The sequence below is a fragment of the Trachypithecus francoisi genome, unplaced genomic scaffold (genome assembly GCF_009764315.1).
Source record: "Trachypithecus francoisi isolate TF-2019V2 unplaced genomic scaffold, Tfra_2.0 Contig01474, whole genome shotgun sequence".
Classification (NCBI taxonomy): domain Eukaryota; kingdom Metazoa; phylum Chordata; class Mammalia; order Primates; family Cercopithecidae; genus Trachypithecus; species Trachypithecus francoisi.
Window position 1 is genome coordinate 1,558,239 of NW_022681435.1, and position 72,089 is coordinate 1,630,327.

General features: G+C 37.2%; 1 long non-coding RNA gene across 1 annotated transcript; it reads right to left on the reverse strand.

The window, feature by feature from the left end:
- Window positions 1-2,974: 2,974 nt before the first annotated feature.
- Window positions 2,975-36,572, reverse strand: LOC117098785. The gene is made up of 4 exons (XR_004443597.1): window positions 36,535-36,572; window positions 14,433-14,523; window positions 14,103-14,299; window positions 2,975-4,957 (listed from the first exon to the last, which is right to left on the reverse strand). It is a non-coding gene; the product is annotated as an uncharacterized LOC117098785 (long non-coding RNA).
- Window positions 36,573-72,089: the final 35,517 nt, after the last annotated feature.

A 72,089-nucleotide genomic window follows, 5' to 3' on the forward strand; every position in this document is an offset into this window, starting at 1 on the left:
AACAAATTCTGCAGGGAAAAAAAAAACCCAAAACAAGAAAAGAAATCTAATGCTAAACAAAATAGTCAACAAAATCAACAACCAGAACAAGAGTTAATTTAACGGTGCAGTTAAGAAAAGACTTAGATGAAAATGTTTAGAATGTTCAAAGAGATCAAGGAGAATATTATATTCATTAAAAAGAAAAAGATCATGAACCAAAGTCAGGCAGAGTTGAAACAGGAACAGGAAGATATGCAAAAACATAGAGATGTTGGAAAAAATATAGCTATTGAAATACAAATATCACAATAAATGTGATAACATTTACAAATAAATGACTGGTGATTTAGATGATCATGCTAATAACTCAGGTCCCAGCACCAAAGCTTTAAGAAGCAAATGTATCATGTCTTGTCTTCTCTACTTCAGAGCACAGAAAAGGAAGAAAAATTATAATGCTGGCAAAACTTTTAAAAGAAAAGTAAAAGAAGGAAATATAGATTAGTCATACAAGCATAGTTGCATAAATCCTAAATAAAATAATATCTAATTATCCTCTACTGGTGAATTTTTAAAAAAACATATAAACAAGTAATTTACTTCAGGGATTTAAGGATCGTTTAACTCCAGAAAATATACTAAAGTAATTCACATTAGCTGACATACAGAGATAAAGTAGGTGATTATCTTAAGAGATGCAAACTAAATTGATAAGATTCTGCATTCATTCATAATTTAAAACAGTAACAAAATACAAAACTCAGAGCAAGTTAGGAATAGAAGAAAATTTTCCAAACCTAAAGGATGAACTTTGAAAAGCCTCGAGCAAACGTCATTTATCTGTGAGCCATGAGAAACATTCCATTTTGGTTAGCAAAAAGACAAGAATACCCACCACCAACATGCTTTTAGTATTTTAATGGTAGTTCTAGTTAATGCGGTAAGATAAGAAAAAGAAGTAACAATTGCACACATTAGGAAAGAATAGACAAAATTGTTCTTATTTTGGGTAACATAACTGTTCTATAGAAAGAAACCACAAACAAACCAAGAAACTAGATAGACAAATTATTTGAACTAACAGGAGAATTCAGAAATCTTGTTGGATAAAACATCAATAAACAAAAATTGAATGAATAGTGCTTCTCTTCCATATGAAATAATCAATCACAATATAATTAAAAATTAAACATTGTTTCAAATAATGACAAATGCTATAAGGTACCTAAACATAAATTTAACTAAAGATGAGTAATATCTTTGTGGAGAACCTTACAAAAGACAAAAGAATGCCAGAATAAAAAGATAAACCAAGATCCTAAATGCGAAAGCTAATACTATAAAGATATTATTCCTATCTCCACAACTAATCTATAAATGGAATGCTATTTTAATTGAAAAAATCTTATCAGATGATTCTAAAACTATTACTGTAACAAAGAGCCAAGAAAAATGAATGAATTCTGAATAATAATAAAGGAACTAGCTCAACTAGTTCAATGAACAGGGCTCGAACAATTGGTTTTCCATGAAATTATATTTTTCATTACACCAGTGCATACATATAAATTTCAGGGCAGATAAAATATTCAGATGTTAAAGAAAACTACTGCTTTCAGAAAAAAAAATAGGAAATATCTTTGTGAGTGCAAACTATCCTCCTTAAATAACATGCAAAAAGCATAAAACACATAGGAAAATATTTAGGACTTTTGCTGTACTAAAATATCAAATTATTACAAACAAAAACATTAAAAGTAAAGTTAAAAATAACAACAACATAAGCCATACAAATAGATATTAGGAAAAGATATTTTCAACTCAACAACTAATTAAGGATTACTATTCAGAACATATAATGAAATTCTATAAATTATTTTTAAAAAAACAGTGTGAAAATGAACCAAGGATATGAATAAGAAATTCACAGAATAGGTAACCCAAATGGCAGGTACATGCATGAAAGCTTTCTAATCACACCAGGAATTATTGATATTCGAATTCAAACTGTTGCAGGGCAGGTGAGCCCTAAAACTGGGCCTTAGTCTGGGCTGGTTTTTGGCTTCGCTGGGGAAAGAATTCAAGAGTGAGCTGGTGGTAGAAGAAAACAAGCTTTACTGAGGACTGCTCCTGGAAGTCAGGGCTACCCTCTAGGCAGTGTGTTAAGAGCAGCTGCTCAGGGGCAGTCCTGCAGTCATATTTATTCTCACTTTAAGGGGCAGGCTAATTAGAAATTTCTAGAAAAAGGATGGTAATTTCCAGGTTGTCTCCATGGAAAAGGGTGGTGTCACCATGGCAATGGTAAATTGTTATGGCTTTAGTGGTTGTGTCTTATGGAGAAGTGCTTTAGGTGCCTCCTCCCTGTTTCAGCTAGTCCTCAATCTGATCCAGAGTTGAGTCCTGCCTCCTGCCTCAAAACCAATCAGATTAGTAAAAAGGAGTTTGGCAAATAAGTGAAGTAATAGGAATGTTTAGGAATTGTCAAAATCACTTTTGAGAAAAATGTGTCAATATCTAGTCCAGTAGAAAAGAATGCTATCCCTGACCCATTCCTACATATGTGTATCACAGGAACTCTCATACTTTTGTACAAGAAAACATGTATAATAATGTTAATGCAATATTATATCATGTATTGATATATCACTTCTCCATAGGGAGAATGGGTTTTAAAATTTGGTGTATTTATGGAAAAGATGGCCTTATAGCTTTTAAAAGGAATGTGCTAGAGTACTATGCTTTCAATCATTAAAATTTAAAAACATTTTAAGCAATAAAGAAAACAAGCGTAGGATAATACATACAGTATGATGCCATTTATATGAAGTTTGCCACCATGCAAAAAACATGCTATATATTGTTAATGAACATTTATGCATGGAAATAATCAACATTGAGCTGATGTTTACCAGATTTTCAGTTTGTTCAGATTTAGCTTAGGGATTACTTCTGGGAAAGGAAATAAGAAAATGAGACACAGGAACAGTATCTAGGCACGGTTCAACGTTTTAACGATTATTTACATTAGTTCTTAAAATTATCAGAAACAAGTGTACAAAAGGGTTAAGATTTTATAAAGCTGGTGAAAGTTCCTTATGTTAATTTTTATTCCTGATACATTTCATGTAGGTGATAGAGAAGAGCAGAATGAGATTTTTCCAAGGTGGAGTGATGATTATGGATTTATGAGTGATGAAGAAAGCTTTGGAGGTCAAACGATGTTACAAACTCATGAGGCTCCTGAGAGAGTTACTGCTCCACTTCACCAAGGGTGCTTTTTTCAACATCCTCTCCTTTCCATCACCTCCAGCCACTTCCAGATTAATATATACTTCTGGATTCAGACAACTTGAGAAGAAGGAAACCAGTATTTTCAGGCACACTCTTCTTGGGGTGGGTGTGACTGGAATTTACTTGTCAAGATTACAGAGACAAAAGACATTTTCAGATGGTAACTGGTTGGAGCCTTAGGTCATGAAGCTCTATGGTTCCCAATTGGAGATTTGCAGAAATAGTTACAGGAGTGGCCAATGTCACCCCCCAATACTTCCAATACCTTCGTAGAAATTGAGCAGTTATCCAAGCAAGGTCTATGAAGGCCAGATAATGTTTCCAGTTTCTTACCTTTGTATAGAATTATGTATTGATGTGGTTTTATCAGCTACCACTTATTGTTAAGGGGCTCTTATAACATAGACTCGTATAACATTATAGGAATGTCTGAGCATCTTAGGGAAAAATAATGTAAGAATCTAGTAGCTTAATTGTGAAAAGTTGAGAAGTATAGGTTTGTATCAATGACTTTGAAAAAAAGAGATGCAGAGCGATTTCATGATTTACTCAATCAGTCATATAGAGCAGAGCCAGGGCATAAGCCAGGTTCTCCTCATGCTTAGTTCAAGGGTTCGTCCCACTGGTGACAGTCCCCTTTTTAATACTGTCGAGTGTTAGGGTCAGGTTCTAATTCACTCCAAAACCACGACCTAGGCTGAGGCAACACTGGATACAGAGGCAGTGTGTTGTAGTAGCAAGAGCACTGGATTTAAGGTCATGTGTCTGTTTTTGAGTCCTGGAGATTCTACTTACTGGCATGTAGCCTTCAGTCTGCCTCTTCTTTAGAAAAGAATTGCACTGAAAAGCATCTGCCCAGGCTGCAATTATTTCTCAGTACCATCCTCTTGTATCCAGATGAGGACCAGGTGACATTCTAGTCATAGGATATCAACAGATGTTATGTGTATCAGTTCTGGACCAAAGAGCTTAAATCAAGGAATGCCTATTCCAATTCCTCATTCTCCACCTGCTTGTTGGATGCAGAAGATTTGAAGACTAGAAGCCACAGATCCAAGGAGCCTAGATCCCTGAAATACCTTGTGGATGACTCTTCAGCTACCCAGAACACCATATGGTGCCATAGCATAATCAAAAAGCAAGATTTATTGTATTAAGTTCTGAGATTTTGGCATTTATTTGTTATAGCTGCTAGCATTATCTTAACTAGTGTATAAGTTCCATGGGTTTTAATGTGTCACTCCTTCCTCTGTGCTTCAGTTTTCTTATTTGAAAAAAAGAATGAATAATACCTAGAGTCATACAGGATTGTTGTAGGTCTCCAAAGGGATGTAACAAGGTGCTTTATAAACTGTAAGGTGACGTTATTATCTTTGAAGCAAGTTGAGAGCAGCCACTTAGAGCCCTACAATTTAAATATCCTCAGAGCGCTTACAGGAGGCAGAAGAGGAATCTTTCTGCAGCTGCCAGAAAAGTCGATTTAACTTTACAATTTAACTGCACCACTCTCCCTCTGTAAGCTTCGCCTTTGCTTTTCTGTATTGACACATTTTCAATCAATCAATCAAAAAATAATTAATCCACAGTTCTTCAGTACCTATCATGTTCAGGGCATGGAGTTAAGATGCTCCTGATTCTTGTGCATTTAGTTCCAACAATTAATGTTGTCTTCCATGTGTTTCCCCTGTTATGAAGTAAAGGGTAAAAGGCATACAAAAAATAAAATAAACTTAATTATAATCCCACTGCAGCTATAACCACACATGGGTGAAGATTTTTCAAGCCTTTTATTTTCTATAGTAATGTAAATCTTTTACCACTCTCTACACACTGCTTTGTAAATATTCTTTTTTTTCACTGAAAATATCATACATGTATTTTCTAAGTCAATAAATACAGCACTATATACTCATTTTTCTACTAGATAAAAGAATTTCACTGTATGGATATTTGATGATATCAAATCAATCTCTATTGATAAACATTTAGGTGATTTAATTTTTTTTTTTTTTTAATTATTAAAATTTTTAATGTGAACAACAGCAGATATCAATAAATAGAGACATAAATTCTTATATGTAAAGACAAAATCTTATTAAAGTATCTTTCTCAGTTAATTTATAGATTTGATACAGTTCTAATAAAAATATCAATTTTTTTCAAAACTGACAGCATGACTCTAAAGTTTATCTGAAAGAACCAATACTTGAGACTAGAACAGTTCGACAAAGAAGTATGACAGAGGGAGACTTCCTCTACCAACTAGTAAAATATGTTGTAATGCTACAGTGGTATATAGGCCTGATAAACATACCAGAAGCAACAGAACTACAAAGAGGGTACAGAAACAAACTTCAGTGTGGATAAAAATTTAGTATATGCCAAAGGTTACATCACAATCCAAAAGGAAAGAATTATTTAACGGTGTTGATAAAATTAACTGTTGGGAAGAAACTATTTAGGTTCTCACTTTCTATCAAAATAAAGATAAATTCCATATATACTAAATAGTTAAATGTAAAAATGGTATTTTATTTAGACTAGTAAAAAGTGTATTAACATTGAAATGATTTGGAATGGTCAACAGTTCCAGACACAAATGCAATGGAAGAACTTGTTTTTTTTTTTTTCATCAATTAATGTTATTTATTTATTTATTTTTATTTTTTTTTTTTTTATTTTTTATTATACTTTAAGTTCTAGGGTACATGTGCATAACGTTTATATCATGTATAACTCCCCAATGCAATCCCTCCCTCCTCCCCCCTCCCCATGATAGGCCCCAGTGTGTGATGTTCCCCTTCCCGAGTCCAAGTGATCTCATTGTTCAGTTCCCACCTATGAGTGAGAACATGCGGTGTTTGGTTTTCTCTTCTTGTGATAGTTTGCAATTTTTAATATTATAAAAAACACTGCAATTTCTTTTTACACAGGTATAAATCTTTGCCATATTTGCTTGATAATTTTCTCAGGAGAAAAAATCCTAACATTTGTATTTCTTTTTTTGTTGTTGTTTATTTTTATTTTTATTTTGTTTTTGAGACAGAGTCTCACTCTGTCACCCAGGCTGGAATGCAGTGGCATGATCTCGGCTCACCGCAACCTCTGCCTTCCAGGTTCTAGTGATTCTCCTGCCTCAGCCTCCCAGGTAGCTGGGATCATGGGCATGAGCTACCACACCCAGCTAATTTTTGTATTTTTAGTAGAGATGAGATTTCACCATGTTGGCCAGGCTTGTCTCAAACTCCTGACCTCAGGTGATCTTTTTGCCTCAGTCTCCCAAAGTGCTGGGATTACAGGTGTGAGCCACCGCGTCTGGCCTAACATTTGTCTTTCTGCCTCAAAATATATGCATAGTTTTAAAGCTTTTTATCCAGAGTGTCCAATTAACTCCAGAAACGTTTTTACCTTTTTTATTCTCCAATAAGGCCAAGTATTTATTTCTATTTTTAAAAATCTTCTGTAATAAAAAAGTGAAAGGCAATTAGTGCCCTGTACAGGGTTGTTTGTTCTGGTCTTTGCATCTTAGAACATATTCCCAAGATAATATCATTTCTCTGGTATAGTCCTCACTTCCTTCTCAGTGTCTGCTCCTCCTTCAGAACTGAGCTCTTGAGCATGTCCCTTTCTCCTCAGAGGCTTCCACAAAACCTGGGCACCCAGACTCATTCCATGATCAAAACCTCCTCTTTGATGTTTTTCCTCTCTCTACTGTTTTCTCCATCAAGGCTATAATGCCCATGGTGAACATTTGCCATCTAAAAATGTAATAGAGAGCATTATTTAATCGATGTAATTTGCTAAACTGTAAACGTCAGATAAGGAGTTAATTTAAAAGGTTAATTTACGGGTTAGCATAAGGGGCTAACTTACAGCCCCACAGCCTATAATCCTGGTAATGGGTCATTTCAATAGAGATTCTTCTTGATGAAAGACTTTCTAATATTTCAGTTTTGGATGCCAACGGCTAGCTGTACAACAAGGCTTTGCTTATAAGTATTTGGGAATTCATATTTATACCATAGATTGTTTTCCAAACTGCAAAAGAATAAAATTCTAACAGTCCCTTTATGAATGACTGCTTAGTCTGTTTTGTAGACTAAAATGACCCTAATCAATAAATATTGATCACTTGAAGCAGTTTTCATGATGTACAGGTTATGATCATTGTTCATATTGAGCTTTCATTTCATGTGACAAGTTCTTTTCCAATGTAACAAAGAAAATACAACCTAGCACTCATGAATTTTATAATTCAAATGAAACAGCACAGATAACAAATGCAGAAAATAGTGAAGGAAATGGGTTAAGTGTATTTGTAATTAACCTACATAAAACCTCCCAGTTGCCATGTTTCAGTGACTGAACCGCACATTGGCTGTTTCTGGTGGGAAAATGCACTCTGGTGTGATTTACTGAGTTGCGTCGTTCTTGCTACCTGAAAAGTAAAAATAAATTAAAGCTTTCTTAGTATTTATTTTAATCAGTTACTAAGTAAATACAATTAAATGAGAATATTGTAGTCTTATTTACAATATACTCTGAATGTAAATATTGTCCTTGGTAGAATGTGGACATCTGTTATACAAACTGACATGACTTCGTAGGGACATTTAAGCAGCTCTGTTCTTAATTGTCAAGGAAGCCCTTAGGGTTCTCGTTTGTGGTATTTGTAGATTTTTTACAGGATATTCATTATTAACAATTATCATTAAAGGATCAACCTCATTCACAGTTTTTAGCTTTGTGAGTTCTGCTGTGTCTTTCCTGGGTCAGAGATCATTGGAATTTGAGTTAGTAAAATGTAACAAAGTCTGTTGACTCATTATAATAGTGCAAATAATGAAAATGGCATATATGTCATATATGTCTTTCATATACATCACAAATAATTTTATGTCATGTAGAATATTGATGGTAATATTAATACCATATTTTACTGAAAAAGCAAGTTACAGATTGTGGTAGTAGCTGTAGGATACTAATACAGGTTCTGGCACCTACTTGGAAGTTGAGGAGTTTTTCTTGTATGCACACAGTAGATTACCACTCAGCAATAAAAGGGAATGAGCTATTGATGCATTCAACAACATAGATGTCCACTGATATGTACTCTCCTGCTGATAGACATTTGTGATGTTTCTGCTTTTTGGCTACTATGAATACGGCTGCTTAGAACATTCTTATTCCAGCAGTCTTTTATTGACATATGCATTTATTTATCCTGAATATATACCTAGGATGGAATATATGTAGCAGTTTAAATGCGTTAGGAAATGCCACACAATTTTCCAAAGTGGTGGTACCATTTTATACTCTCATCGAGGATATGCATACCAGAACTTCCTGCTGTTACTCTTTACATTTTGGCATTATACTACTTGTGTAGTAGCATCTCATTGTGGTTTGAATTTGCAGTCCTTGATTATTAGTGCTTTGGAGTGTCTTTTCATGTCTTTATGGACCATTTAGATGTCTTCTTTGGTGAAGTGCCTATTCGTGTATTTTGTTCACTTTAAAAATTTGTTTTTTATATTTTTGTTACTAATTATCCTCTTAGTATCAATTTATGGGAGTTATTTATATATTCTGGACATAAATTCTTTATCAAAGATATATATTTTTTCTCCCAGACTGTGACATGCCTTTTTATGTTTTTACTAGTGTTTCTCAATTAAAAAAATAGTAACTCAAAAAATGGTTGTAGTGTTTAACCTACTAGTTAATCCATAAATAGATGTATTTTTCCATTACCTAGTAAAACACATGATAAATAAGATCAACAGTGATTATTTCTGGTAGAAGTTACTTCTGTGGATTTTATTCCCCCAAAGGCTAATTATGAAACTGTATCCTACATTTTCTACATCAGCCATTTATTTTCTAGATGATCTTGATTCTAGCAAATGAACATCATGAAAGTCTTTTGGCTCTTTCTTTCTGGTTGATTGGTCATTTGAATCATTGATGAATCACTAAGGCTCAATGATGACAGGATTATCTCAGCTGGCTCTGGGGCATTTCAGAAATCATGCTTCCGGAATTTTTTCTCACTCTTCAAAAAGAAATTCTTGAAAACTGATGCTCAGAAATTAAGCAACTTTCTCCCATAACATCTGAAAGTTTGAGAGACATAATCTGGCAAAGGTGGCAGCAACACTAGATGAAGTCACATTGAGTCTGTAGGGAAACTCTTGTTTCCAGGAGCAGCAAGGAGTTAAATGACACTGTAGCGACTCCTGAAACATAGCAACAATGTACCTGGATGTTTGCTTTGTAGTTAACATAAATATTAATAACATGATTTCAATTCAAGTAAATAACCTTGTATTTTGTTCACTTTAAAAATTTGTATCTGTGGGATGTGTCTGTGGTTAGCCAGAGAGCAGATAGAGCTGACAATGTGACCCCAGCAAGAAGAAATATAGTTATTTCTGAACTACATCTGCTGTTACTATAACCATCCAGTTTTACTCCCTGATGATGGTGTCTTGGAGTAAGAGGACAATGACTGCTACTGGCATAGACTCAGAGTTCCAAATGGAAGAAAAGGAAGAGGACAAGACTGTGGGAGACAATGCAAGTAGCTGATAGTGATCACAAACACAAGGATGTTGAATGACTGAAGAGTTCAAACTTGTTACAGCTGTTTACTTGACATGTTTTGGTAATTTGAAAATCCATTCTCCATTCTATTTTTAATTACTGATTATCGGAAATGTGTTGGGCCTAATTTAAGTAGCCTGATAAATTTTGCTTTAACATAAACATTTGAGTGCTAGGTGATGTTATTGAATGTTCAGGAGACAGCAGGGTTCATGAGACAGACATGAATTTTTGCCCTTGAAACTTGGTCTATTGGGGAAGACACTTAAAAAGTAGTGTGAACTGGAATTAATGTTGCCAGGGGAATTTCAGAGTGATGTGGGAGCACACACAGCTTGGGTACCTGTCTTACAGTTGGGTTACAGGGAAGACTTGCCTAAGGAGTGTCACTAAGTGGAACGCAATGATAAATAGCAACTAGCCTGATAAAGGGGGCATGGAGAAATGGAGTCTAGAGAGCAGGGTGAAGAAACAGCTGGTAAAATGTGAAAAAGCGATATTTAGAGGGAAAGTCTCATTTTGCTGGACTTTCAGTGTATTCTGGTTAAAATGTAAACAACATGGTACATTTTCACATTCATGGAAAATCTATTACATAAACAATGTATATGAATATGGCAAAGAAGTTTCACCCAAAGTAAAAAAATCTCCTCAAATATACATACTTTTAAGTTTTTAATTGATGCCTTCTTACAAATTGTTCTCACTAACAATCAGGGTTGGTCACAGTTGGGCCTCACTCAGTCTATTTCTTCTCTCACCTGATCTCCCATGCAGGTACTATGGTTTACTTATTACTGCTTTTCTCCCTCTAATTGTCAAGTTTCCATAAGATTTTCCTAAATAAAGAAACATTGAAACAACCCCTTAGATTATCCTGGGATTTTATTTAAAAAAAAAAAGTTGCAGGAATTCCATTCTTTTTCAATGCCCTTGAGCTGATTCCTCACTTCCATAAGGGGAAATATCAAGTTATAGAAATCATATAAAGAGATCACTGCCATAGCTGATTTATTATATTTTTACCTCTTTTACCTTCAGTATATTTTAAGTAGCATGTTGTAATTAATTCCTGTTATTTTCTAGTCAATAAAACCAACTTTGTCTTAAATCCGTCTACAGTATTTGTCTCTGAGATGTACCTCTATCTGCATTTATAGCAAATTCATGCTTTATGCAACAACTGGTTCCCCATAGTGCGCTGCGTTCACCTTCATTTCTCTGAAACAAACAACAAACAACTTCTGTTTCCCAGAGCAGCTCATACTTATTTTTGAAAGTAGCAGTCTTGAAACAGAAGAGCTTATAAGGCTCAACAGAGAATGAGAAGACTCTGAAGGAGGAAGGGATAAAGGACCATGTTCAAGTGGTTATTTTTTCGAAGTACAATAGTCTACAGATTCTTTGGTTGCTCTAAAAGAGTCTGTGAGTCTTTCCTTTATCCATCTACTGAAAACAAGTGATGTGTTAAAAAGAGTTTAGATGCAAGAACCCAGGAATATATGACTGCGTGCGGACATACAGAAAACCCAAAATATAGAAGAGAGTAATCTGTTTTACTTTTCTCTTGTAGCTTCTCTATGTTATTATGAGTTTATCTACTTCCTGGACATTTATGGTACATTGCTATAGTTTGAGATAAAAAAGAAGATATGCTGACTTTTGGATCTAATTTTTATCAATTTGTAACAGGAGAATTGGAGGCATTAGAAAGAACCAAATTACTAGGATGCACAAGGCTTTGTGAATTATCACAGCTAACATAAACTGACTTTTTGGTAATTATCAGCCTGGAACAAGCATTCTCCATTCCTGCTGCTTTTCAGATTTTCATGGTGCTTTAGATCTGGTACCTGCAATACAATTCCTTGAGGCCACCATAATGTAAACATACATAAAAGTGATGAAAAAGAGAGAGGAGCAGAGCCCACTGGAGAAGAAGGGAGGACTGTGTATTGATGGAAGAGGAGGTCAACCAGGGCGTGTGGGCCTGGCATTCCCAGTGGAGGGAGGCATCTTTGGCCAGTAAAGGGGAAAAGAAGCCTTCAGGCACAATGGGAACGTCTGAAAAGAAAGAGAGATAGATATGTATGTAATATAGGATGGAAGAAGGGACCATCAGACATTGCTTTTGTCCTCCGTAAAACCATTTTTAAAATTCTGGCTATCAAGGCAATACATACCATCAGAGAAAACACAAAGTATAGACTAATAAAAACATTCTTAGGATTTGGGAGAGGTGACTCGCACCTGTAATCCCAGCACTTTGGGAGGCTGAGGTGGGCAAATTGGTGGAGCCCAGGAGTTGGAGACCAGCCTAGGCCACATGGTGAAACTGGATCTTTACAAAAAATAAGGCTGGCAGGCGTGGTGGCAAGTACCTGTGGTCCCAGCTACTCAGGAGGCTAAAGTGGGAGGATTGCTTGAGCCTGGGATGTTGAGGCTGCAGTGAGCTGAGATCATGCCACTGCACTCCAGCCTGGGTGACAGAGGGAGATCCTGTCTCAAAAAAAAAAAAAAAGAAAAAGAAAAAAAAAATTCTTAGGAATATTCAGGAAAATGGAAAATGTAGAAGAAAGCACCTTTGTTCCAAAGAAATCACTTATAAAATTGATAGTGTAGCATGAGCCACTATTCCTTTGTACTACGCTCTCTGGAATTGGAATCAAATAAATGTACCTTCCTCTCACACCCTGCCTAGTCACAGTCCCATTGAGGAAACTGAGGCAGCCTTCTACCTTCAGTTCAACAGATGGTGATTCCAGATAAGAGAGCTTACTGAGGGGATTCAGTAGCTCTGACTTGATCTTTATTCATGTTGCTTGATTGTAATCTTACCAGAAGCATTCATTAATGTTTTTTGAAACCTAAACAAATAGACCTGTTTTCTTCCAGATAAAATTTTTCTGTAGAGTTTAAATGTATTATCTTTCTATCCAGGATCAAATCAAGGTGTTAAGAATCTATAAGATCTTTTGAGAAAGTAGTTTTCTCTTTTACAAAACTGTTACACATTCCTTTAATAGACTAAATGGAGCCACAGCTAAGGTTTGGTCTTGTCTTGCTGGGCTAAAAAAATATGAGTTCACTTCATCTGTTAATGTATCTCCTATGTCTTGAGGTTTTGACTTCTGAGGAGGATATGGAAAGATTGCAACCTGTTATGGAATCCAAATATATATAATTAAAACATTTTACATGTCCATATATGTAAATTTTAAATTTTACTTGTATATAATTTTTAAATCTTACTAGTTACATTAATACATTAACAGTCAAGATTAGGGGATATTATTTTGTTAGAAAATGAGGACAAAAATATACTTTTTTTTTAAGAAAAAAATCTCTATCTGGCTTGAATGTAAACCTTTAAGTGGCTTACATTTGGACGTCTACTGATAGATTTCATTTCATGGAGACTTTTCAGTAAATACTCCTTCTTTGTTTTTTGAGAACTTTTATAACTTGGTTTTCCTGTAATTCCTGTAAAACCAGAAATAAAGCTCTGAAAGTTGGAGAGTAAATTGCATCAATAGCCCAATGCACTGGTGGTGTACTCCAGGGAACACTTTCTTTTTTTTCTTTGTTTTTTTTTTTTTTTTTTTTTTTTTACTGGAAGGCATGAATTTTCTAAAAACAGTCACTCTGTCTGCATATGTATCTATGCATGTAACATATGGCACTTGTGAATATATAGGGTTACCTTATTACCATGGGTTACCAGTGGCAACATGTGCACTGAGCTAAATCCTTCTCGGATTTTAATATTCTGTCTGTAAGAGATCAGAAGATAGTGAAAATGGACTAGTCTGGCACAAAGTATATGGTGTTTTAAATGGACATTTTATATGCATATTTAATACAACCGGTGGAAACAGAGCAAAAGATCAAGAAAGCGTCATGTATATCTCAGCTGAAAAAGGAAAAAGAAATTAGGGAGCTAGCTTCTCCCTGTGCCCTACTTTCTGCTGGCCATGCCTGTGGATCTCTCTGTGACAATCCATTACAAGACGTCACCGAACAAGGTTCTTCTAGGCTTCTGCAGCTAGGGAGAAAGCACGTGATAAAGAACAGAGGCTATAAGTGGGCAAGAATGTGTCTCTTCTCTGTAATGGGAATTTAAATTTTGGGAAAGTACTCTGCCAGTTTGATTATTCCACTTAATAAAAAGAATTTAGCCATTTTTCATTCACAAGGCTATTCACGTACAATCCACATTTTACCTTCTTGGCCTGGGAAATAGAACTCTTCTGAATAGAGAAGGCTAAATACAATATCCTAGAAAAAAGGGAATTACTCCTCTTAGTAATTTGCATGCATATAGCTCTCCATTATGCATGAGCTGCTTCTTTGGTTTTGAATGATCAGTGTCTCCGCTGTTCTTTCTTCTCCCTTCTGTTTCCACCATATTGGCATTTCACTGCTCATTAATAATTGTGGGAAGGAAAAAGAGAATGCATTAATTGATGACTGCATCAATCAATACACCACTTTCCATTGGTATAAAAGTCTGGTAGCATTTTTAAAAAGGTAGATATTCTTGGTTAACATACCAGTGGGAGGTGGGGAGCAGCTTGTGAGTATTCTTCTCCATCATTAGAGAACAAGATAGTCATTTGGCTTTCCTGAGACATAACAAATACCCTAAATAAAAAGTTACAGTAAATAGCAATCATACACCTTTGAAATTTCTATCTTGAAGAGACATGAGGCTGGGTGCAGTGGTTCATACCTATAAGCTCAGTACTTTGGGAGGTTGAGGCAGGAGGATTGCTTGAGGCCGGGAGATTGAGACTAGCCTGGGCAACTTGGTGAGACCCTGTCTCTACAAAAACTAAAACTAAAAATTAGCCAGGCACGGTGATGTGCACCAGTAGTCCCAGCTACTTGGGAGGCTGAGGGAGAAGGATGGCTTGAGCCTGGGAGTTTGAGGCTGCAGTGAGCTATGATTGTGCCACTGCACTCCAGCCTGGGCAACAGAGTGAGACCCTGTCTCAAAAAACAAACAAACAAAAAAGAAAAGAGACACAACAAATAGTTTTAGTAGAGTAAAACCAGGATTGACAATTTTCAGATACGTGTCTTATGTCCAACTCCAGTAAACATACAGTATGTTCTCTGTGCATACAGAGAGGTGGATAATTGTTGTATAATGGCAGGATGGAATTAGACAAAGCACCACTTCGCCAATATATTTGATACAAACCATTCAGGTTCTACTATGACCCAGGATGCTTTCTCAGACAAACAGCGCTGCCTGTCATGTGAATTACAGAATTGCCAGTAGGATCAAACCCTCCTGTCCATTTAAATGGGTTATTTGGGGTAAATTGGCTTGAGACCATTTCCACACATTCTTTGATCACCGTGTGCCTCTGCTCTCACATAAGAGCAAGCATCTGTACAAATGTACAATGTATAGGTCATAGCACGTGCTAGAAACACATAGATGAATAAAATTCCTGAAAGAGACTATTATCCAGTTAGAGGAAAAGAAATACAATACTAAGAAAGTGAAATAACAAGCAAGATAACAGACCAAGTGCCAAGAAAAAGGTACAGATATTATGTGCTGGTGGATTCAAAAGAAAGGGAGAAATTGCTGAGAACGTATTAGAATGTTCAATGAAGGTCCTAGAGGAAGAAAGACAATTTGAGTTAGGCTGAAAGAAGAGATATGGGAAGAGGAGGAAGCATTTCAAGTGAGGAAAATGGCAGACTCAATAGCCCAGATGTGGCAAGGAGCATGGTGTTTTTGGGAAAGAAGGACTCACCTGTACTGAGTAGAGCAGAGAACTCACATAGGTGATAGGCAGGAAGTGAAAAGAGGGCAGAAGTTCATGACCAGGCTAAGTTTTTGGGCTTAATCCAATGCACAGTATCTTTAAAGTGTTTGCAAATCCATTGCAAACACTTTAAAGTGTTTATCTTTAAAAATTGGCCAAAGATATCCTTTAGGTCAAAGAATGTGGCAGTGGTTAAGGAGAAATTAGTCAGTTGACTGATTATGACTGTTCCCTGTACTAAATCTTAAAACAGGCCCACAGAGCACTGTTTTGCAGACTATTGGGCCCTAAATGGGAGAGCCAGGATTCACACCCTCATTTGTTATGTCCAGAGCACAAACCTAATCACTGCTTGTACCATCGAGGTATGATAGTTATAGAAGTTTGAGTGGAAAGAACCATGGCAGGGATTATGTTATATGAAAAATGACATTTCATCTTTTCATTATTATTAATAACCATGGTGATTGTCCTGCTACCTCCCGTCTGAGCTTTCCAGTCTTCAGCAGGCTTTCAAGTACATCATATCTCTTGATCCTCACAACAGCTCTGTTAAGTAGGCAAGAATTTTAAATTATAAAGTTATTTCTGGGTTCCCAATTATCTGTGCAATTAATCCTGGTTACATATGCAGTGCTTTCATTTGTATTGTCGTAATGAACAGTTTGCCCTTCTTTTTTTCCAAAATAGTTAAAAATTCAGGGCAGGTTGTTGAAATTCTCTCCAAAACAGTGGGCTTATTTTAGCACTGCATTTTTCTCAGATTAAGAACCTCGGTTCCACATCAAAATAAAAGCTTGGATGCCACAAAGAATCATTTAGGACAAGGCACTGCATCTTTAACATTCCTTAATTATGACCAGATAAAGCGATGCACTTGGAAATCTTTGGAGAATAGGCAGGTGACCTGCTACATGTGTTTATTTATCTAAAACGGTTTAACAATTTACAACCATATCAACTCTGGTCTGCCTGTCGTGGGCATTTTCCAGGACTATTTCATTTGGTCCACATCAGATTTTCCTTTCACATCAACTTATCCTGCAAGCAGTATACTTTTGTTTTCCTTGTTGCTGAGCCAAAACTTGCCCATACCTCTTGAGTAAATTAAAGATAATGCTGTAAAATACATGCTTAAAATTCCAGTCTGCCGCAGACTGACTTCATTGGTATGAAACTCAGATCCCCTCTTATTAAACACTGTTAAATATTCTCTTCATTTTCAAGACAAATATGAATAGAAACACAACTAAACATGTACTGTATTAAAATCATTGATTCACAATATTTAAATTTTCAGCTAGCCTCCAATTAGCAGGCTTTCCAATATTTGAACAGAAGACCATTTTAATGTAATTACAAACACATTTTAGGCATCTAAATTTTTTGCATAATTAGTTCCCTATTAAACTATTTATGTAGCCCTTTTTCCATCAGAAACAGAGAAAGCAGAACAATTTTATTCCTTACTGTTACAATAATTAACTATGCAAGTAGAACAGCATATTAATAGAGTATAATTTGTTTACATTTAAAAGAAAATTGTGTTAGATTAGCATAGCAAAAGACTATTTCCATATCCAGGCAGTAATATGCAGGCCTAATAGCAATTTACAGTGTAGTTAAAGAATATTATTAATAAAGTAATATAGCATAATTCTGTTTGCCCCACCATATTTCACAATGCCCTTAATTACAGCTAATTCCATTGAGACTAATTTGGGTGTTATTAAGCAGTAGACACAGGAATCTTAAATACAACCTTTGCTAATAATGAATTTAAAAGTTACCATAGAACTTGTTCTTATAAAACATAGGTACAAGATGAGTATTTGAATTTTCACCCCAGGGTAAAATCTATAAACATACACATAATGTAATTGAGATCTGAAAACAAACTTTTCTGGATCCAATGTATTGTTCTTCACTCAATGAGAGGCTTATTGTAAATAAATACAGTGCACGTGAGATGGGAATTAAGTGACAATTTGGAGTGGCACTATAAAATTATCTTAGGTGAAAATTCTGCTTATTAACAGCTTGTTTTTTTGTTGTTTTTTTGTTGTTTTTTTTTTTTTTGAGACAGTTTTGTTCTTGTTGCCCAGGCTAGAGTGCAGTGGCATGATCTCAGCTCACTGCAACCTCTGCTTCCTGGTTTCAGCGATTTTTATGCCTCAGCCTCCTGAGTAGCTAGATTCCAGGCACCCACTACCATGCTCGGCTAATTTTTGTATTTTTAGTAGGGACAGGGTTTCACCATGTTGACCAGGCTGATCTTAAACTCCTGACTTCAGGTGATCTGCCCACCTCAGCCTCCCAAAGTGCTGGGATTACAGGCGTGAGCCACTGCACCTGGCCTGATATTTTTCAGTTGAGAAATGGCTAAACTACATTATGTGTTAGTATTTTCCCTTAAGGGAAATTAATAACAATACCTGTTACTAAAGAACACAATTTGCTTGGCACTGTCTAGCCACTTGTGTCATTTTTTCAGCTGAAGGAAGTCAAGCTATTAATAAGTGAAAATTTTCACCAAAGAGAATTCTAGGTTACCAGTACAAATTGTCACACACTTGACATCATCTATCCCATCTCACCTTCAGTGTGTTAATAATTAACCTCTCCTTGAGTGGATAAAAATACCCCGGACTCAGAAAAACTGGGTGCTATATAGGCACTATCATCAGTCCTCAAAGCAACCCTTGTAAGGTAGGAAATATTGTATCTCTTTTTCTAGATGAGGAAACTGAGTCTCAGAAAGTTTCAGGGATTTACTAGAGGCCAAGAAACTCGAAAAGAGTCAGTGAAGTTTCTAACTAAGACCTATTGTGGTTTCAAAGTTCAGCCTTTACAGATACCATGCTGTTTCTTTTTTAGGATATATGCCTTTGATTTATTCCAAAGTGGACTGAAAAAAAAATTCGTTAGGCTTTGTTGCCTTTTTGGGAGCACTTCAGTGTGCTCTCTCTTTTTTGAATTAAGCTTTGACGTGGAACTAGATAATGATGACTGTTTCTATTTTCTATGACACCTGTGTAAAAATCAGTGCAGGCAAACAATATGATAATGTTCCAATTTCTCCTCTAATATGCCTGCCTATATATGTATTTTTTTGAAAGAAAAACTGGGATGTTAAATGTGAGTGAAATAGCTCTGGCTAGAATTCTGAGTAGTATGATTTCCAGTCTGCCGTTTGTCTTCTGGCTAATTCAAGATTCAGAATTGGTCTTAAATAATATTTGAAAAGTAGAGGCCTGACATTGATAATATTTGAAAATTATTAGGTGTTTAATAGACACAGAGCAACAAATACTTAATTTTCAGGTTGCTAGTGAACATGCTTGAGGTTTAGCTCCTTTTTTTCAGACTTTGCTTGTCTTCCCTATTACCTGATCCTTTTTTACATTTTGTAAATTAGAATGGTGCTACCCTTTTGTGTATCTCTAAGGGTGATATGAAAATTGGTTTACCTTTCTTTAGTGGACACTACGAATTAAATGGTAAAAGACCTATAGGTAGGCTAGATGGTGAGGCAAAGCTGCTCTGGGATGAGGCTACTAGCTCTGGGGTCAGAGGCTCAAGACCTTAACTCTGCCACTTACTAGCTACGTAAACTTGGGCAAGTCACAATCTCCTAGAGCAGTGGTATCCAATGGAGCTTTCTGCTGTAATGGAAATACTCTATATCTGTGCTATTCAATATGTTAGCCATGACACCTATGTGGCTACTGAGTACTTGAAATATAGCTAGTGTAATACAGAAGCAGAATTCAAACTTTTATTTAATCTTAGTAATCTAAATTTAAATAGCCTCATGTGGCTAATAGTTAACTTATTGGAGAATGTAGTCTTGGAGCACCAATCAACAAGCTCATGAATTAGTGATAAAAATGATTTCTTGCAATACTTCAGAATATAGCTGTGGGCTTAAATAAGACCATATATGTAATGTGATTTGTGAACTCCTCAAATATAAGTCATTAATATAATACCAATGATGATGATATCAGTAATGGTCACTGCTTGTACATAGGGCACAAACTAGAAAATCTCAGGTTACCAAGCTTGAACTTTAGAATTGGCTTCTACTTTTCTCCTTTCCATAGTTGTGTGGATCTGTGATCCGCACTTCCTGGGGGCAGATGGCAGCCATTGCAAGCTTAATGTACTGTGGGGGGACCAAAGTAGATAAAAAGGCAGGGAGTCCAGAGAATTAGATTCTAATTGTAACTCTGCCATTGACTAAGTGTGAAATCTTGGCTTCTGCTAAAGCTCCAGGAGCCAATTTTCTATAAGCTTTGACCAAGAAAGTTCTCCTAATGGTTTACAGGCTCATAAAGTGTCATCAAAAAAGGGATCCCAGAGGTTATCTTAACCAGTCCTTTTCTTTTTCTAGGCGAGAATGGTGAAGGCTACAGATAGTAAATGACTTGCCCAAGATCTCTTGACTGGGTGGTGGGAGAATCAGTCCTGGGATGCAGGTCTTTGTCTCCTTGCAACTGTACTCCAGGCTGTCACTGTCTGCTATCAAGGCAGCGGGGTGGGGAGAGCCACTGTTTAATGCCATTGAAGATAGATAGTAAATTGGTTATCATATATCCCCACTGGACTTAATCACAATTCTATAAAAGCTGTGTAAACCCTACTGTAATTAGCTTAGCACCATGAGGGAGATTCGTTCATGCAGCACACATTCCATTAACTAGCTGTGCAACTCTGCTTCTACATTTGTAAAAGAATGGGGCCGGAAGAGTCAATCTCCAAGGTCCTATCCGGATCTGAAACTCTGTAGTTCTAAAACTCATGCACTGAATTTTTTAAAATTGTAAATGAATTTTTGGTTTATTTATGACAGTAGTTCCTATGAATATCTGAAGAGCAAAGATACATACATACATGTGTGAGTCATATTATTCTGTCTACAGATATTATTTGGTGAACACATGGATCTGCAGACTTCTTGTGAAAACTCCACAGTTTTGGAAGGGCCTGGAATCTCCAGGTTCATGTTGCTGGTCTAGAGGGGCACTGTTCTCTGGGGTCTAATACAGAATCAACTAGGGTTTTATTTTTTGGAGTATCTGACATGTTTCTGTCCTTTTCCCCCCAAGCCAGTTGTTAGAGCTCCCAATCATGATTTTATATTTTTAATTAGAAATTTTCGAATATATACTACATGCACAATACAATATTTAGAGTTGTATAGAAGGGGACATGATAAAAAGATACTTTTCCCCAGGCACCACTTTTAACAGTAGGACCACCAACTATCACGTTTGCCCTGTACTGAGGGGTCTTCTGGGAAATGGAAGGTTCAGTGCTAAAACTGAGAAAAATCTCAAGTAAACCAGAACAAATGTGTCACCTTGCCAGGTTTCCTGATGCACCCAATTCCTGATTGATGATCTAGCACCCATCTTAGCAGTTTCCCCGACATGGAATTTCAATGGACACAAAGCAGTCAGTGTTCAACATTTTTCTCAATGACATCTGAAATGAGTAAAACTCACCACTCCAAAGGAAAGCATCTCAAAGCCTTTGAATATTTCATATCCTATAAGTTTTGGAGGAAAGGGGACAAGTGTTAAAAACCAGACCAACTTATTCAAAAGAAATAGAATCAATACGGCAACTACAATTGTGCAACTAGTGATCTCTAAAGAGTTGAGAAGATTTTATGCACGAGAATACATTATTACTTGATGAAACCAGCCTCCTAAAGAAAAATCACGGGACTCATTTAAAACTCATTTGTTGAAAGATTTGAAAATGGATTAAAATTGACTTCTGCTTTCAGTAACACTAAATAATGGAATTAAATAAGGATCTCGAGTTGACAGGTCAAAAAAAGAAACCAATGTAACCTAATAACTCCTTTCCATTTTTAATTTCTATAATTTTATGTTTGGGAATAATGGTAATGCTTTCCATTTCTGAGGGGTGAGCAGTTCATTCTAGAAAGTGAATGATGTACATTCCTTAATATTTTCCCCCAAAATGAAGCTTCTATTTACCTTTTTAAAATTTCATATGTAAGGTTTTTCAAAATATTCCTCTGTTTTATTGAAAAGAACACAAAATTTTGTTTTTCCTTTAAACCAACTTATTCAAATCACCATATATTCATGGAGTAGCTATTATGTTTAAGGGACTATTCAGAGTGCTGTGGGAAATACTAAAAATGATTAAGAGATTCCCTGCCCTCAAGGAGCTTAAATTCAGGTGTAATAAGTACCCAAACAGCTCTAAAAGCAGACAACATAAAATAATTGTCATAAAGAAAGTTTAATAAGGAAGGGCTAGTACATCTAATTGATGAGTAGGAACAACTTTAAAGATGGAAATAATAATTGAAATGGATCTTAATAATGAGTAGAATTTCGATGATGCAAAGCATTAAACTTTAGGTTCAGGGGACTGTGTGATAAGTATTGTTGGACTGGAGTGTCTGGTGTATTGGGAGGGTCAAAAAGAAGTTGGAGCTATTTGAGCAGACCAAGGACAATAGGAAGAATTAGTGACTAAATTCCTCAGTCAATAGGGAGTAAATGCAGATTGCAGGGCAGAGGCATGATACCCTCAGACCTGCATTTCACTGTTTTTCCTCAGCACTGGTTTACAGTATGAATGGGAATGAAAAGAGCATAGTAGAGATGGAGACCAGGAGATAAGATAAGAAGTGTCGAGAACCGCTGGGCGTGATGGATCATGACTGCAATCTCAGCACTTTGGGAGGCCGAGGCAGGCGGATCACTTGAGGTCAGGAGTTTGAGACCAGCCTGGCCAACATGGTGAAACCCCCTTCTCTACTAAAAATACAAAAATTAGCCGAACATGGGGGTGGGTGCCTGTAATCCCAGTTACTCAGGAAACTGAGGCAGGAGAATCACTTGAACCCGGGAGGTAGAGGTTGCAGTGAGCTGAGATCACACCATTGTATTCCAGCCTGGGTGACAAGAGTGAGACTCTGTCTCAAAAATGAAACAAAACAAACAAACAAGTGATGAGAGCCTCAACAAAGGTAATAGGAACAAAAAGGAGGGAACACAAAAAGGAGGGAGGAATGTGGTTAAAAATCTTCATAACTTGAAGCGCCTGAGTAACAGGAAGTCAAAGGTGACTCAGGTTGAACCTTGACAAAGGGGACTTAAGTTGGTGCTAAAAAAGCAGAAATGGGGGAGAAAGATGAAAGGTTGGATCTTCTTGGAAATTATTTCCATTTGTATTACTTGATGTTGATATTTTCCTTCACATTTTTCTCTAATGTTATGCTATCTCTAATTTTTAAAAGATTTCCTTTTCTTTTAAATATCTTTCCAGCCCCTTGAAGCTAGCATTTTATTGTGAACTTTCTTACTGCTCAGTACTGCATGGACACTTGGTAGTACAAGCTACACAGAGTCTAGATTTACATTGCCCTAAATTAAACGAATTGTGAGCTCTTTCAATCTTTCTTTTACTCCAAGCAAAATATGAAATAGCTTTTCAAAATGTCGATAGGGTAGTTAGGGGAAGAACAGCAATCACAGATTTTAATATAAAAATTCGCATTATACTCCCAACTTTGTTTAAACAGAAAGAACTGTTATCTAATGGTGCTTTCCACCGGGTTCACATCACCCTCACTGCCTTCGATTATCTCCTGAGCTATTGATGCTACCAGATCTAACCCTCTAGCACGAGTCAAAATGCGGAGGCTTTCCAAGAGGCTTGGGAATGTAAATGCTTTTATTTCCTTCCTCTCAGATTGGTAAATATTCCATTAGGTTGATAGCAAAAGTGTTGTCCCAAATAAAGACATGGGCTATTCCCTGACTGCAGTTATTATAGTTGAAATCTTCTCAGTCACAATGGTGGCAGAAACCACTAACTCTCTTCCTGACTTAGTCAAATTAGAAGGTGTTTGTCATTCTTTGCCTGGCTAGCAGGAAATTAAGTTTCAGTGAAGCATTTGGGTCACACCCTTAGTATCTAAGAATGATCTCCTCATAAGACAAGTTTACAGTATTCAGTTGCTCTGGGGCATTACCTTTTGATTACTTTTTTCATAGAGTGAACATGTTTAAGTCAGCTTTAATATTTTACACAGCTGTTCCAGTTTCAAGACCAGCATCGTTTTGAGTCACGTGGCAACCCTGGCGAAGTCTCCAGTAATGTCAGAGGAGAATCTGGAAAAAATTGTCTGAATGTTTTCTCAAAAGTAATCAGTTTTATTTCTTCAAGTGGGCATTGTTTTCATTGTAAAATAGTATCCAGCTCTGACAGGCGTTAAGTGGTGGTGGCTGCCTAATCTTAAATGGAAGCAACAAAATGAATCTGCCTACAAAATAATGCCTTTCTACCAACATGTTTTTCTCATTCACTTTTTTCTTTCCTTTCACTGATGACTTTCCAGCTGTTCGTTGGGTCAGACATAGTTCTTGCCTGTTTTTCTTTGTAGGCTGTTGACTCTCTGGGACTCACATTTCGGTGGCATACTCCTTTTTTTTTTTCCCTTTGGTATGTTCTCCGACATTTCAACATGCTAAGAAAAGCATTCTACAATTTCCACCTGGGGCAAACTTGGAACATTTCATTCTAAAGTTCTGCTATTTCTAGTTCGTCAAATGATTTTAGAAGCATTTGAATAAGAGTAAAAATCACAGACTGATTGAAGAACCAGCACATCACTTGATTGCTTCTCTCTGTTTATATTTTCCAGCTCACACCTGAATTCCATATAGTTTTCATGCCATTTAATAACATTTGAAAAATTGCTTTCTCTCTCCTCCCCCCTCCCCCAAGCAGAAAACTACCTGAAGAGAAAAATCAGTAGCCCTATATACCATTCATCCATTCATTTCATCTTTTGTTGATTTTGTAAGGAAGAAGCTATGTAGGTGCTTAGCTTTAACTTTATAATTAAAATTCAGAATATGATACAATTATCTCTGTGTTGTATTAATGCACATGTCTGTGGTTTTTCAGGTAATTGACCATTTAAATTTGACAATTGTGATCCATTCCAAAAATATTTGTACTGTCCATTTCCCTATTTATTTCCCATATTCCTTTGTCCCTGAAAAATAATCCGTTGTTATTAAGGAGAAGCCATATGAGCATTTGGAGCCCTCCTACCCTGAGGGTGATTGGGAAGTCTGTACTTTCATTTTTATTTTACATTTTTATACTTTGCACTTTACAGTGTGATTCAAAGTTGCCGAGTCAAATGTAATCTTTGTACTTACAAATAAATTCAAACAGCTTTGAAATTGTTTGTCACAATTTTCATTTGGGCCCTTAGAATCTTGCTTTCTTTTTGTAAAAGCCACATTTTGCATTCATAAACCATTGCATGTTGCTCATTTAACCCTGTTCCCACGCTCCACTCCAAATGCATTACTGAGTGACCCCGCATGTCAGCACTATAGCATTGTACAGTAAATAGAGTGTTTTGCTTCATAAATCAAGCATAGAACTTATAGCCAACTTCAGCATAAAAAAGTCACTGAAATAATATGGCCCAGCTGCAGGAGAGAGACATTGTATTCATAAAGCTAGCCTTAAATTACTGACATTTAAATCCAGATTTGACAAAGCTAAGACTATTTTGGAGGATTCTGAGTAATCCTCATGAAATTCCAAATTTTTCTTTTGTTGTTTTGAAGGATATTCGTTTTTGAAAGGAGAGGTTAGATTCCATCCTCCCCACAGTTATCTTTGATGGTATCAGCAAGGCACTCTTGGGTGGCCAGTTCACATAATCATCCAAGTCACTTTGCAAATCGTTTATTTTTTCTTTGGGAACCTGCTCTCTGAGGCATAGCTCTCTGATATTATTGTGTCAATCAGCAGCGAAATGCAAAGGTGATTTGAAAAAATCAGGTTTGGGTTTCTCACCCATCTAAATCAAATTGAACACTAACGTCTCATTGAGGATGTCCAAGGATAGAAACTAATTTTATTTTGAGAAGCAATTTGTATTTCTCTGTTGGAAAAAAAAGAAAGTCGAAAAGCCCGGCAATCAGCCAGACTTCCAGCTTTCACTGTTCTCTGTTCATTTTCCTTATAGGTAGCAGTTTTGAATTCAAAATTTAAAAATACACCAGAAGAACACATATTTACAGTGCTCTCTCCGAAAGCATGCTTTGAAAATCACCTATAACGGTAACAACCTGTCATTGGAGAATTGTGAACAGACTGGCTAGTTTAGGCCATAATCTCTCTAGCCAACGCAATTTGCTGAAGAAAATTAAAATTATTCTGTTTTCCCATTAAATTTCACTCTCCCTACCTCACCAAAAAGTCTGCTTTTTAAAGCACAAAACTAAATGCTTACAACAAACATAATTAAAATAGTATAAGAATTAATGAGATATATGAAAAAGTGATGTCTTTATCTTATTTTTCATGCAAGCAGATTGATATGCATTACCCACTTTGTTAAAAACATTTATCTAGTAACTATAACATGAGTTTGACCTGATTTTTTTTTTTTACTTTAATGTCCTTACTAACAGGTAATTTCTTTGTTCACCCAGGATAGAAGAATGCAACTGAATTATGTTCTTGAATAAATTGCCTTCTGGAATTCAACTACTTCTTTTGGAAAGTAGCAATATCTTCAAATTAACCTCAGTTAACACGAATGGACTAAAAAAATTGTTCAAGAATTTATGTAGTTCAAAAATTGTCAGATTTGTGGAAATGAATAATGTGTTTGGATTTTTGGAAGACCTTTACAAATTTTGAACCTCCTGCAGTTCCATTTGGTGTAAAGAATTATACTGTAAACAAGGGGCTCCATCTGTACTTTTGAAATAACTATTCAGTTTTCCATTTCAGTGCTCAGACAAATTGACACGACAAACTGAAAAGCAGAAGTTAGTGTTCAAAGAAGTTCAAGAGTAAACATTTAGTCAACTCGTCTGCTCAGATTGAGAGAGATTCGGTGCACAGGAGTCTACAATTCTGAATGTAGGTTCTAGAATGGCAATGAAGACTGTCAGGGAGTGGACTTTCCAGTTGCCTCAGGTCACATCTAAAATATGAATCTATCCATAGGGTCCTCACATTTCTAGGTATTTTATATGCATTTTGCCACACTTAGGAATGAGAAGAAATATTTGTATTAAAACTTTATTTGCTAACTTTAGCTTTTTTTCTGCCCCTTTCACTGCTGACTTCAGGCTACTATTTGGTCTCCATATTTGGCTAAGGGAATAAGAAATCACATTTCTAGGAAGCAGACCAAGGTGACAACAGCTGTCGGGAACTTCTTCCATAGAACCCAGCAAGGGAAGTTATACAATGCTGTTTGAGTCATTATTTCAATTCAGCTCAACAGGAAATTACAGATCACCAATGCATAAGGTTTTATGCTAGGTGCTCTGTGATCTGCTTATAGCAGAAGCTGTCATGTTTAAACCAAAATTTAGGTAAATATAAATGGAGAGGGAGGAGAGCAATAAGTCCAGACTCCCACAGAACATTTGGTGCATGTCATTCTCCTGATCTCAACATTTTTTTTTCCCTAGTGCTTTCTATTTAGGCCTATTGCTCCAGGATTTGGGGTCCAGTCCCAGTTTCTCTTACGATGCCCAAGAGTCACGCATGCCCCAGTCAGACATGCATTCTCATTGGGTCTGCATGAAGCCTTGCACATCCTGTGAGAGACTATTCTCATGCCTCTTGCTTTTCAGTAATACACGTTCTTCTCATTTCCCATTCTTTACATGCTCTCTCCTTTCGGGGCTAATATAAAGCTTCCATTCTTGGTGCAATCATGCCTGCAGTACTGCATAGTGTGGCTGTACTCTCCTTCCACATCTTACAGCACGTATGGTCTCTACCATTAATCTGGAATACACCACGCATACCCTGGCATCGTGATCTATCTTGTAATATGTCTGTTTTTCTCTCCAACGAGATCATGTGTTCTCTGAGAAATCACAATGTCTTTTTGTTCCCTTTGGCCTGAGTACATAGTAGGCTCTCAAGGACATTTGGCTGATTTAACGATGAAGCATTGTGTGGGAGTCTGTGAAATTGGACAAGTTAATGTGGTACATTCCCATGGCAGTTAATCTGTGCAGATTTGTGTTGGATTAAATTCATCAAACTTAGATAAGACTCTTTCTGCTACTGACTGGTGCAGTATTATTTCTTCCAGATGAAAAGACAACTAAATTTAAACCTCTCTAAAGTGTGGAATGCAATTGAAAGCAACTTAAATTCTGAAAACGTTTTATTTATTACAAGAATACCATTAAATTTCTGAGGTTGTCCCGCTCAGGGGAACATTTAATAATTTATTTAACAGTTAGATTATCTCCATGCAATGTCCTAAAAGAGATATCAAGGAAACTCTGGATGAGGATAAGGGATGGGAAATAGCATTGAATCCATGTTTTTTGGCATTTCATTCTCCCTGACAACCCTGCAAGGTGGATGGAATTATCTTAATTGTATGCATGAGAAATCAAAAATTCAATTGTTAAATTAATTGTCCAAGGTACACAGAGACAATTCAAGCCTCTCTGTTTTTTATGTCTCTTGTCCTACACCATCACTGTTGCAATAAGAAAGCCTGCGCTATTCTGATAATTGGGTTGATGTCTCATCAAAAATTCTCATTTCGTTCCAACAGGAACATTGCCAGAACTTTCCCCTATGTGTGGTGCTGTGGCATTTCTACAGATTTGGGATGTGGGAGTGATTCTGTTGCAAGGCAAATGTGGTTTGGTTCATCCGGTAGGATAAAGCCTTTAGGTAGAAGACTTCAGAGTCTTCCTCAGTTATGTTTTTCCCCTTGACCAAAGCTTGCAGCTCTGGGCAGTAATCTGATAGGTTACTTGGTTCTATATGAGAGGCTGTTAAGTCTGAGGGGATGGAACATCAAGACAGGTATCCTAGAGAGGGCCAGGATGATCACTAATGAAGAGCTTGCATATGAAGCTTCAGCAGACAAAGTTGGACCAGGGAGACATTTGGTTTATATTTTGCATTGGACCTGTCAGTGCTCATCCATCACACCTCTTATGGGTAGCAGTGCTCCTGTAGTTTGTCTGTGGTCATCTCATGGTTTTTGTTTGTTTTGATCATGTTTTGCTTTCATAGGTCTCCCTGGAGTGGACTTGATTCTCCACTTCCCTTTCCTTTCTCCTTTCTCTGATCAGTACAAGGCTAACTTTGTTTATGTTCTAAGTGGCTCTTCATTTTTTCATTTACCAGCTCTGTTGATGCCCTGTCAACTCTGCTAGACTAGCTGTGGTAGTCTCACAAGATGGCTGCCACAATTCTTCCTCTCCTTCTATGCATGTGACACTTCTCTCCTTACAAATAAGGCCTAGACCCTTCCCCTGAAATCTGGCCTGGCCTTGTGACTTGCTTTAGTCAATAGAATGTGAAAGAAGTGATACTGGACAAGTTCTGATCCCAGCCCTCAAGAGGTCTGGAGGCTTCCACTTTCTTTCTTGGAAGCCAGCTCTATGTAAAAACTCAAACTACCTCGAGATCACCATGTTGTAAAAAAGGCCTGGCTAGCCACTTGGAGAGACCTTGTGGGAAGAGAAAGAGAAATAGAAACTCAGCCGGCTCCCGTTGTTTCAGCCATCACAGCTGAGGAACCAGACGGCTGAGTGAAGGAGCCATCTTGGATCTCCCAGCAACCGTCATGGGGAGCAAAGCAACCACTCAGCTAGGCCTAGAATAGATTACAAAATTGGAGAAATAATTTTTTCGTTGTTTTAAGCCACTGAGTTTTGGAGTGTTTTGTCATGCAGCAGTAAATAATTGAAACAGTTGTTTAAAGCATGCATCCATAATCCACTGTGATATTCTAGAGCTGTGTGATACAATATGGTATTAGCCAAATGTGGTTGCTTAAATTTAAATTAATTAAAACTAAAGAAATGTAAAAATGCAGTGTCTCAGTGTCTCTAGCCACATATGAGGTGCTCAGTAGCCTTTGTTTTGGAAAGTATACATGAAACCTTTCCATCATGAAAGAAAGTTCTGTTGGATCATAGTCATTTTCCTTTTTCTGGAACTGTATGTTACTTATTTGTCAAGAAATATCAGTCCTAGGAAATTAGTTCAGTGGAGCACAAAGCTTTTGTAAGGAGTAGAGACAGCTCCTCTGGCACAGGTGCACAGGAGCCAGGCTAGGTGTCAAATATCAGGCCAAGATGGTCTGCCCTTAGCCTGTAGGCAGTGGGAACAAAGGTTTTTAAAAGATGGAGATGACCTCAGCTTCCAAATATGTTCTTAGGGAAGGTGAATCTCATGCAACATAAATTTACCTGGGTTCTACACCGAAAGGACCTCTCTTAATTTTGTTAGTCATTTATTTATCCAAACTTCTCTTATTGTCAACTGTTGTTTATTTCTTCAATTATAATTTTAACTCACCCTCCTGGGGGAAGGGTAGGAATAGAATCAAGACTATTTTCTGTCAATGGAGTAATTTGGCAACTCATTATATCTCGACTTAATAGAATTGGCATAAAACACAACAAAAGTCATGGTGCTGTTTAAAATATTACAGTTTTCCACAACATCACTGATAAAGATACATTTTTTACATCTTCTCTACGCCAATAAAAATACAAATCTCAACGTTTTTTGCTATGGGTTCTCTCATTATTGTTTTTAACATGAAGTAAAATAAATGTTCCTTATCTGTGTTGAAACTAAATCACAAACAACCTGGTCTAATATCAAACAAAGAACATAAAATAATTATGTTGAATATATATATTATTATAACAATTTTTTTTTTTTTTTTTGAGGCGGAGTCTCGCTCTGTCGCCCAGACTGGAGTGCAGTGGCCGGATCTCAGCTCACTGCAAGCTCCGCCTCCTGGGTTTACACCATTCTCCTGCCTCAGCCTCCCGAGTAGCTGGGACTACAGGTGCCCGCCACCTCACCCGGCTAGTTTTTGTATTTTTAGTAGAGACGGGGTTTCACCGTATTAGCCAGGATGGTCTCGATCTCGTGACCTCGTGATCTGCCCGTCTCGGCCTCCCAAAGTGCTGGTATAACTAAAAGAAAAGTTATATTTGAGTAGTTCGGTTTTGTAGTAATTCTCTTTTTGTAGAATGTGACATAAATCAGCTTATCTCAATTAAAACCTAATAGATTTCTAATAGCATAAACTGTAGGCCTCCTTCAATATATCTGTTTACTATTTTAAAAATAATAGTGCAACAGGGAGCTGGAAAGCTTTTGGCTTCCTCACTTTGAAGGTGCAGATGTTGATCTTGGTATTGGTTTATTCTCTGGTAAGTGAGGTGACCATGGACAGGTTCCATCACCTATTAGATATGTCTGTAGGAGGACCCCAAGGTCCCTTCAGGACTGCGTTCGTTGATTCCACACTTTCTTATAAGCTCTTCCAGCTTGAGCTACTGAAAAAAAAAAGATTCTTTTGACTCAAGATGTTACCAAAGTATATTAAAAAAAAGAACACTACAACTCTGCTATTCCTCCCATTGGGACCTGATTCTTTGCTCCCCAAATTAAAAAAAAAAAAATCAGGACTGAGTGCGAAGACCCACTGGTTCCTAAAATTTATCCCACCATGGTTAGTTTGGGAGTGGTTAAAAGGAAAGAAAAAATAGAACATTTCTTTCTCAAAAAATATTTTTCTGTCTCTGACTCCCTGCCATGCTCTCATTTTAATGTGTTGGTGGCTAGGTCATTTTCGTTTTTTCTCCCAGATCTTCATGATCGCAGCTACCATATTTATGTAGAGTATCTGCAGAGAATTCTCTCCCACACAGCTAAGAAGAATTTTTGTTCTCAAAGCCATTTGTTGAAGTAACCATATGGATACGTCTCCCTCCTGTTATTCTGGTCTTGGGACTTTTTCTTATTTACATTCATCCTTGCTGCCTTCATTCTGTCCATCCACCCATCCATTAGTCCATAAGACATGCATGAATTATAGACCTATTCTCATGACACTTCTGTAGGGCTATGAGAAATGAAAGATCATGCAGAAGTATCTTCTCCTGAATAGGGCAGTAAGGTAGCTGGAAAGATTTCCAAGTCTTAACTTTGGAGGTGTAGATGGAGATCCTGGTATTGGCTTGTCCAGTGTAAGTTTTTTGTCTTTGGACAGGTTACATCTCCTGTAAGATATGTGAAGGATGTTGGCAAAAGAGTGGAGATTATCTTGCCCTAGAAGGAGAGAAGCCCAAGAACAGCCCACAAGAAGCTGTCCCTCAGCTCAATGCACTGATGCTGGGTGACTGTGGGAGTGACAAAGGACAAATTAGTTCCTCACCTGAACCCTCGTTACTCATTGTAGTTTGTCCTTATTTCCATAGGCACCAGAATTCTTTTTCTATTTCTGCCACCTTCCCTTTATCTTGCTTCATCTATGGCTACTGGAAAAACAGTCATCCTTTATTGCTCTCAGATGTATATCATCTATAGGTATATCTATCAGCTATATGCATAATGCATCATGTAAAAAATAACTATGTTGAAAGTAGGACGCAATAGATCTGCAGGACTGAGTAAATCTCATACATTAGAATATTTTCTTTGCAGTGCCTTATAAATCACAATGATCTCAAATGATTCAGTGGAAATATCAACAAGTCTGATAGAGCTATTTGAACATGAAAGTCAAATTAAATATTCTAATTGTTGATTGGTAATATTTGCTGGGCACTTGCTACATGCCAGGTATAATGCTAACAGCATGACAGGCATTATCTTATTTAATCCTCTTGACAAGCCTAGGAGGTAGGTGTCAATATCATCCACATGTTTCAAACAGAGAAATTGCTATTCAGTAACATAACCAAGTTCTTACAGCTAAAAGGATGCTAAGCCAAGAATCAAACCTAGTCAGGGTGGGTCCAGAGTTTCTCTCTTAGCCATCTTGTCTCTTTGATCCATTAAAAGCAAGCAAACAAGCAAACAAACAAACAAAAAGCTTCTCTGTCATCTCCTGCTCTCCACCCATAAGAGGCAACATTAAGACTCAGGTTTATTGAGAACCATGCTTATGCTCAGAGAATCCATCATGATTGTCAGCACAGAATGCTTTCATTCTGACTAGATGATCATCGAACAAGTCCTTGGAGGGCCACATGAGACCTTGATTCTGGTGTAAGCTCAACCACCGACCAGCTTCGTGACCATCTCTGAGCTAATGAGCCAAACAACTGTTTTTGTTTCCTCTCTTTATCTGTTCATATGACTTTTTTCCTTCACATTTTTCAGCTCACTGTTTTGAAAAGTTGTGACTTGATATATGCAGCCTCCTCTTTCTCATAGATTCTCTCTGTCTAGTCAGACACTAAGCTCCTGTAGGCAGGAACTGTCTCTTGTGAGATCTGCACCAGTACCTAGTGTTGGAGAGCTGGAGTGAATTAACTGTTTCAAGATAGTTAATATCTTTTATTTTCTCCATCAATACCTGTCATAAGCATACCTCCTTCTCAGATGAAGAAAGAATTTTGGTGATAAACAATAATTAGTAGATCCCCATCAAGAGTTAGAAGAGGAAATCCAAAAAGTAAACAAACAAAACAGCAAAAGTAATTAAGAGTTGTCAGGCAAGTATCAGGAAGAGGTTGCAGCCCCAGCTGGATGGACGCAGCTGGTCAGAGGCTGGAAGGAGCCCACAGCTTGGGGAGATGGAGTGTATGAGTGAGGAAGGAGAAGTGTCACCCTAGAAATGGACACATGAGGACAGACATTCATGACTTCATTTGAAAACATTTATTTATCACACCTTATATGTTGCTAATATGGATTGGCTGCATCCCCCCACCCCCAACAAAATCTCATCTTGAATTCCCATGTGTTGTGGGAGGGACCCGGTGGGAGGTGGTTGAATCAGGGGGGCAGGTCTTTCCTGTGCTGTGTGCTGTTCTCGTGATAGTGAATAAGTCTCACAACATCTGATGGTTTCAAAAACAGGAGTTCCCCTGCACAAGCTGTCTCTCTGTGCCTGCTGCCATCCATGTAAGATGTGACTTGCTCATCCTTGCCTTCCACCATGATTGTGAGGCCTCCTCAGCCATGTGGAACTGTTAAGTCCATTAAACCTCTTTCTTTTGTAAATTTCTCAGTCTCATGGTAATTCTTTTGTAAATTGCCCAGTCCTTATCAGCAGCGTGAAAACGGACTAATACAGTCATGTACTAAGCTACAAGGATAAATAAGACACAGCCTGGTTTTCTGAAGGCTTACATCTGGTAGGGAAGAGAGAGATCTAAATAAAATCAATCAATCAGAAAGATAAATAAAATAAAGAGGGTACAGATTAACCTGGAGACCCAAATGAATGATCTGCTTCATGGTAGAGGTCAGACCCGAGAAGCCTTATGCAAGGAGAGTCCTGAGGTTTTCACTTGGATAAGAGCAGGAGGTCATTCTGGTACCACATGAACCTAGGAAGCTGGCTGGCACAGATACTTGGCTGCCGGGACTTGCAGAGTTGGTTTCAGCTAGAGTACCAGGTGCTGTTGGTGGAGATCACAAAGATTGGGATGGGGGTATTTTTGGGTTCCATATGTCAGTACATAGGTCAGGAAGAGCAGATAGAAAAGAAGGAATTTGGCAAAATTATACAGATACTCTTTCATTGCATCAAAACTTGTTGCTTCTTTTTTTCCTTAATTTCAGTAACAACAAATATTTATGGGGCATTTCCTGTATGTTGCACACTGTGCTTAGCTCTGCACATGTAGTAAGGGTTGTTTTGCAACCTACTCTATGGTAGGAAGCTGGGAAGGATTCAAGGAAGGTGACATTACTTTGTAAACTGAAGGACCTGAAAATCTGTATGCAAAGACAAGAGCACAAGCAAGAAATAACTAGACAATGCTATAAGAAACTGCAGAGTTAACTGCTGCTGCATCCTGAAAGTAGCAAGGTAAATAGGGGTACTTTGCCTCTGCAAAAGGACATCTTTGCAACTTAACACAGTTTTCATCTCTAAACACTGGACTGCTCTACGGGGCCTGAAGCAACATGGAGATTTGCTTAATGAACATACTGCAGACACAGGAGCTAAATGGTATTTATTAGTTTTACTTGTCCCTCCTATATTAACAAGTAATCACATGCTGATGCCAGAGGGTTCAAGGATGAATGAAGTCTAGAAACTGACAGGACATAAATAGTTAACAGTAAAACCTTGGGCCCTCTCTGAACCTTTCAAGGCAGCCAGTAAATTTAAAGCAGCAGTGAGAAAACAGCCACTTCTGCTCACCCATGGAAACAGTTAAGCTGCCACAATTTGCACAAGGTGCAACTAACAGATCAGCCTTGCAGAGGACCCGGTACACGCTGCACATTGCGGTGGTCTCACCTCGGTCATAGAGTCTCTGCCTCCCAGCTGGGCTGAAGGAATTAGCTTGCACACCAGAATATTAATGTCAGCATCTTTTATCACATGAGTTGGAGATTTGCAACCATTTGAAAAAACCACCAACTCTGCTTGTGATTATCTGTGATTTAGAGAAAGGGGCAAAGTTATCATTGAAAAAAAAGTCTGTCATCAAATGTGTTGATGGCAGCCTCTGTATAAGAAAATGTCACTGAAAGCACTTGGAATGCTTTCTTATTTAAAAGCTATCATAACAATGTAAAATTAAACAAACCAAAAAATAAATACACCCAAAATTCTAGAAGGTGCTTTAAAAAGAGAATGAAAGGGATACTTCACCACTTCTACCCACCCCCCACAAATCCAACTGGCTATGAATTGGATATCAATGTAGACAGAGACACATCATAAAATATTTTGGGATTGTGTGCTGCTATTTGGTATATGTTGCCCATCTTGTTAGGATTGGGTGACAGACCAAACAGGAAGACTCAGGGAAAGGTGGAGGGTAATGGGATAGGGTTAAACTAGGGGTAAGGTAGGACTCAGGACTCACCCAGTAGGTAGAGTCTTGCTTTCTGCCATGGTCAGGACTCAGGGCAGCAGAAACCAACAAAGTCCAACAGAGAGAAGCCAACTTTGACACTGGACAAGGTCTTCTTCAGGCACGAAACATCTCCTACTTTTAGGACACAGATAATTAAGAACCCAGCCTCAGGTGTCTCAAGTTCTTACATTCCTGTCACCAAATCCCAAAGTCAAAGCAATTTCTCCCTATGCTTCACAGATGCTGTCCGAGGGTGCATCAAAGTCAACAAGAAACGTGCTGTCTGTCTTCTGGCCACGACCATTGTGAGACAGCAGGATGTTCTCATTATACACTCAGTGATGGTAAAAGTCTGTGCCAGTAAAACCTGTTACAACACAACTATCATGGAATTTTTTTTTTGAGACAGAGTCTCACTCTGTTGCCAGGCTGGAGTGTCATGGCGCAATCTCGACTCACTGCAACCTCTGCCTCTCGGGTTTAAGTGATTCTCCCGCCTTAGCCTCCTGAGTAGCTGGGACTACAGGTGCGTGCCACCATACCTGGCTAATTTTTGTATTTTTCATAGAGACAGGGTTTAACCTTGTTGGCCAGGATGGTCTCAATCTCTTGACCTTGTAATCCACCTGCCTTGACCTCCCAAAGTGCTGGGATTATAGGCGTGAGCCACCACGCCCAGCCTGCAGTTTTCTTTAAAAAAAAAAATAAAATTCTGCTGTAACTTTTCTCATATGAATACTTTTTGTCTTAAGATCTTAACCTAGATAAATCATTTCCTTAAATATTTCATAAAGTGCGATGTTTAGTGCCTATCATGGTATATGTCTTCATTGAATCCCTCTCCAACTGCCCTTGGCCTCTTTAGGGATCTCTGCTTTGTCTTCTCTTATTTGTTACCCATGTTTTTTTAATGTGCTAATAACTAATGATATGTTCTGCCTTACCTCACCTGACACTGGAGAACGCCTGCATCAGCACGTACTCACTTTTTTCCCATCCACAGAAGACAGCAGTTCTGTACACTGCAATTCCCTGTGATGTGCTCAACTTATAGGCTGTGACACTTTAAGAGGCAAGTCAATCCTAGTCTCATAATGCCACACCATTGTGTGTTGGCATTGTCATTGAGAACTCTTCCCTGCCTGATCTTCCAGCATGTCAGTCAATATTCATTAGCCAAATGTAAGCTGAGTGTCTGTTAAACACTCAGTGGCAGGCACTAGATGATATTCACCCTCATGCTGGTAACATAGTAACATGGAATCAAATAATACCTAGTGCCCACCATCAGAGAGTGTTAGGTAAAGACAGGCACAGAAACAGTTGATCCTAGTGTCATGGTAGTGACATGCACAAATGTTGTGCACTGTATGCTATAATGCCCGGCTGAAAAGCTTCGCTGTAGAGATTGATGGGACTCTGCTGATCTGGCTATCGAAATGTTCCTGGATCCTTTTGCTCTTCCTCATCCTTCTCTGTCACCTTGTATAGCCCAGTCCCAAAATTTATTGAGCCAAATGGTTTTCTGTCTTTAAATTCCAAATTCCACCCATCGCTATGGACAGTTGACTTATCTTCTACTTTGCTAAACAATTCCAAGACTCCCTACCAAGATCCCATCCCTTTCCTTCTCTCTACACCCAATAATCTCTTGGACTTCAGCTATCTTCATATCCTTCATGCCTCCACGGTAGGACATCTGCTCTTTCCAAGGCTAATTCCTCCTGATTTCATTGAGTTCTGCCTCCTTCTCTAAGAGCTCACTGTTTAACTAACCCCCATCTCTCCAGTGTTGTTAATTAGTCTCTCTCTGTTGCTTTTTTTTACACATGTATGTCTTAACCTAAAAATATCCTCTCATGTGCTGAGGGTTTTTTTTAAAAACAATGGTTTAGATTTTTTCTTCCCATCTTACTATGGCAGGTGCATATTATGCCTCTTAAAGGCTCCCAATGTTGTGCCCATACATATATATTTTTTAAAGGAAAGATGAATGAATGAATTCCATGATACCTATAGTTACATAATAATGGTCTAGTGGCGATATAGTAAATAGTGTATAAATTTGGGACTCAGTATTGTATTCTACACATCATCTAAATGACCTTAGGAAAGTTACTTGAATTTTCTCTGCCACAATTTCCTCATCTGCGCAATAGTGATAATGACATTTATCTCACAGATAAGTCCATGAAGATCAACTGAGATGATAGATCTAAATTACTTGACATAGTCATTTTGTCACAGAGTGAATTCCCATAAGTGCTAGTTCCTGCTACTTGAATTTCAGGAAATAATAGTTCACATAGACTAAATGAAGGCCAAAGTTACAGTAGTTATAAAGCAGTTATAGAGACTACTCTGGCCAAAGTATCATATTTGTTTAAGATATTAGAGCAGTACTGGTGAACACATAAGTGACTAATTTACACACAGATATATCATTTTAGTATATACTCAATGAAGTAACATATTTTATAATACATTCTTTCGTCTGGGTATTGTTTTGTAGAAGGAGGCAGAGTGAATGATTGAAGCACATTGTTGTTTAACTGAAAATACTACTTTCACCTTATGCAAAAAGAGGCATATTAAATCACTGACTTAAAAAAATGTAAATTCCAGATCAGTAGAGTCATTTGGCGACAATTGATGCTTTATAGGTCTGGATAAAAAGGAGGTGTCTACTCCTATTTCCAGGAAGAATAACATTTCTAAAAGTCTGCCATAAGCTCTCATCTGCAAAATTTCATTGATTTGGGACTTTGTCCTTAGGATAAAAGTAGACTCTTGTTCTCTCTGTTAAGGTGCTAACCAAAAGACAGTAGGCCCACATGAAAAGGAGGCATATTTAACATCTTAACAAAGTACATGGTTTTTAAGCAAGGGGCATTGTATATATTTTCATAAAACAACATATTTGCAATGGTAGCATAGGCAGGCAATCTTTAGGCTGAATCTCTATTTCCTTCTCTTATAGCCTTAATTCCCTCTGGGCAACACATGGTTAAATACATTCCGGTTATTACAGGATTTTGAAGCTTAAGAACAAGAAAAGAAAACAAGTAAGCAAGCATATAAAGAAATACTCTATAAGTCAACCTTTCTTCTTCTATCTCTATACATCATTTCTCCCATACAATCATCTAAATTATTTGGGATTCAGTTAAGGTTAGACAACAAAGTTTAATGAGTCCTCTTGTGAATTGAAAAGTGCCTAGCACTTAAATGTATTGAATCTCAGGGCTTCTGTCATTCCCTGATCTGGTCCATAATTGGCCAAAAAGAAATTGTTGACACTAGTACTGAGGTCGTTTCTATAAAAATATGAAATCTTATCCATGTAATTGACAAAATACCACTAGCGATATAAAGGGAACATGCCATTATGTTTGCATAAATATACTTTTAAAAAAGTATCTTCTTTGGTATATATTTTATGAACAAATACCCACCAACAGAGAGGCAAATGACCTCTTCATCCTCAGATCTCACTGTTCTCTGTAACGTCTGTAATGCTTTCCTTATAGAATAAAGATCACAGACTTCAGGGAAACATCTGATGTCAATGAAGGCCTTTATTGTATTGTTTCTTTCCTTTTCATTTGTTCCTTTTCATTTTTAAATATAAATTAACCCTCTCTTCCTTTATCTTGCATGTTTGGATTCTTAACTAGATCATTAACTCTTCAGAAGACAGCAGCCAATATCTACCTCTAATTGACATTCATTAATAGCAAAGACATACTCTGCAAAGAGCAAGACTAACACATTGATTCTGTTTCTTATTTTCTCAACCTATATTGGAAACACCTATGTTTCACTTCTTATTTCTGGAGCCAGATTGACTGTGGTCCTGTTGTGGATCTCTACAGATATAGGAGGAAGATATTTCTGAACATGGTGGAGGGAGATGCCTCTGCCTGTTCCTCCCATTAGCCTCCAGCATCACCTACCCCATATGATACAATGTGACATCCAAATGTCCTTGAGGGAACATCAAAATCTATAAAGGCTAGATGTGTGATAGAACATGAAACACAATGGTGTACAAAATGAGCTATACAAACTGTGAATTCAACATCACAGTCTTTTGTTCCATTAAAAAACGCTAATTTTTCTTCAAGATAGGGATTACAAATAAAGGTTTATACCATCCTGTGGCAAGTCTACCAATAGTACATAGACCAGCAATCTCCAACCTTTTTGGCACCAGGGACTGGTTTTGTGGAAGACAATTTTTCCACAGACCAGGGTGGAGGAGGGTTTTGAGATGATTCAAGCACATTACATGTATTGTGCACTTTATTTCTATTATTACTACATTATAATATATAATGAAATAATTACACAACTCATCATAATGTAGAATCAGTGGGAGCCCTGAGCTTGTTCTCCTATCCCATCTGGGGATGATGGGACACAGTGACAGATCATCAGGCATTAGATTCTCAGAAGGAGCATGCAGCCTAGATCCTTCCCATGTGCAGTTCAAAACAGGGTTTGTGCTCCTATGAGAATCTAATGCTGCCACTGACCTGACAGAGGCGGAGCTCAGGCGCTAATGCCAGTGATGGGGAGCGGCTGTAAATACAGATGAAGCTTTGCTCACTTGCCCGCCACTCACCTCCTGCTGTGTAGTCCAGTTCCTAACAGGTCACAGACCACACTGGTCCATAGTCCAGGGGTTGGGGACCCCTGACATAGACTATTTCCTTGCCTCCCCCCAAGCCATTTCAGCCATGCTAAGTTCCTATGTGAGATAAATTATTTTAGACAGTAACAAGATTATTTTTTTAATTTTCCAGAGAAAAGCATCATCCTCATCTCCCATTTCTTTGTTAATCAGGCAGTGAATAACCTATGGAAAGATTATGCCAGTAAGTGACTCTACTAGATCAAGAATTAATTTTTTCCCTTAATAAGCAATTGGGTATCAGTAAATTCACAAACTGTAATCAAATATCAGGGCAACTTGCTAGCATACTTGATGGTTTATTCATTATTTAATATATCTCATGGAATTTTTGAGCTAGGAGAGAGTTTGAGAAGCCTAGTGAAGACTTCTGGCCTCAGGGAAGACATTCAGAAGTAATTTCAAACATAGGAAGACAAATAATTGTTGATGTGACTCTGCATAGGCTAAAATGGCAACCACATGGCACTCCAACCCAGTCAACCTCATAGATACCTGTTCTTTCCTCCCCATCACTATGTACATTTCAACCGATTTTAGAAGGAAATTTATTTCGTTTCCTTCTAAAGGAATAGATTTATTTTTACAAAGCTTTTCTTTGATGTTTCAACATATTGTTTTCTTCCAGATTAAAAAAAAGATTCATATTCCTAAATCGTAGGGCCTTTTTACTTGCCTTTCTGTTGTTACCCTTCTCTTAAATATAAATGCTTTGTTTATTTGCATTTGTCTTCATAGTTTGTTTGCTTGGCCTGGTCCTTCTACGAGTTATTTAAAAATATATTGATCTTGAGATATTACTTATACTCCTTAAAAAAAAAAAGTAATGCAATCACATTTAGGAAGGCATAAAAAATGGAGAAGAAAAATAAAATTAGCAAGGGTCTCACCATGGTAGGAAAATCCCTGCTATTGTTCCGATATACTTCTTTCCTGTCTTTTTACTAATACAAAATTTTGTATTGCTTATAGTCAGAATTTTTCTTGCTCTTTACCAGTCTATATTATAGCAAAAGCATTTTCAAGTTTTTGTTAGTCTTCATAATCACCAATTTTTAAATTATCTCATTGAATGGCTTTAACATTCCTCTATTTTATGACATTTAAGGGCTGTTTCTACATTTTGTGATTCTACATAATGCTGTAATGAACAACCCTGTACGTATACTTAAGATTATTAGAATCAGTTTCTCAAGAGACTAAAATGCATAAATATTTGAGGATTTCAATATGCATTGTCAAATTTCTTTGTAAAAGATTTGTATCCATTCAGATACAATTCAGAGTGAAACAAATAACAATATTTGGAACTATCCATTTCTTCTGACCCGCACCATCAAAGTCTGTTATACACTTTTAAAAATTGAAATTTAACAGACCAATGTATCATTTTTAAAAGTTTAAATTTCTTTTCTTTATAGTAAGAATAAATGTTTTTCTTTATAATTATTTTCCTTTGTAAATTATCTTTTCTCTGTATTTATCTATCTATTGACTAGTCATTTTAGGCATTTAAAAATATCTGCGTTCCGGTTTTTAAGAAACCTGAAATGTAGGTACCGAGTCTTACAACTTGAATGCATGTGGTTTTTTTTCCCCCTATTTTTCAGCTTCCAACATGTCCCCTAATTTTAGTTTACTGTAATTCGAAATATTCATTCTGATTTGCAAGATAGCACAGTTTTTCTCCTTTTTAAGGAGCTTTACTTCTTTCATGATTTCACTTTGCTGATTTGGTCTCCTGTAGAAATTTTCAGTTTTGGCATTATTCTTCAGAAACTTGGCCTGTTGTACACTTTCTGTAGTTCTCATCCACAGTATAGTGCCTGCTCGAATCTAGGATCACCTCCTAATTAGTTTAACCATGAACGGCCAATCTAGAGTGGCCTGCCAGCCTAATTTCTGCCCCCAGTCATTAATGGAAAGCCCTTTAAGGCTATATCAAATAAAAAAACCTTGTCATGTAACAGATTTCTTCTTCATCCCATGACATCATTCTGACTGTTGGGACAATAAAATAATAGGAAGAGTACAAGGCTGGTGGATGTAATTTTGTACTCTTGGCCACAGACTTTTCATTCCCAAGGTATAACACTCATGTCCGTTAGCTAAGCTCTGGAAAGAAATAATCAGAAACAGGTGATGGCCTCGAAAGCATCATGGAATCAGTTCCTGAGCAACTGACTGCTTTCCAAAATGATGCCCGGGGCATGTTCAAGGGAAATTCAAAAGAGTATAAATGTGGCAAGTCATGTCTGGGGCAAAAGATGTATCACAGTGCGACATCGGATATTCATTAGGGTGAGCAACAGAGCAGGGATCTGTGATTTCAAGACCTGCAGGCCATATCGGTATGAGAGCCTGCTAACTTCTTAAGCTAGGGTTGTATTATTCTCTACCCTTTGGTCGGTCTCCTAAGAGATGGTCACTGTTTTCATTTATCTACCTTAAACATGTAAGAGGCAACAGGGTTGAGGAGAGAGTGTGGGCTTTGTGACCAAACAGACCTGTATATTCATGAGCAAATGACTTAATGTGTTTAAGACTTAACATCTTCAACTGTAAAATGGAAACAATAGAAATCTACTTGCCCAGGTTATTGTGAACATTAAAAGTAGTGTGTAAAATGTCTGGTTCAGGTCTTAGTAAATGGTGGGTTTCCATAAATGATATTCTGACTGCTATTGCTGTTTTTTTAGTGTACAGGGTTAACTCTTGAGCCGTGACCTTGTTATACATCAGAAATTACCCTTTGGAGAGCTGAGCTGAGATCCAAGTGAGTAGAAACTGCTAATTGATACTGCAGTGCTTGTGGCTGGGAGTGGGAAAAAATATTAATCATTCCGACATCAGTGCTGCTTTCATCAGGGAAAATATTTTGTTTTTTTTTGTTTTTTTTTTTTGTATTTTCACTGTATTATATTTTTGCAGGATATGTAACGTTGATTATAGTAGAAAGGGGAAAGAGAAATTTGCAATATTGCTGTTTAGCTATTTGCAGGAGTTAAGAAGGCACAGCGACGGTTTCATTAACCTTTGTACTCCCTGGAAATCATGATAGTGCTATCTGTAATCCAAAAAGTGATACACAGTATTGTTTAGCTAAAGGAAATATTCATTTACTTATACATCTCTAAACTAGATCTACCCCAAGGATCAAAGTCTTATTGACTAAATTAGAAAACAGACTTGAAAAAGTACTTAAATTCATGATCAAATTCCCCTCCCCACTACTTGGCTAACTTTTAAAATAAATAGAATGCACTAGGAAAGTAATAAGAAACAAAAAGCATGGATCAATGATTTCAGCCTGATAATGTAGGCCCCCATAAAAAGGAAATGTTCAGACATCCCTTGCCATCACCTCTAAAGACATAAAGCACTGACAAGAAATTCCAGTCGACAATGACTGAAAATAGATTGGCAACCATAAATTAAAATTAAGGAGCTTAAATATGACTTAAAATCATTTAATCTTGATGATTTATGCTGGTTCTCAGAGGCAATTGTTGACTAACACTTATGTTTATTGCTCTTTTGACTTTTTTAAATTACCGTAAACCCAAAATTCAATTATACACTCTAGTATATATTTCGAGCAATAGTATTGTAAATAAAAAGGGAGCCAATTAATAATGTGCCTAGTCTAGCAAAGCTAAATCAAGTATAATACAAAACATGGAATAACTTGATAGAAATTTGAAAGCTGCAGAAAAGATCCTGTCTGCTTATGCTGGAAAATCTAAAAGTTGGAAATGATGATCCCTTTTTCTTTTTTAAAAATAGAAGAGCTCTTCAATAAATGACTTCTAACAGGTTACATAAGCTGTAACTTTCTAAGTTTAGAGGTGATTAAAATATATATATTTGAAAACTGCAACTTTCTGATCAATAATCAAGTTGTGATTTTTAAGCAGAACTCGATTGTTTTGGGGGTTTATCTTCTTTAACATCTCCCACTGGCATATGCTTTGAGAATGATATAGGCCGATCCAGCTGTGTTTTGGGTTCCTTAAACATCTCACACTATTCCTCAAATGTTTGGGGTTTGACAAAACCCCAAATGCATTTGACCAAGCACATTTTCTCTTGATTTTTAAACACATGTGGGTTTTATGGGAAATTTAATCCATGTGTTTTTGATTCCTTTACACTTAACTCATCAAAATGTTGTTGTGTAAGGTCTCTTTGATGTCCAAGAAGCTTTTGGAGTTTTTGCTTTTTTTTTTTTTTTTTAATGGGACACTTTAATCCTTTTTTCTTAGAAACAGGAAGTTGCACGATGCCAAGAAAAAAATAAATGCCCACAAAATACGATGGTGTTTGAGCATTTTAAAACCCTAGGGTTCAATTTAGTTCAGAATTTTACTGACATAAGTCTCCTGGTCATTAATTTCTTGTTAAATTTGTTGCTTCTTGGAGGTTTTTGAAACAATAAAAAGTTATGTTTTTCTTCAGGAGAAAAGATAAAGGTGGTAAAAAATCACAGAGGGTTTTTAAATGAATGGTGACATACTATAAATGAAGTTAGCATTTTAACCTCTCTACGTCTACTAAAAGAAGAGGCTCTGTAAATTGAGGATTAAGTATGCCTTGCTCTATATGCCACATGGGGGCCTGGAGAAAGGGTTACAGTGAAAGGAAAACTCACTAAAAATGTCAAAATAGGGTTGAGCTTAGTTTCCCCAAATGTTGGGAAACAAGTCCACAGGCTTTAATAGCATTTGTAATTCAGAGTGTCACAAAGAAATTAGAAAAATGTCATATATGCGCATATAAATGGGGGGTTATAAAATGAGAAGTGTGTGGACAAAGGAAGGCATCGTGGTGGATTTCTGTGAAATAATAATAATTATACTTGCCTTCTAGAATGGCCATGAAGTTTAAATTAGTTAATGCATATAGCATACTTAAGACAGTGCCTAGCACATTGTAGGTGCTCAGTAGGTGTGGCTAATTTTATTGTTCAGAGTCAGACTAAATCTAGGTTTGATTCTAGTTCCTGGAGTTATTGTAACCTTGAACAAGTCCCTTCTTTCCTCAACCTCAGTGTCCTCCTCTTTCAGAAGTCCTCTAAGAATTACTGTGAGGTTTATGTGAACATGATATAGCACCTAGGGGTCTTTTATGCATTAATACATGAAATATCATCTATTTTCCTATGAAGAAGGTACAAGCCCAAAGTCTCAGAACTGTAAATAATTGACCAAGAGTTTGAACTCAATTCTTCTGTTAAATAGTCTTTGTTCATGCTATTGCTTTTTAAGAAAACAGGCAACACATCGTAAAAATAGAAACAAAGAACAAGAAATAGAAATGCTGATAGTTTTGTAAGAACTGTCAGGGGCCAATACCTTAATATAAGACCTACCGTTACTTCTTTTCTTTGAGGGTCATCTATTTGAAATGTGATAATCTTTCCAGAATCATGAAGTTAGACCATGCTGAAGCAAAGAAAAGAGTTGTGTTTATGAAAGACAATTTTTCTGGTGACATGGTCTCCATTTTGCCAGTTCTGAGCCTAGACATGCCAGAAGAGAAAGACCATGGAGCCCTTTTCTGTGCTCTCTTAGTTAGCTCCCCCTTTTGTAAAGCTCAAATTTGAGATGAAATGTTAGAATTTAATGCTAGAGGCGGGGAGGACAGATAGAAACTATTATTACAGAGATCTTGTTATCTCTCCAATAATATTGTGAAATTGAGGAAATATGTCTCATCAAATCACTAGCTTCACCCCATTCTATTAACATCATCAGAATTTGTCTACCAATTAAAATGATAAAAATTTTATCTTACAATGCCTGGAGGTTATCACTAATCATCAGTGCCTCCAGTTCACTGATCCAGGAGACTGGAATAGCAGTGGAGGTCGACAAATACCTAAAGAATTTGTGTATTTTACTAGTTACTTGCCTATGAGGTAGACAAGAATTAGCTAAGATTACCTGCCTATCAGGTAATTAATGAAATACACAACTCGTTTAGTTATAATCAACTTGTTAAGTAAACAGAGCAGGAAATACTGACATTTCACATCTCAAGAACTATGGCCAATTTTAGATCAACCAGATATGAAATTACTAATGTAAATTGAAGATAACCTTTTCTCAAACTACAAAATTATTACATCATATTGTACTTTCAAAAACATCTTTTGGGCAAAGTGAGTGGCCTGTATTATGTTTTATTGGGAAGAAACCTATGCTTATGTTGCTTTTTTGCTTATACTTTGCACAAATCCGTACATAAAACGATAGTCTTGTTTTCATTGTAGGTTCCATGAATGATAATGTGGAAGAATAACTTACCATAAATTATTGATAAACAATATGATAGATGATAGATTTTCAACCAAATTCTCACACTGTTAGTGTTACTTGCTGTTTATATATTTATTTAAGTAATAATAACTAACATTTATTGAACAATTGACATTTATCAGGTACTGTTCTTGGTATATTACAGAAATTAGTTCATTAAATCTGCACATGTGGATATTATTATTTCCATTTTACAGATTAACATTAACAAACTAGAGTTGCAGGTTAAATTACTTGCCCAAGATTACTCAGCTGGTAAGTGACAGTGCCTGGAATACAAAGCTTTTACCTAAAATATGGATTATTTGAAAGGGTCACCCTGTCTATGACTCCTGGGTTATAAGCATAGCTTTCCTCCTTTACTTTGATTGGCCCCCCATGGATATATGGTACAGACTCCTTGGGGTAGTGTCTGTGTTTGTTTAATCTTTGTGTCTCCAAAGGACTAAGCAAGTTCCTTGTCCACAGTTGTTAGTTAGTAAGTACCAAATCTCACTTTCTTTTGTTTCAAATGAAAATGTGTCTCTACATTCAGTAAATCTGACCATAAAGATTGTTTTGCAGAAATGTGATGTTCACAGGTTTTAATAAGTCACGGAGAGGGTCAAAAGACCAGGCCAATGTCAGCCATCTGGTAGAGGGAGCAAAGAATTCTTCGAAGGTTTGTGCATAGGGAAAGCCTGGACAGCATGCCTTGGAAATGAACAAATAAATTGAGCCCTGAGCCTTGAATTACTTGGTACTGCAACTTTTCATGATGCTTCCCATCTTACTTCTAACTGAACAAACCAAGGATGCAAGTCCTCTCCAGAAAGCCTTATTACAGTATTGAAAACTGAACTCCAGACTCAGTAAAAAAAAAAAAAAGGCAACAGAAAAAAAAAAAAAAAAAAAAAAAAAACTAAGGCAACAGGAAGACTAGGTAATTGTCATGCTTCATGATACAGAAAGCCTTAGAACTTATTTAGTGGTTAGTTTCTTTCACTACACTTTTTATTTTGAATAATTTTAGATTTATAGGAAAGTTACTAAGTTAGGATAGACAACTGCTGTATACACTTCACCTAGCGTTCCCTAATGCTAAAATCTTATGTAACCATGATTGGTAAATTTGTCAAAAGCTAAGACATTAACATTGGTACAATACTTCCGTGGTTTGGATCTTTGTCTCCGCCAAACTTCATGTTGAAATTTGATCTGCAGTGTTGGAGGTGGAGCCTATAAGGGAAGTGTTTGGGTTATGCAGATGAATCCTTCATGAATAGATTAATGCCCTACCTGGATGGAAGTAGGGGTGAGTGAGTTTTCACTCTATTAGTTTCCAAGGTAGCTGATTGTTAAAAAGAGACTGGCACCTTCCACTCCTCATTCTTGCCTCCCTCTCATGCTGTGATCTCTGCACACTCTGGCTCTCCTTCACTTTCTGCCAGGAGTGGAAGTAGCCTGAGGCCTTTACCAGATAACCAATCTTGAACATTTCTAGACATCAAAATCACAACCCAAATACATCTTCTTTTCTTTATAAACTACTCAGTCTCAGGTATTCTTTTATAGCAACACCAAATGGATTAAGACAAATACTATGTACTCAACTGCAGACTTTATTTGGTTTTCACCCGTTCTCCCACTCATATCCTTTTCTGTTTCCTGGTCTAATATGGGAGACCACACAGTACTTAGCCATCTCATCTTTTAGTCTTCTCTAACCTGTGACATTTTGTGCATCTTTTCTTTTTCATCAGTTGCTGTCAACTTTAATCTAAGAACAGGAGTTCTTAGATTAAACTATTTTATGTGCATGTGTTTGTATGTGCATATACAAAGAATGGTCAGGAATAGTTCTCTGGAGGTGACACTTAAGCAGAGACCTAAATTTAAATGAGAAGAACCAAAGGATGAAAAGATCTAGAAAAGAATTCCAGGTGGAGTGGGCAGCAAATACAAAGGCCCTAAGGCAGGGAGACAGGAAGAAGTGTGATGTGTTCAAGAGTCATGGACATCCAGGATGGCTGGCATGGAGTGACAAGAGGGTAAATGATAGGGAAGAGATTGAAGAGATTCAACAGGTAGCTAGGGCCAGATCTTGCACAGCTTGGAGACCATCATTGCAAATGTAATATTGATAAAACGATAGAGGCAGGAGGCAGAAAAATTCTAGGTAGACAGGGGCAGGTCCCTGGCAAAACTCCACCTTCCCTGAAACCTGCAGCTCAAAGTGAGAAGTTCTATCCCTGTTTCCTTGTTGAAATGTTGCCTTTTCTGAAACTATCCAGGGCCTCCCTCCCCACATCCTGTCCCTATAAAGACTCCAGACTCAGCCAGCAGAGAGGAGAAGCAGCCAGACACCAGGAAGAAGTGGTTGAACATCAGAGAGAGAAGCAGCTTGACTTCAGAAGAGAAGGTAAAGAGGTGACTTGACTTCAGGGGAGAGCAACCTTCCCTTCCCATCCTCTTTCCAGCTCCCCCCACCACTGATAGCCATTTTCACCACTCCACAATATTCTCCACATTCACCATCCTTCCATTTGCCCACATGACCTCATTCCTCTAGGGCACTGGACAAGAATTCAGGACACACTGGGTGCGGGTCACCAAAAAGTCTGTCACACTGCCTTTGCCCTTGCTGGCAGAAGGCATCCACCCCATGTGACAAGGCAAAGGGCCCAATGAGTTGATAACACACTGCTCTCTGCAAACAGCCAAGATAAGAGACCATTGTAACATGTCCTCTGGGCCTTGGGGTCAGTAGTATCCCCACCTGGACACTGCTGTGGGGCCTGCATGGTGTTTACTCCTACAGGTGCCAAAGTTCCTGCACTCTCTCACTCCAGTTCCTGCACTCATTTGCTCACATGCTCCCTCCCACGAGGGGTAGACAGAGGCAGGCTGAGTAAGCGAGGCATCCCCATTGCTAGTCCCACAAAGGGGTCAAGAAAATATCCTGCATCAATATGTTTTCCAGAAGATTCCCTTTGTGCCTTTTACAACAGAAAAAATAATTCTCCAAAAATTAACTATAGGTGGAATTAAACTGTGACTACACATATTTAGACATTTCTCTGACCTCCAGTACCAATCCATGCTCATTCTTGAGAAGTTAGGCAGATACCTGGCTACCCTCTGTGACTGTCCAGCAATACTTGCTTTTCCATGTGAGGACCAATCTGAACAACCTAAAAGGAGTTGCCAATACAGTATAGCTCTCTAGGTGCTTGACGATCTATTAGCTGTTACATCTTTCCTTCCCCCTAGAAACTATTTCTCCACCTTAGTCTACCTCTACCTCCATTGCTCTGACAATCAAATTTATGCAAGTTACCAAATATGATAACATTAAAGTGAATCATATGATTATTTTCATGATCTGAAGAAAAGATTGTATACTTGTAAGAGAAGGGTAAGGAAGTATGTAGTCTCAGAATGATTATTTTCTCTCCAAATTCCGTCCTTAAAGTGGCTTGTGCAATCTCTTGATTTTCTTCTATTGAGCTATATAGTTCATGATCTGAAAACCACTCCATCACTGGACCTTTGTCTTATGTATGATAGCCAACAAAAAAGAGTGGTTTGTGAGCCATCGGTGTTGTTGCTTCTGCAAAAGCTGTTGTATAAATAAAATTGGAAAATTTCAAAAGCAATAAGTAAAACTTCAGCCATCTCTCTCAATAGAGCTCTTCAAATCTTCTGTCATCCACAAAAATAAAGTGTATAAATTGGAATTGATTTTTTATAAAGCCTTCATAAAAATAAATCTAAACATTTAGAAACATCTGTTGGATGGCTCAAGAACTGTATTTTTATTATTTTTGAAAGAGTTCACCTTTAAAGATCTGGGACCAATTAAATCTGACAATGTACAAAATCAATCAGACATACAGATATACAAAATGGGAAGGGATCATCACAAATGTGCTTTTCTTGTTGATCTTAGGCAACCTCAACTTTTCACTGCATAGCACAGTAGGTACTACCATGAGCTTTAGAGATATACAGTCCTGGTTTTACCTCCTGGATCTGCCACTTATTTGCTCTGTGACCTTGGATAAGTTACTGAAACATTTCTAATCTTCAGTTTATGGATTTTTTATATGGAAATAATAATATTTCTACCATCTAGAATGATTGTGAAGGTTAAATGAGATAATTTACATCAAGGGTTTAACGTATTTTAAATGGGTTTAACTCACTTTAAAAGGACAGTAAAAGTTAACTATTAACATAATTATTATTATTAATAAAATCAAATTTTACGACCCTTATTATGTTAAATGCAATACTGCAAGAACTGTAAAGTATTCAGCATAGTTTCCTTTTAGAGAACTGGGACCTAGTCACAAGCAAGGTTTACTGTAAGTAGAAGATCTAATAACAAAAATAAAAGGAATTTAGAAAGGAAATGGATGACTAATTGTCAAGGACCTATAGAGTCAAAAAGGAAACCTCTAAAAGTAAAGACACGCAGGATTCAAAAAGGCTGGGGGGAAAGGAGAGGTATTCTATTATTGTGCTTAAAGACTACACAGTTGCAAATTACATATTAAAGATTGTATTAATAGAAAACAGTTATTGTTAAATGAATAGTTATAGTGATAAAAGTAAGATTTTGATAAGAGATAAATATGGAGATGATTAACAGCAGTTAGCAGATTAATTAATGTCAATTAAATATACTGAATTAAATATACTGAAGCCTTTACATAAATCAGAACTATTTTTTTTTTTTTCATGAGAAACTCTTGTAATGGGTTGGAGTGTTTTTGTTAGACTTGATTGCTCCTTTCACTCAGCAACTCTGATCTTGTTGAGCAGTTGTGATAAGGCCAGCTGCATCTGAAATGAGCATGTATCAGTATTGTAACACCTTTAGGTCTATCACCCCTACAAAACCCTTGTCACTTTAGTTTAATTGCAAATTCCCTGGAGAGCCTCCTCTAATGACCCATTTACATTAAAGCTTTTAAATTAGATTTCAATCTTAATTTCACTTGAAATGTTACCCTGGAGTAATCATTCCTTTATAAATCATTTTATTTGATTTTATGGAATTGCTCAATTACAAGAGAAGTATTGAAATAAAGTGCAGCTATATTGAGACAAGCAGAGAGACAAAAGCAGAATCTGTTTGACTTTGGGAAAATGTTATCAGTCAGGGCAAAACTTAGTCATTTATAAGCTACACAATGTCTTACAGTACTGAACTGTGGGATATTTTGTACCAGAGATAATTGGAGTAGTCTGACAGTTTGAATGGATATTAAGGTTTTAAACTTGGGCAGGAAGCATAGAAGAATACCAAGATCATTCCAGATCAAGGCAGGATGCTTATTTTCTTTCTGGACAAATTGCTCACCCAGAGAGGCTATCTCTAAGACAGTGTGGCATTTCAGAAATTACCTTCCTCTTTAAGTCTGTATTCCATTTATACATATATGTGCTATTGAGTCTCCTTTGATTGATGGCTCCTGTAGTACATATTATTTAGGCTTCACTCTCTGCATAGCAACTTTCCTATACACTTAACATGAGAACTTTCTCACAATGTCTTTTTAACTTACTGTAGGATGGGTCAAGATGCTTTTTGTTATTTAAAACTATGCCACAATACATTCTTCAGTTAACACATACAAAAAGGAAAAGAAGGAAAGACAGACAGGACTTTTATATGGGTAAGCAGTAAACAAGTGTTAGAATTGGAAGGGACTGCAAATACAAAAGTCCAATCATCAAATTTTAGAAGAGGTTGCTGAAACTTAGAGTTAGTTACATGTTCCCTTCAGGGTCAGTAACAATTCTAATTACTAGCAGAGCAGGAAGTATTAATTAGGAATTTCAATGTATTTCTTCTCTATAATGTCAATATTTCACTCTAATAATTCAGACTTCTTTAAAAAATTTTGAAAGTTTCCTTAAATTCTCTGTAAAGAAATGAAATGATGACTGTAAACACCAACTAACTATAAGTAAGGCATTGTCATAGGATGCAGACTGTATCATTTATAAATGTTTTTCAAGATTTTCCTGTGTAGCCTGACACGAGGTTAATTTTTAAGTAAATGTGCTGCACGTACTTACAAGAATGTATATTGTCTATTTGTTGCGTTCTGGGTTCTACTTGTTTATTCATTCGTATATAAAGGAAATATTTAATATCTACCATGTTCCAAGCACTCAACTAGGCAGTGGGGTGGGGGCTATAACAGTGAACCCAAAAACAAAAAATCCATGACTTCTGTCAGCTTGTTAATATTATCAAATTTTCTATGGTCTTACTAATTTGTGTTCTTTTTGAGAACTGAGTTTCTGAGAGACATGTGTTAAAATATCCTCCTATGATTATGGATATATCATTGCTTAGAATTCTGTCAGTTTTTTCTTTAATTCCTTCAGCTAAGTTTTTAAGTGAAGACAAACATTGATATAGCTTATCAGTGAACTGCACCTTTTACTTTTAAGAATGTCTCTGTCTTGATGATTTTTGCCATTTTTTTTGTCTGATATTAACATGTAGAGAGCAGCTTTCCTTCTTTTAATAATCCTTCATCTTAAAATTTTGTATTATTTTCTTTCAAAAGTATTTCTTTTAAAACAACACACAGGCCATTTTTGGTTGTTTTTCTATTTTATTTCAAGCTCCTAAGCACAGCAATTTGTCAGCTCCATTTTTGTTTCTGGTAATCTTTCTACTTTATGCACCCATTTTCCCCTTCTAGTCTGTGTTGAGGATTCCTTAGGTCTGGTGCACAATTACATTGTCCTGAGATTTTTCTTTGGATGCCATATTTACTCCTAAATTTATTGTTTTATTTTGCAAATCTACATCTTCCAGTAGCTTCTTAAAAGAAACCATATAGGTAGTAAGTACGTGATATTTTATATATTTGGAAATTTTCTTTTTTGGCTTCATTTATGTTTGATTGATAGTTTGGTTGGGTATAGAAATTATTTTTGCTTTGAATTTTTAATTGCTCTCTTGTCTTCTAGTTCCCAGTGTTGTTCCTGAAAATCTAATGCCATCTGACTCCTACTTCTTTGTAGTCAACTATCTTTTTATCTTTTTAGAAGCTATTAGTACTGCAAACTTGCAAATGGAATAATTGGCTGGCTAGGGTGGGAAGGGGTTTTGTTGAATATTCACATTTTCAACCAATTCCCCTTCAACCAATTCCCCTAATTTTAGCCCTTGCTTTATTCTCCTTCTACCATGTTCCACTAAATCATATATTTTTATTTCTTGATGCCTTTTAGGTTTCTGCCTCACCAATAAGCATGCTTTGCATTATATCATTATCCTAAGTTTGTGTGGTAATATTCTCCTCTACATTGAGTCAATTATCATTATCATACCTCTCTTCTAATATTTATTGATAACTTCTTGTTCCCTGTTGTGCCTTCTCCTACTCAATTTGTCTTTAAGGGTTTATATAATTTTCTTTCTTTATTTTGATGGAATCTTAGGGAAGATTGATGCTAAATCCACATGTTCATTATGCTATATTTAAATATTTAATCAGAAGTCCATTGGATATGTTCTAAGAATTTACTTTTATTACTACTAAAATCTTGGCCAGAATTTCTGTGAGTTGGGGAGGTTGGTTTGCATGTGTATGTGTGTGGAGCAGAGGTGCTGGAATGTGTTTTTCTACCTTGATCCAGTTTGACATATTTATTCTTTTATTTTAATTTCTTATCAAATCCTTCACAAAGGAAGAAACTGAGACTCAGGGATAATAAATCACTAACTGAAGACAACAAAATCATGTCAAGTTGCAGAGTCCATATCTGGCTCCAAATCAAATGCACAATACAAATTATATCTATGGGTAATGATTAATTACTTAAAATGACAACAAGTATGTCTATTAATAACAAATAGTTTTACCCACCAAAGGTCTGACTTGTGGAAGTGTCATTGTTTATAGTTTACTTACACTCAACTTTCCACCATCTATTATTTGAATTCCCATCCTTTGCACTAAGATTTTTATAACAATAGGTTTTGCCTTTTTGATTATAGACATAACCATACATTACAGAGGATAATTTATGGTGAAGAGACAGTTAAATGTGATCTAACTAGTTTACTGTGGCATGGTTCCATAATCAATCTACATAATTAACAATTAGGTACATCTGATGGAGTAATGTAGCAGTATAATAGAGAAGCACAGATCTAACTCGCTCAGGGAGTCACTTCCAGCCCATACTGCCTCATGGAGACAACTAACAGCTTTCAGGTACTCATATTTTGCATATAGTCTTAATTGATCCCTTCTATGTCCTTTCCTTTTTTTTTTTCCTTTTTTCTTTCTTCTTTCCTTTTTTCCTTTATTTCTTCCCTTTCTTGGGAACTATTCCTCAAAAATTGTGTTCAGGGTAGGCCAGTAGCATCAAATAACTCAGAAGTTTTTGGAGTCATTATAAGAACTTTACCATAAGCACTGTACCCAGATAGTGAATACACGTTTGCTGAGTGAATAAATAAATGGATAGGTCATTGTATATTTCTTGGTGCCTGTCATGATACATACAATGTGTTTCTTAGCTGCTGGGAAAATGTGAACAATCCAAATAGTGGTTTGTTTTATTTCATCCCTGCCCATATATTTTTTTAAAAAGTTAGAATTCTTAAAGGCTATTTACTGACTCAGGCTCTCAACACATACATTAACTAGAAACAAATCAATATAAATATTATATTTTGACTTGGTCAAAGTATTAGGTATATAAATACATGACCTGAAGTGTTATGACTATAGAAAATTATGGGTCCTGCAGGAATGAAAAATGGAAAGGGGTTAAACAATGAAATACTTACAGGGAGTAAATATATATAAGGTGCATGGCATGTGCCTAGGATGTGAGATCCTGCTCAATGTTGCCCTACAGGAATAGTTAAGTTCAGGGTTGCCAGATCTGATATTCCAAAATAAACTAGAAATTCAGGGATTTTGGTAAATTTCCTCAGTTTTTAAAGGTTGAAAAACGTATCAGGTGGACTGCTTAGTTGCAAATAACAGAAGCCTTTCCAGCAGGTATAAGAAACAAAGGAATTTATGAAACAATATAGATGGACACAGGCTCCAGGAGACCAGAATCCATCCTAGGATTATGCTGCCAACAATTGCACCCACAACATACTGCAGGGCTAATCTAGCAAAGATGCTGCCACTGCTACCTATGGGCATAGACACTGAGTCTCAACACCATTGATGCTGACTACCATGCTGGAACTCCACCACTGGCATTGTTACCTGAATCAGACCAGTTTCCCTGCAGTGCCTATTTCTGAACTGAAGCCTCACTCTAGTGTATCTGATTGGGATAGTCCCTATTCTTGCTTCACAGCAGCCTGGGAGGAAGCATATCTGACTTCTATGTCAGGGAGATAAATACTTATAAGGAGGAAAAACAAACAAACAAACAAACAAGAAGCATATTCAAAGGAAACGGGTGGCTAAAAGGTATGACACATTTCCTTGAAAACCACCAATTCAAATTTAAAAAGATAAACACCATGCTTGCCATCAAAACGTAACTTTGTATGAATTTGCCTGTCAATCATTTGTTTGTGGTCTCTTGTCTAGTGTAGGATTTTTCATTCTATATATAAAAGTAATGTAATACTATTAATATTTGAAAAACTGATTGAGACAGCTATCATGTCCTTCAGAACAATGGCAGAGAGTAGACTTCCACAGCTCTAAGCTCATTATCTCACTAGCTAGAGTCATTTTTAATCCACTCAGATCTGCCAGCAATATCATATATAACATCATGGCTTGTCTCATATGTGCTTTATATAGTCTTATAACAAAACTATACTGAAAGATAAACGAAATAATAACTTTCTGCCTAACTAAAATTTCTAAAAAAAGTGGTGCTTATAGCTTAGAAAAGTTTTACTTGAGCAGAAAGAAAAGATGGAATAATAAACTCAGAGAATAGATCCAAAACATCCCTTATATATTCAGTGACACCCTATTCTTTTCCTCCATCTCCCCTTGACTTTTCAGCATTTGAGTTTTGAGTCCCACCCTTGCTTCATAGGAATTATGAATGCATGTCTAGAAAAAAAGTCCTTTTTAAGAGCTCTTTTGAACTATTGCCCATTAAATATGTCATTTTCTACATTATAAAATTAGTACCCAGAAATTAATGTGTAGCTATCTTTTACTTATTTGCTATAAATTATGTTACTGAAATATCATTGAGACCATGATTAAATTATTATGGCATGGTAAGTTGGCCTTTCCCATCTTGCAGTTGAACTACTCCTATGTCTACCCTGGAGGAAATTTAGGGTTTTCTATCTCCCAGAATTGAAGGTTTGCTCTGTGTTTCAGACACTATCCTCATGCTTAGGGAGTAAATGAGTTTTGAAAAGAGAGCATCATGTCATCATTATGATGAGATTTCTTGGCCTCAAGACAAGAAAGTGATTACAACCTCTGAATAGTTCTAATGGTGGATTGTTCTTGAGGGCAAGTCTGAATACATCTTGATTTTTCTCTAGCCCTCAGTCTTTTATTCTATCCAAAATTCAAATAGTGAAAAGAGATGATTTGTTGTGAATTATTTTAGCAGTAGCAGTTAGCATCAGCTTGGGTAAAACATTTCTTCAGTTTTTGTGACATACCTCCTCTTGGTCTGATTTTTTTTTCACTCATTAATAAATTCTTGGTTAAAAGCTTTGATGTTTGAACCACAATCTTGGTATCTTCCTCTTGATGAGTGGCTAGGACCACCAGGCTACACCCATCCTCTTCCCCAAATGGGAGAACAACTTAGGCTATCTGCAAATAATTATAACTACTACTCAAGATTTCCAAGAGTGTGTGTACTATGGAATTATCTATCACTTGGGCTGGCCAATTTTCACAAGGTGCATAGAACTAACATTACAAAGCCTCCCAATATCATGCCATAATAGAAGCCAGATCTATTGTGTCAAGAATACCGGACTAGAAAAAGCACCGTTAACAGATAATTAACTGCCCCCACAAACCCATCTCTTCTTCCTTTTAGAAGTAGAATTTTTTCAGTGCCTAGCTGGAGGAGTTATTTTTCAGCCTCTTTGCAGCTAGGTGTATTCATGTGACTAAAATAATTAGATGTGAGTGCAAGAGATTTGTATAACTTCTAGATAAAATCCATAAAAGGAATCTGCTTACTCTCTCCTTCCTCTTGCCACGAGCTAGAAGCGGTACTAATGAGCTGGCTTTAATCATCGAATGTGGAGATCATCTGGATGGTAAAGTGACAAGACAGAAGGAGTCTAGGTGACTAGATGGCTTCATGGAGCAGAGTTGTCATACACGTCCTAGACCACATGTCTCTTCACTGACCTGAGGGAGAGAAATGAATGTCTGTGTTATTTACACTTGTAACATTTTCTACCAAGGAGCTTGGTCTGTAGCTTAATCAATACAGTATGGAATGTAAAAAAAATTCTTTGTTTACTTTCCACTATTTTTTCAATTACTAGAAGACTGGATACTATGATAGAAAGATCATGACATATTAATGTTAAACAGACCTGGTTTGACTGTAAGTCTTGCAACTTTTGGAGCTGTACGATCTTGAACACACTATTTAGTGTCCTTAAGCCTCAGTTTCCTTACCTTTGAAGACAGTATATTAATACCTGTTTCATAGGGTTCTGGTGAGTTCAGCAATTTCTACCACATAGTGGGTATACCACATAGTGGGTTATGCTTGTACTATCTATTGGAATTGACCCTAAAACGTGAAAATTGTATAGTGGTTGTATTTTATTAAAAGAGTCTTTTCATTGAGAGACATACATTGGAACATTTACTGGTGAAATTAAAATAAACAACTATGGATTCACCATAATTGGTTTCTCAGTCTCCATTCTCTATCTTATCCAGTCTTACCTTCCTCCAGCCTCTAGATTTAGCTTCCTACATGCTGGTTTTAAGTTTTTAAAAATTGGTTTGCTTGTTTTATTATTATGATGTTTTGGGACCTCTTTATAGACTCTGGATAAATGTCCATTATCAAATGTGAGATTGGCAAATATTTTCTCCTAGTATATGTCATATTTTCGTTCTCCTAACAGTATCATTTGAGGAGTAGGCATTTTTAATTTTGATGAAGTCCAATTGATTATCTTTTGCTTTTACATATTGTGTTTTTAATGGGTGTCCAAGTAATCTATGCTTAACCTAAGGTTACAAAGATTTCATCTATATTTTCTTCTAGCAGTTTTATATTTTTAAGTTTTATGTTTCTGTGATCCATTTAAGAGTTCATTTTTACATATGATACATATACATATTCAATTTTTACAGCACCATTTGTTGAAATACCATTCTTTCTCCACTGAAATGTCTTTGCACCTTTGTGAAAAATTAATTGACAGCAGATTTGTGGATCTATTTCTGTGCTCTCTGTTCTGTTCCATTGATCCACTTATGTATATTTATGGCAATTCCACTCTGTCTTGAGAACAGTAGCTTTATAATAAGTCTTGAAATGAAGTAGTGTAAGTCCTCCAACTTTATTCTTCTTTTTAAAAGTTGTTTTGGCTATTCTAAGGCTTTTGCATTTCCATATGGATTATAGAATCAGCTTTTCAATTTCTGTAAAAAGCCTGCTGTAATTATGGTTTGAATTACATTGAATCTATTGATCAAACTGGGGAGAACTGAAATCTTAATATTTAGTCTGCATTTACAGGACAATGGTACATCACTCTATTTACTTAGGTTATCTTTTTTTCTCCCAAAATGTTTTTACAGTTTTGGTGTATAATTCTTACACATCACTTATCAGATTTACCCCTAAGTATTTCAGGTTTTTGATGCTATCATAAATGCTATTTTAAAAATTTTATTTTCTGATTTGTAGTATATAGAAACCCAATTTAATTTTGCATATGTATCTTGTAGTCTGTAACCTTTCTAAATTCATACATTTGTTCTAGTAGCTTTCTTATAGAATCTACAGTGTTTTCCGTAAAAATGATCACATCATCTATGAATAAAGACAGTTGTCTCCTGGCAATCTGGATTCCTTTTATTTCTTTTTATTGCCTCAATGCACTGAGTAGGCCTCTAGTATAATATTAAACAGAAGTGATGAGAGAGGACGTCTTTGTCATGCTCCTGATCTTTGGGGAAGTATTGAGTTGTTCAACATGTTGTTAGCCATAGGTTTTTCAGAGATACTCTTTGTTAGATTAAGAAGGTTCACTATTGTATTAGGCCATTCTTGTGTCACTATAAAAACATACCTGAAAATGGGTAATTTATAAACCAAAGAGGCTTAATTGGCTCATGGTTCTGCAGGCTGTACAGGAAGCATGATGCTGGCATCTTCTTGGTCTCTGGTGAGTCCATAACAATGCCTTTAAAGGAATTGTATCTATTTCATTAAAAATTGTTGAATTTTTTAGCATAAACTTAATCATAATATTCCTTTATTATTCTTTTAATTTCTGTCAAACCTGTAGTGGTGTCACCTCATTCCAGATACTGGCAATTTGTATCCTTTACACTTATACTTTTTTCATCATCAATCTGGGTACAGATTTATCAATTATATTGATGTCAAAGAACAGATGCTGATTTTATTGATATTCTCTATTTCCTATTTCACTGATTTCTGTTCTAGTCTTTATTGTTTTCTCTTCTTTTTCTTGTCTTGTTTTGGGTCTGACTTGGTCTTTTTCCCCCTAGTCTATCAATGGTCTTAATCAAAAGTAAGGTCTTTGATTTGACATACTTCTTCTTCTTTAATATAGGTGTTATATTGCTATACATTTTCCTCTAATTACTGCTTTAGTGGCATCCTACAAATACTGATATGTTTTGTTTCCATTTTTATTCAGTTGAAAATACTTTTGAATTTTTCTTTTGATTTGCTCTTCCTTGATGAGTTTTTAAAAATGTTTTACTTAGTTTTTATATTTTGGGGGATTTTACAGGCACCTTTCTGTTGTTAACTTCTGAATTAAGTCCATTTTGGTCAGAAAACATACAGTGTATTACTTACAGTTTTAAAATTTACTAAGCCTTTATTAATGGTTCCGTGTGTGTGTGTGTGTGTGTGTGTGTGTGTTTTGGTAAATGTTCTATCTGCATTTGAAAAGTGTCTTTGCTGTTGTTGAATGGTATATTCTATATATGCCTATTAAATCAAATTAGTTAATAGTGTTGTTCCTATATTCTTGGTGATATTCTGTCTACATTTTCTTTCAATTACTCGGGAAAGGGGTGTTCGAAACTCCAAATGTAATTGTGGATTTCTCAAAATCTCATTGAAGTTCTGTCTGTTTTTGTTTCATGTATTTTGAATCTCTATTAGTAGGACATAAACATTTAGAACTGTATGTCTCCTTGATGACTTGACTGCTATTTCCTTATGAAATGACCAACTTTGTCTCTGTTAGTAATATTTCCTCCAAAATCTATTTAGCCAGATATTAATATAGGTACTCCATCTTTCTTTACTTTTGATTAGTGTTAGCATAGTATATATATTTTAATCCTTCTACTTTTAACCTAGTTAAGTCTTATATTTAAAGCTTATCTCCTTTAGGCAACATATGGTTGGGTCTTGCTTTTTATATCCAATGTGAAAAATCTCTGCTTTTTGGTTGGTGGGGTTTTACTACTTACATATAAAGGATTTTTGCTATTGTTGAGCTTAAAATTATCACCTTTCTACTTGTTTTCTATTTGTTTCAACAGATATTTGTTCTCTTTTTCTCTATTTTTCTGCTTGTTTGTGAATTGAGTATTTTGTGATTATTTTGTATCTTTTATTAGTTTATTAGCTATAACTCGATAGGGGTGTGCATGTGTGTGGATGTGTGTATTTAGTGACTATGTTAGAGTTTCAAGGGCTCTTATGTCTTCTATAGATCTAGTATCATTATTCTTCTGCCTGAAGTAATTCTTTTAACATTTTGCAGTTCTGGTCTTATAGTGATTAATTATTTTAGCTTTCACACATTAAAATTATTTTTTAACTACATTTTTAAATGTTTCTTTGCAGGGCATAAAATTCCACATTGAGAGCTTTTTTCTCTCAGTACCTCAAAGATGTTGCTCTACTATCTTCTGGCTTTGCAATTATTTTGTAATAAGAAACCTGAAGCTGTTCCTATCTTTGTTTTTCTACACATAATGTGTGTCTTTTTTCTGGATGCTTTTAAGATATTTTAGTCCCTGATTTTAAACAATTAGATTATGTGATACTCAGGTATAACTTCTCTTCAGGTTCTTGCACTTGGGTTAGGGGAATTTCTTGGATCAGTGGGCCTATAGTTTTCATCAAATTTGGGAAACTATTAGCCACACTTGTTAAAATATTTTTTCTGTTCCCTTCTCACTCATTGCCCTTTTGGAGACTCCAACTACACGTGTATTATAATACTTAAATTTGTCACACAGGTCTCTGATGCTGTTCATTTGTTTCAGTCTTTTGTTCTTTATTTTATTTAATTGGCATGGCTGTGTCTTTGAGTTCCACATCAAGGTCACTCCGTTTTTCTTCTGCTGTGTGTAAGGTAGTTGATCTATTTGTATGAAGAAGAAAATATTGTCTGCAGCTGAAGCACATCTCCATCAGAGATTTGCATGTAAGCAAAACACAGCACAAGTTGGATCTTATCCTCCCTCACTCCTTAATCTACAAAACTATATAAGGCCAGACCCTATTTTGCAGTACAGAAACCACACAAGTTTATGTTGTGGCCCTGTATATCCTATAGTCCATGAATAAAACACTGAACCTAAGCAGTTGTATGGAGAAGCCTCAGAAATTTTAGGGAAAAGATATTGGTTTTTAAAGCATTAAACTGTTCCAGAGCCTAGAAAGCAAATGAAAACTTCAAATTGCTGTTATGAAACACACATATATTGATATCAAAGGCCCAAAATAAACCCATATATGCACATACACTGAAACTACCAATGATCTCACAAACAAATATTAATGCAAAATCCAAAATAAAAGACCAGCAATAGTACCTAGCAGGATACTAAAAGAATAATATGCTCTGGGCAAATGGGGCTTATCTCAAGCAGGCAAGGCTGGTTCAATATTACCAAATCTATTAATATAATTATAATAGATTAGAAGAGAAGAACTCTATGATCCTCCAAAAAGATGCTGAAATGTATTTGATAAAATTCAACATTTATTCCTGACTAAAATAAACAAATGAACAAATTCAATACTGTAAGAATAGATATTGCAGTAACATGATAATCACACCCTCACATATCTTAACCCCCAAACCAACATCATTTTTTAATGATAAATCATTGCAGTGAAAGTCAGGGACAAGATAAAAATTCCCACTATAATCAATTATAGAACAATAAATTTGAAGTATAATAATTGGAAAGAAGAAGATAAAGTCATTATATTTAAGATATATTGTTACATCCCTGGAAAACAATCACATGGAAAAATATTACAAGGAAAAGAGATCAGTAAGTTGATAAAATAAGAAAACAATAGACTTTGTATACCTATAAACAGGAAATATTATGAAAGAAGAGTTGATTTCTAAAAGTTGGTTGATAAAAATTAATTATAAAATAAGTTTATTGTTAAGAATTGTAAGTTGCATTTCCAGTAGCAACAGAAATAATAAAAATCTTTAAAAATCAACTTAAAAAGAAATGAGCAAGAGATAACAAAGAGCTTCAGAGAGCTATGAAGAAACAAAAGAATGACAAAAGGAAAAACATGTTTTCTTGTAAGAAGATAGTATTAAAATATGCCAATCTTCATAAATTAATCTGTGTATTTACTTCATTCTTAATAAGTTTATAAGCAAGAATTTGAAAGCATATTTAGTTTGAGAACTGAATATCACAAACTAAAATTTATACAAGATAAATGCATTGGCAAGAATAATCAGCAAGATTTTGAGGAAAAAAAGAATAATTAAGGAAGACTACATTTACCAATCATCAAATCATGTTATAAAATTAAAGTGATTAAAACAGAATAGTAGTGATACTTGATACCAGTAAGCCTCCCTTGTAGAGAAAAATAAAACCATATAAACTACTAATGAGATTATGGAAGCCTGTATCTTTCATGAGGGGAAATATAGCAAAATCAATCAAAATTGTCAAAGCATATATCTTTTGACCCAGCAAGTCTACTACTAGATACTTATTCTACAAATATATTTCCACAGGTTTAAATAATTGATAATCAAGACTATATTTCATAGCATTTTTAAAAATAGCAATGGACTAGAAGCAATGAGAATTTCAGTGATAGTGGACTGGTTAAGTAGTTTATGGTAAATTCATGCAATGGAATCCTAAGTGCCCATTAAAGCAATGATGCTATTTCATATGTAATCCTATAGCTAATACACATTGTTAAGTGAAAAAAAAAATAGACAAAAACATTACATACAGCATGCTACCATTTGTGAAAAACAATGTAATTTGCATCGTTGTATATTGATATGTGAAGATTATGCCCAGTACAGAAGAAAACAAGGAATAGTTGTTACCTCTAGTACAAAGGACTGGGTGGTCCAAGGACTTCTGCTGGAGATTAATTTATCACAGATTGTTTGTCTGCTTCTCTTGAATTTTATATCATATACGTGTGCCAGAGGTGTTTGAACCAGAGCAACTTCATCTTGAATAGGAGCTAGGTAAAATGAGACCGAGACCTACTGGGCTGTATTCCCAGATGGTTAAGGCATTCTAAGTGACAGGATGAGATAGGAAGTCAGCACAAAATACAGGCCATAAAGACCTTGCTGCTAAAACAGGTTACAGTAAAGAAGCTAGCTAAAACCCACCAAAACCAAGAGAGCGACAAGAGTGACCTCTCTTGTCCTCACAGCTACACTCCCACCAGCACCATGACAGTTTACAAATGCCATGACAATGTCAGGAAGTTACCCTATATTGTCTGAAAAGGGGAGGCATGAATAATCAACTCCTTGTTTAGCATATTATCAAGAAATAACCATAACAATGGGCAACCTGCAGCCCTCGGGACTGCTCTATGGAGTAGCCATTCTTTATTCCTTTACTTTCTTAATAAACTTGCTTTCACTTTACTCTATGGACTCACCCTGAATTCTTTTTTGTGGGAGATCCAAGAACCCTTTCTTGGGTTCTAGATTGGGGCCTCTTTCCTGTAACATGTGCATTACCTAAGTTAAAAAAAAATCATTATTTGGTTAACAGACTAAAGAATAATGCACACAGTAGGCTAATTTATATTGTTCCTCATGTATTGTGTATCCTAGAATATTAGAAAGCAACGTGTACAAACTGCCTTGATATTTTCTCGATTTATTTTTAATATAAATGATCTTGTCAGGCTGTATTCTGGACACGTGAGTTAACCTTCATTCTCCAAGGAGAATTTGAGCTCTTGTTCCTTCCCATGACTCCACCAACCTTACTGAAGCTGCTTAACAGTGAGTTATGGAAACCAGCACTTTGCCTAGTTTTCCTTGGGACAGATAGATCTCACCTGGATCCTTATATGTAAATCAACCATCATTTGATGAAAGATTTTTTAATATTAAACCTGTACATTGTAATGTAAGGCAAATTAAAATCTCAGAGTATTTTTATAGTCATTCCATACTGATTTACAGTGTGTGCCTGTGGGATACTAGACTGTCCCCATTTGGAGTTGAGACCAGTGCGGCTTTTAGAGTAAGGTCTCTCCTGAGTTGGAACACAAAACCAAGAAGAGCCCAGTTCTCAGTGGATGTCAGGGAACCACCTCCTGCAGAATTCGAGGGAGGTTGATTTCCACAGTGGCAAAGTGTAAATAAAATTTTTTTGCTCCCCTGAGAGAAGCCCCCAAAAGGAAGTAATTCATGAAAAGGTAATTACCAATTAAATAGTAAACATGCTACTTGGCCTGTAAGAAGAATTAAATATATTTACACTTCAAAAAGAAGCAATTAGTGGTAGTTGATTCACTAAGGAACGTGCCAGACTAGGACAGAGGAAAAAGTGTAAATAGATGAAGACAGAGAGATTTATTATTAAATTAAAGTCCCCTAATTGCTGCAAATGTTAAATATGCAGTTTTCTGACATTTAAATGATGCTTTTCACCAAAATGAAAATGAATTGTCCGCCTTGGATTCCTACTTCTTAGGCAGCATGTAAATGTCAGTCCTAAATTAAAGTTAACTAGTTTCTGCTATACATTAAAACAATTAATTAGAATCAATAAACCATTTTCTTAAAAAATTGAAGTCTTTAAAATGTTCTAGTCCAAACATTCAGCCAGTTCCCTAAAAGGAAGGAACTGTCGAAGTTTCCTTCAGGTTTAAGTGTAAGGGGAGACCTCTGTCTCGAAGGCATCATCTGTAAAGCCAAGAACAAACAGGTGGCAAACTAGGAAGAGAACTCCAGACTCCCAGCCATGGCCGGTGCCTTTTAAACCTACTCTCTCTTTCCTGGCTTTTCAATGTCCCCAAATGATTGAAGATTTGTTTTGGTATTAGAAGCACATTTCTTTTTAGGATATAATAGAGCTACCTCTTATGAATGAACTGCTGTGTGCTAAGAGCTTGATATGTATGTCCTATTTCAGCCTCATAAGAGCCCTCCGAAGTAAGTTTTATGATCATTATTTGTAAGTTTTATGATCATTATTTGATACAACCCAGACAGGATGTCTGAGTTTCAGAGGTCAAGAGCCTTAGAGAGAGCTGGGATTCCAACTGGAACTCTCTGCCACAACATCATACTGCCACCATTACAATACAATGAAAAGAGAACAATAATTAAAAACTTAAACAATTTTTAACAATCTGCTCTGAATCATAACTTTAGAGAACACTACAGTCGTGTTACAATGTTTCTGGCTGTATAGTCTCCTAACTTATCCCAGAGATGCTGGAAGGTAGTCACTGTCTGCCTTAGTTCTGGCTCAAGTAAGGGAGGAGACCACCCCTCATATTGTCTTATGCCCAATGTCTGCCTGCTAAGAAAGAAGAAGCAGAAACTAAAAGGCAGAAATGGAATCCACAGGCAGATAGCCCAGCACCGCAACCTGGACCTCGTAGTTAGAAATCAACTCCTTACCTAACTGCCTGTGTGATCTATAGATTTCTGACATTGTATGGAAAAGCATGGTGAAAATCCCTGTCCTCTTCTATTCCATTCTGATTACCGGTGCATGCAGCCCCCAGTCATGTATGCCCTGCTTGCTCAATCGATCACGACCCTCTCATGTGAACCCCCCTTAGAGTTGTAAGCCCTTAAAAGGGACAAGAATTGCTCACTTGGGGAGCTCGGTTTTTGGAGATGTGAGGCCGTCGATTCTCCCAGTTGAATAAAGCCCTTTCCTTCTACAACTCGGTGTCTGAGGGGTTCTTGTCTGCAGCTTGTCCTCATACATTTCTTGGTTCCCTGACAGGGAAGTGAGGTGATTAGCAGAAGCCAGGCGCAGCCCCGTAGGCAGTTTAGGCCTGCCCTGTGGAGCATCCCTGTTGAGGGCTCCAACCAGCCTGAGCAACAAGAATCCAAAGAGTGCTCCCGGGTAGGCAATTGCCCCGGTGGCCTGCCTCGCCAGAGCAGCGCATGGCAAGCCCCCATGGAGGATCAACGCAGTGGCTGAACACTGGGAAGGAACTGGCACTTGGAGTTCAGACATCTGAAACTTGGTAAGACTGGTCTTTGAAACTTGCCCACTCCATTTGAGTGGAAGCGTGGCCTGATCACCCACAACATGCCTGTACCGGCACTTTGGTTTTTGTTTTTGACTTGACTTGGATTGCTTGATACTTTGGTTTTGGTTTTGATCGGGCTTGGATTTCTTGATACTCTGATTTTGTTTTGATTCTGGTTTGGTGTAAACTGTAAAAGTGTGTGTGGGCTCTCTTTACCCGTTCTTTGTTTTGTGGTGTGCATGTGGTGTGAGCATGGTGTTTTGTCTCAAGGAAACAGTGGTCAGGCACAAAGTAAGCCCACCCCACTAGGAACTATGTTGAAACATTTCAAAAAGGGACTTAAGGGAGACTATGGGTTTACTATGACAGCAGCAAAACTTAGAACTTTGTGTGAGATAGACTGGCCAGCATCAGAGGTGGGTTGGCCATCAGAAGGAAGCCTGGACAGATCCCTTGTCTTGAAGGTATGGCATAGGGTAACCTGTAAGCCAGGGCACCTAGGTCTGTTCCCATATATAGATTCTTGGTTACAGCTAGCTTTAGATCCCCCACAGTGGTTAAGAGGACAGGCAGCAGCATTAGTAGTAGCAAAGGGACAGTTAGTTAAGGAAGGTTCTCGCTCTACCTGCCGAGGGAAGTTGGTGCCAAAAGTCCTGTCCAACCCAACACCAGAAGAATCATGGCAGGAACTGGTACCAGTAGTGCCCCCTCCTTATCGAGAGGAAGGCTCCCTACTCCTGAGCCCACAGCACCTCCACCTCCACTAGATATCCACACTCCTAAACCACCCAGAGTAGACAAAAGAGGAAGTGAAGCCAGGGCAGAAACTTCTCCCTAGGTAGCTCGCTTATGGCCCAAGAGTGGAATCCAAATGCCCCTGAGAGAACAGTGATATACTGGGGTAGATGAGGATGGACACATGGTGGAAAGGTGTGCCTTTGTGTATCAGCCTTTCATCTCTGCTGACGTCCTCAATTGGAAAAATAATACTCCATCTTACATCGAAAAGCCTCAAGCTTTAATTGACTTGCTCCAAACTGTTATGCAGACTCATAATCCTTCTTGGGCTGATTGCCACCAGCTGCTCATGTACCTCTTTAATACAAATGAAAGGTGAAGGATGCTCCAGGTGCAACTAAGTGGCTAGAGGAGCACGTCCCAGCCGATTACCAAAACCCCCAAGAATACATAAGAATTCAGCTGCCAGGAACAGATCCCAAAAGGGACCCAAATGAGGGACCAGACATGGAGAGGCTAAGATGATACCGTGAGACATTGATAGAAGGTCTAAAGAAAGGGGCTTATAAGGCTACAAATGAAAATAAGGTCTCTGAGGTCATCCAAGGCAAAGAGGAGAGTCCAGCGCAATTCTGTGGAAGACTGTGTGAGGCTTACCGTATGTACACTCCTTTTGATCCAGATAGCCCTGAAAAACAGCACATGATTAACATGGCCTTAGTCAGTCAAAGTGCAGAAGATATCAGGAGAAAATTGCAGAAACAGGCTGGGTTTGCGAGTATGAATACCTCGCAGTTACTGGAAATAGCCAATCAAGTGTTTGTGAATAGAGATGCAACAAGCCACAGAGAAAACTGTAAGGAAGGCGAAGGCTAGGCCAGGTGAAACACTGACTTAGTGGCCGTGGCCATTAGGGGAATTCACCTGAAAGGATGGGGAAGGGGGGGTTCCGGGAAGAATACCCAGTGTAATCACCCACGCTTGCAACATAACCAATGTCCTTGTTGTAAGGAAATAGGACATTGGAAAGATAAGTGTCCCTAACTGAAGGACAAGCAAGGTGATTCAGAACAAAAGACCTCAGATAAAGATGAGGGAGGAGCTTTGTTCAATCTGGCTGAAGGGTTATTAGATTGAAGGGAACAGGGTTCAAGCGCCACCAAGGAGACCCATGATCAGGATTACAATTGGGGGCAAGGACATTAAGTTTTTGTTCGATACTGGTGCTGAACATTCAGTAGTGACAACCCCAGTTGCCCCCTTATATAATTTGAGCAACAGGAGTTTCCACGAAGCAGGCTTTCTGTCTACTGTGGACCTGTTCAGTGGGGAGACATGAAATAGTTCACCAGTTCTTGTACATGCCTGACTGTCCCTTGCCCTTGCTGGGAAGAGACTTGCTTAGCAAGCTGAGAACCACCATCTCCTTTACAAAACAGGGCTCTTTACAGCTAATGTTACCGGGAACAGGAGTTATCATGGCCCTTACGGTCCCCCGGAAGAAAATGGAGACTTTTTCTAACTGAGCCAGTCCAAGAGATAAAACCAGCTCTAGCTAAGCAACGGCCCTAGTATGGGCGGAGGACAATCCGTTGGGACAACCAAGCCCCTGTACTCATAGAAGTTAAGCCTGGGGCCCAAGCAATTAGACAAAAGTAGCATCCGGTTCTCAGAGAAGCTCTCGAAGGAATCCAGGTTCATCTTAGGTGCTTGAAAACCTTTGAAATTATAGTTCCTTGCCAGTCTCCATGGAATGCCCCCCTCCTGCCTGTCCCTAAGCCAGGGACTGTAGCTTGGTTGACCAAGCTACAGTGACTCTGCACCCAACAGTTCCTAACCCTTACATGTTGTTAGGGCTGCTGCTGGCTGAGGACAGCTGGTTTACCTGCCTGGACTTTAAAGATGCCTTCTTTAGCATCAGACTAGCTTCTGAGACCCAGAAGCTGTTTACCTTTCAGTGTGAAGATCCAGAGTCAGGTGTCACTACTCAGTACACTTGGACTCGGCTTCCCCAAGGGTTCAAGAACTCCCCTATTTATCTTTGGGGAGGCCCTGGCTTGAGATCTGCAAAAGTTTCCTGCTAAAGACCTAAGCTGTGTCTTGCTCCTGTATGTGGACAACCTTCTGCTGGGACACTCCATGGCAGTTGGGTGCACAAAAGGGATGGATGCCCTGCTTCAGCACCTGGAGGACTGTGAGTACAATGTGTCCAAGAAGAAAGCTCAGATCTGCAGACAGCAGGTACACTACCTGGGATTCACTTTTCGGAAAGGGGAGCACAACCTGGGGTCAGAAAGAAAGCAGGTCATCTGCAGCCTACTGGAACCTAAATCCAGAAGGCAAGTAAAGGAATTCCTAGGAGCTATGGGGTTTTGCAGATTATGGATTTCAAACTTTGCAATACTAGCCAAACCTTTGTACAGGGTTACAAATGGGGGCAACTGGGAGCCTTTTGAATGGGGGCCTCTACAACAGCAAGCCTTTTGTGAGTTAAAGGGAAAACTTATTTGGCCCCAGTCCTAGGACTACCAGATTTGACAAAGCCCTTTACACTTTGTGTATCATAAAGAGAAAAAAATGGCAGTTGGAGTTTTAACCCAGATTGTGTGGCCCTGGCCAAGGCCAGTGGCCTGTCTTCAAAACAACTAAGATGGGGTTTCGAAAGACTGGTCCCCATGTCTAAGGGTCCTGGCAGCAACGGCCCTGTTAGCACAAGAAGCAGAAAAACTAACCCTTGGGCAAAACCTGAATATAAAGGCCCTCCATGCTGTGGTAACTTTGATGCATACCAAAGGACATCATTGGCTAACAAATATTAGATTAACTAAGTACCAAAGCTTGCTATGTGAAACTCCCTGCATAACCATTGAAGTCTGTAACACCCTAAATCCCACTACCCTGCTCCCAGTATCAGAGAGCATGGTCGAGCATAACTGTGTAGAGGTGTTGGACTCAGTTTATTCTAGCAGACCTGACCTTTGGGACCAGCCATGGGCATCAGTAGACTGGGAGTTATACATGAACGGGAGCAGTTTCATCAACCCACAAGGAGAAAGATGTGCAGGATATGTGGTGGTAACTTTGGATGCTGTCATTGAAGCCAAACCATTGCCACAGGGCACTTCAGCCCAGAAGGCTGAGCTCATTGCTTTAACTCGGGCTCTAGAACTCAGTGAAGCACAATGTGAGGCAAGGCCCCACTATTCCCCTGGGCATTCGAGCTTATGGAGAGGCTCCTTTTGAGGATCTTCAGGTGGATTTCACAGAAACGCCAAAATGTGGAGGTGATCACGTGTGGATCAAGTACTAGAACGTAGCCCCTTTGTGGCCACGATAGAAAGGACTTCAGACCGTCATCCTGACCACCCCCATGGCTGTAAAGGTAGAAGGAATCCCAGCCTGGATCCACAATAGCTGTGTGAAACCTGCAACTGCTGAAACCTGGGAGGCAAAACAGAGCCTGGACAATCCCTACAAAGTGACTCTGAGGAGGACGACAAGCCCTGCACCAGTCACACCCGGAAGCTGGCTGGTCTATGCACAGCCGAAGCATGAGGAGAATCCTCGTGGAACTCATTTTCCTTATAATTTGGACTTGTATAGTAAAAACTTCCACTGATTTTCCCTGTGTGGAGGACTGCTCTTAGTGTATACATCAGGTTACTGAGGTAGGGCAACAAGTTAAAACAATCTTTCTGTTCTGTAGTTACTATGAATGCCTAGGAACTTTAAAAGGAACATGTTTATATAATGACACTCAGCACAAGGTATGTAGCCTGGGAAATGACTGGCCAGATGTGTGTTATGACCCCTCTGAGCCTCCCTTGTCCACAGTTTTTAAAATAAAATTAAGGACTGAAGACTGGTGGGGACTCGTAAATGATACAAGTAAAGTGTTAGCCAGAACAGAAAAAAAAAAGATGCCCAAACGCATAATCTTGAAATTTGATGCCTGTGCTATCATTAACAGCAATAAGTTAGGAAGGGGATGTGGCTCTTTTGCTTGGAAAAAAGACTATATGACTGAAAATAGGTACATTTGTCATGAATTAGGACTGTGTGGAAATAAATGTGGATACTGGTCTAGTGTCATTTGGGCCACTTAGATAAAACATGAAAAGGATCC